Consider the following 69,355-nt stretch of genomic DNA (forward strand, 5'->3'; position numbering starts at 1 on the left):
CTAGGTGGCAGTGATCACAGTGTGATCACTGCCACTGTGATCACTGCATTGAAGTGGGATTTACTCAAAGAGGTAACTACCATTAGGGGTAAAGGGAAGGGTTATTGCTTTCGTAAAGGCGACTACAATGGACTGAGACAGTATTTAAATTCTATACAGTGGGACCAGCTGATGATGTTACCAACAGCGAATTCAAAATGGAAGCATTCAAAGAATTTATCTTGGAAGCTACTAGGCTTTGCCTACCAACTAAGAAATATTGTTCAAGGTTTAGGCCTAAGTGGATTTCAGATGAACTAATGAGACATATCGCAGAGAAAAAAAAATGCATGGGATACATACAAATTAACACGTGACACAGAAGCCAATGATAGATACAAGTTGATCTGTAACCAAGTTACAAATGAAGTTAGGCAGGCGAAAGCAGATTACGAGAAATCTTTGGCAAGGGATGCAAAGAGTTCTTTACTTATGTAAACTCTAGAAGGAAGGGAATGAATCAGATTGGTCCACTTGATATCGATGGGTCAACTGTTGATGATCCTGCTCAGGTAGCTAACAAACTGAATGAATATTTTGCATCGACATTCACACATGAGGAGTTATTCAGCGAGGGGAATGCCAGAGGTGTATTCAACTCTGGCAGTAAGCTAGAGAATCATGTAATAACTGAGAGTAAAGTGGAAGAGAAATTGTTGAAGATAAATGCAAGAAAGGCACCTGGGGTGGATGGGATCTATCCAGTTATACTAAAGGAAGCAGCAAAGGAAGTAAACAAACCCTTAGCCATAATTATGAGAGCGTCCTTGGACTCAGGGGAAGTACCCATGGACTGGAGATGTGCAAATGTCACCCCAATTCACAAAGGAGGATAAAAGGGCGACACAAGTAATTATAGACCTGTTAGTTTAACTTCTATTCCTGGAAAATTAATGGAGGCACTGGTTAAAGAAGCACTGCAGGATCATCTAGACAAGACTTCAGTTATAGCTCGGACACAGCATGGTTTTGTTAAGGGGAAGTCTTGCCTGACCAATTTGATTGGATACTATGATGCAGTCACAAAAGAACTGGATGCAGGGAATAACTTTGATATTATATACTTGGATCTTAGAAAGGCTTTTGATACTGTTGCACATGGAAGACTGCTGCAGAAATTCGAGCAGTGTGGCATTGGAGGCAAATTGCTTCTGTGGATAAAGGGGTAGTCGAGGGAGAGAAGACAGAGAGTGGTAATCAATGGACACTGCTCATCGTGGATTAATGTTATTAGTGAAGTCCCTCAGGGTTCAGTATTGGGTCCATTATTGTTTTCTGTATTTATAAATGATATTGATGGTGGTATATCAAGCTTAATGTCCAAGTTTGCAGACGATACGAAGTTTGGAAGGGTTGTCAAGGACACTACTGACACTATGCTGCTGCAACAGGATCTGGAAAGGTTGAGCAGATGGGCTGAGAAGTGGCAAATGAAGTTTAACCTTGACAAATGTGAAGTACTACATATGGGAAACAGCAACCCCAGAGCAACGTATCAACTCTGTGGTACTACACTGACAGTGGTAGAGAATGAAAGGGACCTGGGGGTGGTTGTGCAGGCTGATATGAAGTTTTCTGAACAGTGCAGACGGGCTGCAAGAGTAGCTCATGGTGTATTGTCGATGATATGTAGGAATTTTTCTAGCAGGGATAAGGAGGTGATTATTCCCTTGTATAAGGCAATGGTCAGACCGCACCTAGAGTACTGTATACAAGTCTGGAGGCCTCATTTCAAGAAGTATGTAGAGATGCTGGATCGAGTACAGAGAAGGTCAACAAGATTAGTGAATTGAAGAAAGGGGTGCTCTTAAGAAGGAAGGCTTACGTTTTGGAAATTACAGTGTCTGGAGACTATGCACTGGCGAGGCGATCTGATAGAGGTGTATAAAGCCTTGAAAGGTTTGAGCATGCTCAATGCTGATGGGATTCTTCCTCTTGCTCAGAATAATCACCTGAGAGGGCATAAATTCAAATTGAGGAAAGGCAGATGTAGGATAGACGTGAGGAAATTTGCCTTTAGGCAGCGGGTGGTTGGTTGGTTGCTGGAATAGACTTCCATCGCTTGTTGTGGAAGTTGATAGCCTAAATAAGTTTAAGGCTCAGCTGGACAGGTATTTCAAACGAACAGAGGGGTGAAGTGGAAGTGGTTATTTTTTATTTATATATTTATTTATTTATTTTTTTTTTTGGCTGATGCTGCATAAGCTTGCTTTCTTGCATGAAATGCCTCTACTAATGCTAATGCTAAAATGCCAATGGGCCGCCAAATGTGATTGCTTTGTTACGGCAGACTTCGATCTCTTAAAGTCCCTCGTGGGTAGCACAGTTGGTAGGATTGCCGTTCTCCCCATACTGGGTGGAAGAGAGCTGATTTCGAATCTCGTCGATGACGGGAGGAGTTTATATGGGTATTTTTCACAACGTGGCTGAGTTAGTCGGTCTCAAGCGAGGGTAATGTGGTTTTTCTTCCAGCAAAACAGAAAATTGACCTCAGAACACATGCAATTTCCAGACAATATACACGGAGCAATATGGCCTAAGTAGCCGAAGCACATAAATAACAACGACGACACGACGACGCCTTAAGGATGGGAAATATACAATTGGGAACTAGATTTTTAAGCATCTGGATGATTGTTATTTATTTATTCAAACATGTCAAAGAAATTAAACTGGTTCTAATATCCTCGACTAGATTCTCACTAATGATTGAAATTGCATGCAAAATATTACACTGCTGGAAGTAACAGCAGGTAGTGACCATAATGCTGCTATGGTCAAGGACTGCTGTCCAGTCCTTGTGTTCGATGCGTCACTGTAAACTTTGTCTCCGATGGGCAGGTGTTAAAGGGGCACAGCGTTCTGGCCGTGTTCTGGCAAACAGTCCACCTTTGTGGAGTCGCCTGGCCACAGTAAACTGCGATATCCCGCGTCCTGTGCAGCTGGTTTGCAATGGATCCCAATGTCTGGTATCGGTCCCTCTTGGCCTGTAGGAGTATATAGCGATCATCATTGGGCGTTGTTTTTCGCGGACGACCACCACTGGTCCTTCGAACCGCTGTACCTGTCGAAGGCCGACCACGCACGTGATACGATGCTATGGGCGATACCGAACTCTGCAGCCACACTCCTCGCACTTCCCAATTATTCAACCTCGGGTAAAGTCATCCAGATGTTGTATACGGGCCATTTTGTTGTCTGTAGCACTGTATGAAATCAATCGAACGTCTGTAACAATCGTTCTCACCATTTGTTATTTGCACTTAACTGCTGAACTGCTGATTTTATCTGTTTATGTGAGCCCTCTCATCACGATTCAAATTTTTGCATGTGCACAGTTATGCAAATCACCACAGGCTGTTTCGTTTGATTTTGTGGTTGTAACCTTTAGATATAGTGGTCCTTAAGTTTTGCACACAAGTATATATGTGTGCATCAGTTTGTAGGTTCGTATCGTAGCGCTGGTTTCAATCATAATCGAAAGTGACAGTGGCGGCAGCTAGCGACAAGATAGTAACTGAAGCGACAATTTCACTCTAAATTAAATTAAATTAAATTTCACTCTAAATTACTTGATCATTGTTTTAATTAATTCTTTAGCGTGCTCTCTGTATTGGTCGACTTTAGACAACACCTTAGGCTAATTTAAAAATTTTTGAATCATTCAATATCACTGCATAATATAAAAAAAATAAAATAAAGACATTTCATTATGTATATTTATAACAATTTATAGGCATATTTATTGTTATATATAACAATTTATAGGCATTTATAAGCATATTCCAACATGAAAGACAATGAAATAGAAATATGTTTATATGGAGGGGGGGACAAACATATAATATGATTTATTCTCCGCTCCCTCTAGTGGAATTCTCTTATCACACTTTAGGTGTAAACATGGCTGGTGTGGAAGAATGTGACAGTACAACCACTATTGATTGTCGTTCTCATACAGTGTTCACAAATGATCCTATTGCATTTAAAAGCCTTTTGTATAAACAAGTTCAAGTTGCCGCAACAGATGGGAATGTATACACAGGTTGGGTAAAGACAATAGACCCAGTTTCAGAAAGGTATATATAAATATGCATTTTTTTTCTCTCCGTCTCTGTTTTTTGCCCAATGCCCTGGCACAAGTACAAAATGCAGTATTATTAATAAAAGATAAACTGTTATTATAGATGTACAAGCAAGTTGCTTTACCACGACAGCCCTCCACAGTAATTTAAGTGGTACAAAAAATAACCCCAGGGGTTCACATCTAGTGAGTATGTGCTTGGTACACTCAGGATCCTTAGGTGGAAATCATCATTCTCCTTTTTGGTGATTCTCTCCCACTTCTCTCTCTTTCGCTCAGGGACCGACCGGGCTAGCCGAGTCGGTAAAGTACCTGCCCGGCAACCCAAAGGTCGCGGGTTCGATTCCCCCCTCGGGCTTGGATCAAAGTACTGCAAAAACCTTGGGAGGTGCAATATGGCCACAGAAGCCGATGCGCCAACAACTACCAAATCAATCAATCAATCTTTCGCTCAGGGCACTCAAAATTTTTTGAGTGCCCTGAGCGAAAGCATAAGCCTCAGGCTTCCTTGCACCACATGGCTAATAATAATAATAATAAAATATGCAGGATTTACCTGCCCAGGTCGCAATCATCGCCAGTACACGTGCATGTTTCCCTAATATTCCTCGTTTTGTGTGATAATTCTAGCTTATTATTAGTAGCATCTATGTAAGCTTCTTTTGCACACTTCAATTAGTGTTGTGAATTTTCTTTTATGAGGATTTAAAATTACTGTGTTGTTAATAATGTAAATTGAATTTTGCAGTCTCTGCGCCTTACATGGCTCCAACTGTATATTACGATAATGTCGTGAACTGTCTTCTAAGGGTTATAAAATTACTATGTTGTTAATTAATAATGTAAATATTATTTTGTTGTTTCTGCGGGATGCAGAGAGGCCATTTCGTTTGTTGGCTAATTGTATTTTGTTAATTCACCTCGTTTCGTTGTTAAATTATGTATGCTACATTACTTTAAATTGTTATGTTAATGTAAATATCATCCTGTTGTCTCTGCCATTGCGTTTAGTTTGCTGGCTGTACACGTAGTTTGTTAATTCACCTTGTTCAGTTGAAGGATTGTTTGCTAATTATTTTTAGCTGATGATTCGGGGTTTTAGTGGGTCTTTCACCCATAGCTTGGGTCATATGGCTTTGGCAGGAGGGGTTCTGTTGTCTTAATAACCTTTATATTTGTGAGACTTTAGCCTTAAATGCATCTTAGCCTTAATATTTGTTCAAACCTTAACTTATTTTAAATGATTTTATGCAAGTTGCTGCATAAAGTGTTTTAGATTTTATGACCTGTCTTATCCTTTTAACTTCTATTTGTTGTTCGTGCTGATAGTTTCAGCTAAACTTGTATATCATAGAAAGTTGTGGCTGTTTAGTAAATTGTCATCAGTACTGGTTGAGGATTGTCAACAGTGTTTTCTTGTTTTGTTTGGATGGTTTTGTCGTGACAGCCTGTATTTGTTTTTGCTGGCTGGACTCTGATCTGAGTTTTCTGGTTTCGGGGATTGGTTCAGACTATCACTTGTTAAAATGTAAAATACTGTTTGATTATTGTTAAGTTAAATTTTAAGTTGTCTCTTTGGACTTGCTCTCTGATTGTGTCTTGGGTTTTGGAAGTGGTATTAGATTAATTACCTTATGTGTTGTTATCTTGCATTAATCGTGTTGTTGGGGATTTTGCTGATTGATTGGCTGTTTTAGTTTTAAGTTTTTCAAGGTTTTGTAATCTTATTGATTTGCAGTCTTTCGATTGCTTATTGGTATGATTCTTGCCTTGTTGTTTTTGGAGTTTTAAATTTGATTTTAAGTTATTATCTGCCCTAATGGTTGATATTATGATTGGCTTTATTATGATTACTGGGTAAAATTGATTGTATGTATATATATGCATAGCTGTTGATAATTAGTTTTTGATTACATGTTCCTTGTAGTCTTCTTACTTTTCTCTTTTATATTCTTCTGCTTATATTTCTAGAGGATATCTATTCCTCTTCTCTTCTGTTCCTTTTTTCTTCATCCTCTCTTTCCTTTCTAAATTATTTTGAGGTTCTCCTTGTGACAACCTCGGTATGTGTCTCTTGGTAGTAGAACCGGGCTGCCTCTTTGTGGCTTGGGACAGGAGTCAGGGAATAGGGGAGCCTTTGTTCTCCTGCCCCCAACTGTTAAATGCCAGGTGCTGGCTTACAACATACAACAAAACACACATTAATATACACATCAAGATACAAACATTTCATTAGATTTAAAAATTTTTTTTTTTTAAATGCTGGCAATGGCATTTTGCTGTTAGATGACTCAGCGCCGTATAGGGGAAACCCTGGTTACTGTCTTTACATTCAAAGTATTCTTTACATACAAGAATACTTTGAATTCCTTGTCACAGACTTAGTAATTTGGAATCTTCTCTTTTCGTTCATCTCTGGCTTAAAATTTCCCTACCTCATTCTGTCAAATTCATTCTCTCAGCTCCACTAATCACTTGGAACTCTTTGACTTCCTTCCTTTGAAACTTGACTTTCTCCAGTCCAACTTTCCTAACAGTGAGGAAATTTTCTTTGGTGATCTTAACATTCACACAATGGCCGGCTTCAGCTGTTTAGTCACAGACCCAGCTGGTCAAGATGCTGAGGCTTTAGCAATTACTGATGACTTCCCACGGTTGTTCATTTACCTACTAGAATACCAGACAATCCTAACTACACAGCAAACAATCTTTTTCTCACTAACAACCCTTCATTTGCACCTCAGATAACTTCGTGATAGTCTTTTTCAGTGGAGCCTTTCTCTCAAGGCCATTCTCAACTTTGTGTTGTTTGCCATTACAAAATTCCAAATTGGGTTGATCTGTGAGATTTTCTTCTTTTCTTTGGTTTTCCAATAAATACACTAAGGTTGTTTAAGATAAGGATGTTGCATATTGCAATTGGCTTACATACAAATCTCCAAGTTCATTTTCTGCCTACACCAAACTCATAACTGTTGTAAAGCAGTTATTAATCAGTTTAAACCAGATTTTGAGCAGGCTAAGAACAGAATGGTAGTTGGGCATTCTAGTGTCTTGCCAAAACTATTGGTTGCAAATTTTGCCCATCTCTACTCCCACCATCTGTTAAAACTTGATGGTTCTATTAACACCTCAGCTGCGAATCTGATTGAATCCTACTTTCTTCTAACTCTTGTATTAATGATCTTGGTAAACCACATCCAACCATTAAGTCTCCTGTGGTCTTCCATCAAAAGGATAGCAGAAGAACTTTGAACAATCTCGATGCCAAGAAAGCTTGAGGTCTTGATGATATTTTTCCACTTGTTCTCAACACCTGTGCTCACTCCTGCTGTGTCACCTTTTTACAATTTTGGTGGTTTTTTTTCCTCTGCTTGGAAATTTGCTCATATTGAGCCAGTTCCTAAAAAGAGGTAACAAATCTGCCCCATTCAGTTATCGTCCCATTGCATTTACTTCTACTCTTTCTAAAGTAATGGAGAAATCCATTAACTGCCAACTCATAAACTATCTAGAAACCTTCCATCTGAGCAACAATCACCAATATTGATTCCATCTGTGTCAATCCACTGGTTGTATGCTGGCTTACGTTATCCATTTATGGACAAATTCAGTGGAAAAGTTTGGTGAAACTCAGGCATTTGTTCTTGACATTTCAAACACTTGATTGTATCTGGCATAAAGTTTTGTAAATAAGCTTCCATCTTGTTGTTTGCCAACTGTTTTTTGTAATTGGGTATCTGGTTTTCTCTCTGACTGCTCACTGTGGGTGATGGTAGATGGCCCTCTGTGTTCTAACTTCTAAACTCATGCTGGTGTTCCCCAAGGTTCAATTCTTTCTCCCACTCATACATTAATGACTTTCTTCCATTAACTCGCAATCCTTTCTGTTGTTGCTGATGATAACACATTCCATTCCACCTTCCAGTTGCACAAATGGATTCTTCTGCTGCTTTGCTTATCTTCAAGCACACTCACATTTCTAGACAATCACCTCTCTCTCTCTCTCTCTCTCTCTCTCTCTCTCTCTCTCTCTCTCTCTCTCTCTCTCTCTCTCTAAGCACATAACAAATATTGTTTCATCTGCATTAAAAAAAACTGAGTTTTCTCTTTTGCTTTTGACATAAACATAAATTATCTTCTAAACAGCTACTCACTCTGTACAAATCTCAAATTCATCTCACCATGGAATAATGTCCCTACATCTGGACAGCATTAGCATTAGCATTAGTAGAGGCATATGATGCAAGAAAGCAAGCTTATTCAGCATTAGCCAAAAAAAAAAGAAAAAAAAAAACAAAACAACCACTACTCCCATTTCACCCCTGAATTCGTTCGAAATACCTGTCCAGCTGAGCCTTAAATTTGTTTAGGCTATCAACTTCAACAACAAGCGATGGAAGTCTATTCCACAAACCAACTGCCCGCTGGCTAAAGGCGAATTTCCGCACATCTATCCGACATCCGTCCTTCCTCAATTTGAATTTATGCCCTCTCAGGTGATTATTCTGAGCAAGAGGAAGAATTCCATCGGCATTGAGCATGCTCAAGCCATTCAAAGCCTTGTACACCTCTATCAGATCACCTCGGCGATGCCTAGTCTCCAGGCTCTGTAATTTGCAAAACTTAAGCCTTTCTTCGTAAGAGCAACCCTTTGTTCCATTCACTAATCTTGTTGCCCTTCTCTGTACTCGTTCCAGCAGCTCTACATCCTTCTTGAAATGAGGCCTCCAGACCTGTATACAGTACTCAAGGTGTGGCCTGACCAATGCCTTATACAAGGGAATAATCACATCCCTGTCCCTGCTAGAAAAATTCCTGTATATCATTGACAAGACACCATGAGCTACTCTTGCAGCTCGTCTGCACTGCTCAGAGAACTTCATATCTGCCTGCACAATTACCCCCAGGTCCTTTTCATTCTCTACCACTGTCAGCGTAGTACCACAGAGTTGATACGTTGATCTGGGGTTACTGTTTCCCATATGTAGTACTTTACATTTGTCAATGTTAAACTTCATTTGCCACCTCTCAGCCCATCTGCTCAACCTTTCCAGATCCTGTTGCAGCAGCATAGTATCAGTAGTGTCCTTAACAATCCTGCCAACCTTTGTATCGTCTGCAAACTTGGACATTAAGCCTGATACACCATCATCAATATCATTTATAAATACAGAAAACAACAATGGACCCAACACTGAACCCTGAGGAACTCCACTAATAACATTAGTCCACGTTGAGCAGTGTCCATTGATTACCACTCTCTGTCTTCTGCCACTCAACCATCCCTTTATCCATAGCAGCAATTTGCCTCGAATGCCATACTTCTCCAATTTGTGCAGCAGTCTTCCATGCGCAACAGTATCAAAAGCCTTTCTAAGATCCAAATATATAATATCAAAGTTATTCCCTGCATCCAGTTCTTTTGTGACTACATCATAGTATCCAATCAAATTGGTCAGACAAGACCTGCCCTTAACAAACCCATGCTGTGTCTGAGCTATAACTGAATTCTTGTCCAGATGATCCTGCAGTGCTTCTTTAACCAGTGCCTCCATTAATTTTCCTGGAACCGAAGTTAAACTAACAGGTCTATAATTACTTGTGTCAGCCTTTGATCCTCCTTTGTGAATTGGGGTTACATTTGCACATCTCCAGTCCATGGGTACCTCCCCTGAGTCCAAAGAAGCTCTCATAATTATGGCTAGGGGTTTGCTTACTTCCTTTGCTGCCTCCTTTAATATAACTGGATAGATCCCATCCACCCCGGGTGCCTGGGTGCCCCGATAATATCTCCTCATGCTTCTGGACTCCATTCAAGGGTGGGCAATTAGGTTAATTAATGACTTATCTCTTACAAAATCTCTACACTATGTCTCAGACTGTTTCTGCTGCCTTTATTATAGATAGTTCTATGGGCACTGTTCTTCTGAATTGACTTCTATAATTCCTGCTCTCTCTCTCTTCCAAACTAGTCTGAACATGTGCACCAGTTAGCATCCTTTTACTGTCCAACTTAAACTCATGGAACCAACTTTTCTTTTCCTCATTTATTCCTTCAACTTCTGTTGTCTGGAACAACCTCTCTGCACATGTATTTCCTGAAAATTACAATTGCAGAAGTTGAAGTCTGATGTCAAAAAGTATTTTCATCATCTCAGCCTTTATGAAAGTACCTCTGTACCTATAGTACTTAATACCCATACACGGTATATATTTTCTCAAAGCGATGTCCTGATCAATTATCAACCCATATTTTTAATAAATCACTAAAAGATGACATTTTTGTACTACCTATATACAAATGTTGATTGAAACTTTAAGCTAATTATTATTAACTAGTTTCATGAATCAGCAGCATTGAAAAAATATTAAATACAGTAGCTCAGTGAAAACTCATCTTATATTAACCAAATTTTAACGGAAGGTCAGCATGGTTTTCATCATGAAGGTTCCATTACCACCAACTTGCTTGCCTTTTGGCAATTTCCACCATGGATATTGATTGGGGCAGCTGGGTAGAGTCCTGCATTGAGTCAAGTATTTGCAGGTTAAGTGTGGTTCCAGTTTTTATAAATAATTCATTGCCACACAACACCAAGAGACAAGAATTAAAAGGTTCAACTGGAGGAAGAAGGGAGATGATTTGATTGGAAGATTCAAGTGATAAAGATGTTGAACTTTAGTTTTGGAAGTTTCAGTGTGTCAACATCTTCATCTTTATTTCTGATAATGAAGATTTATTATTAGCCATAATAAATGGCTAATAAAGGAAGCGTGAGGCTTATGCTCAACCAGCCAAAAAAAAAAATTCTGAATTACCCTGAGTGCCAAGTTCATACTCACCAGATGTGAGCCCTTGGGATTATCAATTGTTTGGAGTGGTGGGGGAAAACAACAGTTTTTCCCCCACCACTTTAAACAAGATTTGAAAAAAAAAAAAAAAAAAAAAAACCTGTTTTTTTTTTTTTTTTTTTTCAAATCTTGTAGCTGTTGCTTGTTTCATTCTTACCATCCTTGCCAACAGTGTAGCCAGTGAAAGAGATTTTTCTGCATCTGGATTTCTATCCAAGAAAGAACACAGTTGAACCCAGAAACTGTTGGTGATGCCCTCTTTCTACATAACATATTAAAAAAATGTGTAAAATCATGTTATCAATCTATTTTCATTTACTTTTCTATTTAATGAAATTTAAAAAAAAATAATTTTTCTAAAAATTTTTATGTATTATTTACACTAAAAATATTAATATTGCTTTCTTAATATGTCAGTTCTTTTTTCTATTTGTTTTGCGGGTGGCATGTAGAAACAATGCAGGTGGGGTTGGGTGCAGTTACGAGTGTGGCTATAATACAATGGGCCTGCGCAGGACTGTAAGCTGGGTTGATGTGAGTTATTATATAGATCTCTCTGTAGGACACTCAGTACAGTTAATCACAAACTTTTAAAATTAAAGCTATAATTACAGTATTTGTACTCCACTTCTAAACTGGGTAAATGAATAGATTATTTATAATAGCTCAATGTCTCTTGAAGTCTTTTCTTCAGGTTCCTCATTGGGTCCTCTCCTTTTTTAGCAGATGGTGTTAAACATTATAAATCTTGTAATTCCATTAACAACTGCATTAAATTTTGGGCCTTCCTTGAATCTTTTCATTTTTGGTTAAGCATAATACCTGATCATAAATATGGATAACAGCAAAGTTGTATCATATAAAGATTCTCAGAAGAAAGTGATAAAGTGTTGCTATGCTATTCAGCAACAACACTCCTAAATGAAATTGGTGATATAGATATTATATTCTCAAATAATTGTTTCTTCTCCTTCTCATGTAACCAAACACATAACCAAACAGATATACAGACAAGTAGGTTTCATCAAATGTTATTCATCTTCCTTTTGCAATGTACGACTAATGAAAATTTCATTCACTTTAGTACTTCCTATGTGGGAGTTTGGGTACTCTTTGGTCTCATGAATTTGTGTTAAATGAGAAAAGGCCTCAAACAAAAATTATCAAGTACTTTTAAAGAAGACATCAAATAGGATTGGGATTCAAATATCAATCAGTGTCGATCCACTGGTGATATTCTGGCTTATGTTACCCATTTATGGACTACTTCAATGGAAAGGTTCGGTGAAACACAAGTAGTTGCTCTTGACATCTCAAAGGCTTTCGATCGTGTTTGGCATAAAGGTCTTCTAAACAAGCTTCCATCTTATGGTTTGCCAACTGTTTTTAGTAATTGGTTATCCAGTTTTCTCTCTGATCGCTCACTGAGGGTGATGGTAGATGGCTCTCTGTCTTCTAACTTCTCCACTAATGCCGGTGTCCCCCAAGGTTCAGTTCTTTCCCCCACTCTTTTCCTCTTGTATATCAATGACCTTCTTCCATTGACTGGAAATCCTATCCATAGTTTTGCCGATGATAGTACATTGCATTCAACCTTCCATTTTGAGAAACCTTGCCCTGCTCAATCAGCTTCAACTTCTCGGAAATCTGCTACCAATTCCTTAAATGCCGATCTTCAGGTAATTCTCCAGTGGGGCAAAGACAACTTAGTTGATTTCAACCCTTCTAAAACTCAGTCTTGTCTTATATCTTGCAAAAAGGATTCTTCTGCTCCTATGCTTATCTTTAGTGACACTCCAGTTTCTAGGCAAAAGGATATATCTCTTTTGGGGATTTCCCTGACTTCTAATCTCTCTTGGCACAAGCACATTACAAATATTGCTTCCTCTGCATCTAAAAAACTTGGTTTTCTCTTTTGCTCTCGGCGTTACTTTTCTTCCAAACAGCTGCTCACTCTGTATAAATTGCAAATCTGCCCTGCCATGGAATATTGTTCCCACATTTGGGGTGATGCCCCCAAAACCTCTCTCAGGCTTCTTGATTCCATTCAGAAGAGGGCAGTTAGGTTAATTAATGATTCATCTCTAACAGAGTCTCTCCACTCGCTTTCTCATAGACGTACTGTTTCTGCTGCATGCCTCTTCTACAGATATTTCCATGGGCACTGTTCTTCTGAATTGGCTTCTATAATTCCCGCTCTCTTTCAAAACAGTCCGAACACGTGCCGCCACCAGCCAACATCCATTTACTGTCCAACTTCAAACCCACAGAACCAACTTTTCATCTTCCTCATTTATTCATTCAACTGCCGTTTTCTGGAACAACCTTCCTTCATACGTATTTCCTGAAAATTACAATCTACAGAAGTTCAAGTCCAATGTCAACAAATATCTTCTTTCGTCTTCTTAACCTCCAACCCAAGCATGGTACTAAGTACTATAGGTTCTAATACCTCTCGTGTTTGGGGTTCTCATAAAAAAAAAAAAAAAAAGTCATAAATGGTAATATGAATACTGTGCTACACTTGCACAGATACACTGTAATTCATTTTACATTCAAATTTTTAGTTATGGAAAGAAAAAACTAATTAATTAATGAATCACCCAGACTTCTTTTTGAATCACTCCGTACACAACTCACACATGCAAAAGTTAAGGAAGTTAAAAATTTAATTATTAGAAATATCATTATTAGTTGAAATTTAAATAAAAAACTGATGTACAGTATAAATCTGTAAATGAATAACTTATAAAATTGCTAAAAAACTTAGTGAATATGCATGACATGAAGAGTTCTTTGGAGAAGATAATGCCTTATAATTTGCCTCTCAAAAACATCACAGGTATGCTCTATGGGCTGAATTCTGAGTATCTAGCAGGCAACTCCATTCTATAAATAAACTTCAAGTCTTCCGTTTATTCTTATGATAGCTGAGGCCAGAAATGCTTTCAGAAATTTATCAACTAACTGAGCCTTATGGAAAAAGGAGTTAATATTTAATTGACATTAATTAGCAGCCTTACACAGAGCTCTGAGATTTTCTTTTTATTATTGAGAAGGCATGATTCCATCCTAAAAGACATGGAAGGACACGACAGCCATTTTATGGTGATGTCTATATACTGTTATTCTGCCTTCCACTAAAACTGCACTTTTCACTATTAGGGAGGGTTTGTGTGTATTACAAAGGTGTAAGTTGCTTCAATCACTGTTCCATCTGAATCTTGACTTGTCAGAGAGCCACATTTGTTTCCATTATAGAGTTCACTTCACTGAAGTCTGTAAGACCTGTATAACTTCATATAGTAAAGCTGTGGTTCACACGACCACCAATGCAAGTTAATGTGCAGGCAATTTTCTGTTATATTTGGCTGGTATTCAGATATTGGTCATATTGTGTTTCTCATGCCTTTGTCTTTCTTATAGTTAGTTACACGGTCTTGCCTCCTCAGATTGTTTTCATAGCCTCAAGATGACACCTTTTGGACATTAAAGAATGACAATCTCCACATGAGGTTGGTCCATCTCCATTTTTCCAATCACCCTCCATTGCTGACAGTCATCCAGATGGTACTGTGGAAGAAAGCTTTTAAGCTACGTTCTCTTGCCTAGCAGGAAAAAACAAAGTACAGGTAATCCTCGTATAACACAGTAGTTAGGTTCTTATAAAATCTTGTGTAGTGCGAAACCGTGTTATATTGGACTAAGAACCATTACGAAAAAGGGGGGGGGGGAATTACATTTCAAAGGCTAACAAAAATGCATCATTTTGTTTTTATAACTTCGGAAACTTAATTTTTATTAAAAATAGTATATATAATATTGGTGTAGATACACCTTAGTTTACCCATAAATTAAACTAACTTGTTAAAACCATATGCTATTATGCCCTGTGCATTTCATCTTTAAAATAAATAACTGAACAAACATTTTACAAACTGATACATATATGTCAGATAATGTACCTTCATTTAATTTTCTTCCTCTTCATTGCTGCTAAGTGTAATCAAATGATAAAATTTTCACTGTCGCAGAATATCTTCACCTTTTTGAACTTTCTTCTGGCATCAGAAATTTTGTGTATCTTCTGCCCCCCTCTAATAAATCAGTATTCTGCGATTGTTTGCTTTTGCTTGATAGATCTTTGTAAATTGCATGGTATGGAGCTAAGCATTTTTGAAGCCCCCTTTTGAACTCTGTGTTCAAAAGGTTCCAATCCAGTCCACAATTAAACTATCCACTACGATTTTGATACAGTCCACAATTAAAAAATGTTTCGATGCCTCCATCACTTCAATAGATTCGGAATCAATTTTTTTTTTTCAAAATCCATTGTAACAATTTTCTGATGTAATGCTTTGATCTAATGGCTGAATTTGTTGTTTGAAGAAGTTGTATTAGGTTGTAGGAACATTACTTAAACTTTATGATTTAGATCTTTTGGATGGTATGGTGCCTTATCCAATAGTAATAAAACTGAAATCTAGATTTTTCTGCTTTAGTTTTCCACAGCAGTTTAGATACAAAATGATTTAGAAACCACCCTTTAAATAAATCAGCAGTTACCCAAATTATGCCTAAGTTTCTAGGCATAATTTAGGGCTGAAATTTAATTCACAACAAAGAATTATTCCAATATGGTTCTTAAGAACAAAGTTTAGTAATACCTACCTGGAAAATTTATAAACGATAAAATAAAAACCTTAAAAGTTACGAACTGCATGTTTCGAAGTCACAGTTTTTTGTGGTCTCAAACAAGCACAAGTTTAATTAATAGCACAGAACCTACCACGGGGATTTCTCAACAAAATAAAATATGGGGATTTCTTAACAGAATAAAATATGGGGGTTTCTGAACTTTTTTTTGCATAACAACTAGCGAATCAACAGTGGGGATTCACAAAAAAGAATGGAAATGTTGAAAAATTACATCCAACATAATAGCTTTTATTCAAACTTATTACATCCAACGTACTTTTATTCAAAAATACCGTGCTATGTGAGGTTTGCTACAATTCTCTAACCACTAGAGCAAAACCTTGTTATATAAGTGTCGTGTTGTGTGAGGATTGCCGCAATTTATCAATCATATTAGAGTGAAACCATGTTTTAAAAGTACCGTGTTATACGGTGGTTGCCTGTACAAAAAAAAAAAAAAAAACACCTTGCCAAGTCTGTTATTAGAAGAGGTGTAAAAAAGGCCTTTTATTCAAATTTTTTATATATTTTAATTTAACTAGTGGAAAATATGCAATTTCCTTAACTTCTTTTGCACAAGTGTTTATATAAACATGGTCTAATTGTGAACAGTAATGGAGCTACTAGCTGTTTGAATTTTAAAACATGGCTATGGAGTTTTAAATGATATAAATAATAAAATGATAAGAATATTATTATCACAGTTGCACTTTCGAAAAGCAGATAGATATCTAGTAAGATGCTTATTTGCACTGGGCACGTTCTTATTTATTTTTTATTTTTTTATTATTTTTTACATTAAAACTCCATAGCAGTTTTTTGAAATTCACACATCCAATAACTCTGTAACCATTCAGGATCACACACTTATTTATATGAACTTTTTTTGTTGTTTTCAGATTTTGTATTATGAAATGTCCTGGATATATGAAGACTACAGGATGTTTCATTCAAGGTCATTCAAATGAAAATTGAAAAACAAAATAAAATGCATATTATGCAAAAAACTGATGTTAATTTCATGTTATATTACTGAGTGAAATGTGTTGGTGGCACTCTTGCAGTTATGCACCAGGGTAGAGATACGATCGGTAATGCAATTTTTGAATACAGAAGGGATAAAACTTTCTGAAATTTACTGCAGAATGTTAGCACACTATGGTGATGTGTACATGAATTAATGGCAAGTCTAAGAATGTATTAATAAGTTTCAGAAGCAAACACCAGGAAACATCATTGCAACACCAGGGTACCTGACCACCCACCATGGGTGGTGGTATCCACCGATAATAAGTAACAATAGTCTTCTCCTTTGGTGAAGTGTTACTTATTCGAGTAGTGCAATATCATGGCAACTCATTGTGAAGGTATTCACAATATGAGATATGCTTAAATGATGCCAATTATGAACTACTTTAGTAGGTTGCTGCGTATTAAAATGATGCAATAGCACTAACTTATACATAAATTTTAGAAGGGTACTGAAAGTGTCCAGGATTTTCATGAGTAGTGCAAACATTATATGCACTACTCATGAGTAGTGCAAACATCATATGCGGAAGTCATAGTGACAGAAGAACTCTTATGAGGAAACAGTAGCATTAATATTAGAAGAGATTGCTATTCATACAGGATTAGTATTAGTTCAGTGCATACTATATAGCAAAGAGTTTCACTTTTGAAAAGAGTGGTTTGCCCAATGGATTCCTTGGTGTTCAGCTGAAAGAACATTGACCATGTGTGTTACATGCTTCTTTGATGGTATGAACTAGGGCTACTAGAGACGGTAGTGTTCAAAGCCGCTAAGTGGATTTTTCTTATTTATTGATTTCAAATTATTGTTTTTCTAAAACTTTTGATTTAAATTTAGTAGTATAACATTATTTTGTGATTTTCTGATTAATTTGGTGTATTTATTCTTTACTCGGCCTTAATTGCATAAAAGTATCGGTAAGGGTTTCCACGTGTTTCAACTCCGCTACCGTTCGTAATTTTCCCGCCTTTGTGATACGATAGTTATATACCGTACTAGATAGCGTTAGTTGAACTTCGTTAGCAGTTAAATTGTACGTTTAAATAAATACATATAACGACTTAGATTACAAACGTAATAATTAATTATATTTAACATAATTAATAACATAACATAATTAATTATAATTAATTAATAAATTAATAGAATCATGACTCAGACCACAGCAGCAAAGCAAAAGGCTCAAGCTAATGGAAGTGCTGTGGCTCAGAGCAGAACTGAGGGGGGCAGTTGTCCTCTGACTCACAGCCTTATAAAATGCACTGTTTGCTTGATGTTTGCAGAGCAATCGGGTACGGGACATGATACTGCCAAGGGGGATGTCTTTGTGTGTGCGCGATGCAAGATGATATTCGCGCGATGATCATCTTTTAAGGGCACAAAAGGTGATATAGTTGTACATGTTGGCACTAATAATATTAAGAGTAGGAGACCGGCAGAATTACTTAACAAGTACAGGTCACTGTTGAACAAAAGCCGAGAATTAGGGTTGAATTTGAAAGTGTCTGCAATTCTGCCCAGACACGATAGGAGGGAGTATATGATGAGAGCCTTGTCGATCAATTCAGCCCTGGAAAGATTGTGCAAGGCTCAAGGGGTAAAATTTTTTTCAGCCTGGACTGTACTTGTTAACAGGAGAGATTGCTTCTACAGGGATGGGATACACTTAAATAGAAAGGGTGCAAGAATATTTGCTGATGCTATCGAGGCAGTGTTAGGTGGGTCGGAAAACTGCTAGCTTGGGGGGAGACAAAGACCACTAGATTGACAGTAGCCACTGGCAGAGGTGAAAGAGATTCTTGCACTGCTTCTATTAGAATGAGCAGAAGCCTGAAAAACAAGATGCATGATATTTCAGAGACTGCTGGGAGCCATTGCGGTACAAGTAAACACATGGGTTGTGTTAGGGTAGCTAAGAATAGAAACAGGTGCAGGTATACTTGCGTGTACACCAATGCTAGGAGTTTAGTAAATAAATTTGATGAATTTGAGGTATTGCTCAAAACATCAAAGGCAGATATTGTTGGGATTTCAGAGACGTGGTGTCACACAGATATAAGGGATGCAGAATTGCAATTTGGGGAGTACAACGTCTACAGAAAGGATAGACAGGATAGGAAGGGGGGAGGGGTTATACTATTAGTTAAGAAACACATAAAAACCAAGGAAGTGAAGCCAGTCGACATCGCTGGACAGTGCAGTGTTGAGTCAGTTTGGTGTGACATAAGCATTGGGAGATCAAAATTGAGAGTAGGAGTGTGCTATAGGCCTAATGACTCTGATGAGTATAATAAGGAACTGTACAGGGAAATAGAGTGGGCCAGTAAATCAGAGAGTCTTATAATGGGAGATTTTAATTTCCCAGATATTGACTGGAATTTGGGGGCTGGTTACTCACACACTAGCAGGGCTTTTGTGGATTTATTGGATGATTGTTTTCTACATCAGCATATTCGGGAGGCAACTAGAGGGAGTAATAATCTTGATTTGATTATCAGCAGTGATTCTTCATGCATTAAGAATCTGCAGATAAATGAACCACTAGGTGGCAGTGATCACAGTGTGCTGAAGTGGGATTTACTCAAAGAGGTAACTACCATTAGGGGTAAAGGGAAGGGTTATTGCTTCCGTAAAGGCGACTACGATGGACTGAGAGTGTATTTAAATTCTATACATTGGGACCAACTGATGATGTTACCAACAGCAAATTCAAAATGGGAAGCATTCAAAGAACTTATCTTGGAAGCTACTAGGCTTTACATACCAACTAAGAAATATTGTTCAAGGTTTAGGCCAAAATGGATGTCAGATGAACTAATGAGACATATGGCAGAGAAGAAAAATGCATGGGATACTTACAAATTAATACATGACACAGAAGCCTATGATAGATACAAGTTGATATACAACCAAGTTACAAAGGAGGTTAGGCAGGCGAAGGCAGATTACGAGAAATCCTTGGCAAGGGATGCAAAGAAAAACAGCAAAGAGTTCTTTACTTATGTAAACTCTAGAAGGAAGGGGATGAATCAGATTGGTCCATTTGATATTGATGGGTCAACTGTTGATGATCCTGCTCAGGTAGCTAACAAACTAAATGAATATTTTGTATCGACATTCACACATGAGGAGTTATTCAGCAAGGGGAATGCCAGGGGTGTATTCAACTCTAGCAGTAAGCTACAGAATCTTGAAATAACTGGGAGTAAAGTGGAGGAGAAACTGTTGAAGGTAAACACAAGAAAGGCACCCGGGGTGGATGGGATCTATCCAGTTATATTAAAGGAGGCAGCAAAGGAAGTAAGCAAACCCTTAGCCATAATTATGAGAGCTTCCTTGGACTCAGGGGAGGTGCCCATAGACTGGAAATGTGCAAATGACCCCAATTCACAAAGGAAGATCAAAGGCTGACACAAGTAATTATACCTGTGAGCTTAACTTCTGTTCCAGGAAAATTAATGGAGGCACTGGTTAAAGAAGCACTGCAGGATCATTTAGACAAGACTTCAGTTATAGCTCAGACACAGCATGGTTTTGTTAAGGGGAAGTCTTGCCTGACCAACTTGATTGGATACTATGATGCAGTCACAAAAGAACTGGATGTAGGGAATAACTTTGATATTATATACTTGGATCTTAGAAAGGCTTTTGATACTGTTGCACATGGAAGACTGCTACACAAATTGGAGCAGTGTGACATTGGAGGCAAATTGCTGCTATGGATAAAGGGGTGGTTGAGGGGGAGAAGACAGAGAGCGGTAATCAATGGACACTGCTCATCGTGGACTAATGTTATTAGTGGAGTCCCTCAGGGCTCAGTGTTGGGTCCATTATTGTTTTCTGTATTTATAAATGATATTGATGATGGTATATCAAGCTTAATGTCCAAGTTTGCAGACGATACAAAGGTTGGCAGGGTTGTCAAGGACACTACTGACACTATGCTGCTGAAACAGGATCTGGAAAGGATGGGCTGAGAGGTGGCAAATGAAGTTTAACATTGACAAATGTAAAGTATTACACATGGGAAACGGCAACCCCAGAGCAACGTATGAACTCTGTGGTACTACGCTGACAGTGGTAGAGAATGAAAGGGACTTGGGGGTGGTTGTGCAGGCAGATATGAAGTTCTCTGAGCAGTGCAGACGGGCTGCAAGAGTAGCTCATGGAGTATTGTCAATGATATACAGGAATTTTTCCAGTAGGGATAAGGAGGTGATTATTCCATTGTATAAGGCAATGGTCAGGCCACACCTAGAGTACTGTATACAGGTCTGGAGGCCTCATTTCAAGAAGGATGTAGAGCTGTTGGAACGAGTACAGAGAAGGGCAACAAGATTAGTGAATGGAACAAAGGGGTGCTCTTACGAAGAAAGGCTTAAGTTTTGCAAATTACAGTGTCTGGAGACTAGGCACCAGCGAGGTGATCTGATAGAGGTGTATAAAGCCTTGAATGGTTTAAGCATGCTCAATGCTGATGGGATTCTTCCTCTAGCTCAGAAAAATCACCTGAGAGGGCATAAATTCAAATTGAGGAAAGACAGATGTAGGATAGATGTGCGGAAATTTGCCTTTAGCCAGCGGGTGGTTGGTTGGTGGAACAGACTTCCATCCCTTGTGGTGGAGGTTGATAGCCTAAATAAGTTTAAGGCTCAGCTGGACAGGTATTTTGAATGAACAGAGGGGTGGAGTGGAAGTGGGTTTTTTTTTTCTTTTCTTTTTTTTTTTTTTCTTTTTTTGGCTGATGCTGCATAAGCTTGCTTTCTTGCATCAAATGCCTCTACTAATGCTAATGCTAACTCAAAGGAGCTTCTTTCTTAGAACACAACGTGACCTGAGATGGATCCTGAATGAACTGTTTCATACCAGAAAGCAAGTGCACAAGTTCAGAGAGGCACCATACAGGCCCACCTAAACCAGTGAAATTTTGTACTTGGGCATCAGCCGAGAAAGTGTTATTCATTGTATCATGGGATTGTAAAAGAGTGATTCTGGAAAGAGCAGCAACAGGAAAGAGTGGCAAATACTGCACTGTGCTCCTGAACCAATTAAAGCCAGCAATTTGAAACAAATGTGGATTGCTTTCCTCACGTATATGCTTTGAAGCATGATAATGCATGTCCTTACAGCTCTCATTCTTCAGTGAACCGGATATAGGAGATGGAATGTGAGATATATCTCCTTCTTCCATAATCACCAGAGTTAACTCTATATCTGAGTATCTGATTATCATCATTTTTGGCCATTGAGCAATATGCTTAGAGGACACTATTTCTCATCATACAGGGTTATTCAAAATGAAGTCCGGGGTTTGAATTGTATTCCTATACACAGTTCCGGACTTCATTTTGAATAACCCTGTATGAAGAGATAAGAAAGGCATTGAATAAATAGCCTCCATACCACAAAACGTCTTGCATGGGATCCAGTCATTTGTTGGAGGAAGTGTGCAAAAGTAATGGGAATTACATCAATGGGTCATGTGCAGTTTTTTTTATTTAATTTTATTTTTTATGAAAATATGAAACATGAAAGGTATTGGAATCAATAGTACTTAGTACTGTTCATGGGTTGACAATTGAAATGATGAGAGAAGATACTTGGTGACATTAGACTTGACGTTCTGTAGATTGTAATTTTCAGGAAATACATGTGAAGGGAGGTTGTCCTGACTGTATTGTCCTATTGTCCTGACTGGTTGCAGCACATTTTGGATTGGTTTGGAAGAAAGAGAGAGGGGAAATATAGACGCCAATTCAGGAGAACAGTGCCCATGGAATTACCTATAGCATGCATCAGAAATCTCTCTCTCCACTCGCCATCTGTGAGACAGAGTGGAGAGACTTTGTAAGAGATGGGTTATTAATTAACCTAACAGCCCTCTTTTGAATGGATAGGGAAATGTTATGGAGGCACTGTCCCACATAAGGGAACAATATTCCATGGTAGGACAGATTCGAGATTTGTACAGAGTGAGTGGCTATTTAGAAGAAAAGTAACACTGAGGGTGAAGGTGAAAAAAAAATCCAGTTTTTAGATGCAGAGGAAGCAATATTTGTGATGTGCTTATGCCAAGAGAAATTAGAAGTCAGGGTAATCCCTAATAGATATGTGATCTTGTCTAGAAATCTGAGTGTCATCAAAAATAAACATAGGTGCAGAAGAATCCTTTTATGAGATATAACATAGGACTGTTTTAGAAGATTAAAACTAATTATCTTTGCTCCATTTGGAGAATTACCTGGAGATCAGCATTTAAGGAATTGGTAGTGGCTATTTAAGAAGTTGAAATTGTTTGTGTAGAGCAAGTACATTGTTATTTGGTTTTTAGGAGCATTAGCAATTAAGGCCATATTGCTCCGGGGATATGCGGTGGTCATTCCCTGACCTTTCTGCTTTCCTCCGTATTTGGTGGTCACGGGCTTGAACCCCTGTCTAATCAAGAAGCGTGTGCTATGCACTGCTGCTCCTGCCCACCTGGCTACGGAGGCGCCATAGAATGTCACATTAGTGACATTCTTCCAGGCAATGGAAGAAGGTCAATTAATGTACAAGAGGAAAGGAGTGGGAAAAAGAACTGAACCTTGAGGAACACATCAGCAAGAAGTTAGAACACACAGAGCCATATGCCATCACCCACAATGAGCAATCAGAGAGAAAACTGAATACCCATTTACAAAGCATAGTTGGCAGACAGTAAGATGTAAGTTTATTTAGAAAACTTTATGCCAAATACAATAAAAAGCTCTTGAAATGTTAAGAGAAAATTCTTGAGTTTGACCAAACTTTTCTATTAAATTTGTCCATAAATAGGGAACATAAGCCAGTATATCAACAGTGGATGGACACTGATGGAATACATTTTGGCAATCATTGATCAGATGGAAGGTTTCTAGATAGCTTAAGCGTTGGCAGTTAAATGGATTTCTCCATTACTTTAGAAAGAGTAAAAGCAAGCACAATGGGACAATAATTTGGATGGTAAGGATTTGCACCTTTTTTTTTTAGGAACTGGCTCAATATGAGCAAATTTCCAAACAGAAGGAAAAACACCAATGGAATAAGAAAGTGTAAAAAGACAATATAGAGCAGGAGTAAGTTTGGAAGCACAGGTTTTGAGAACATGTGGAGATATACCATCAGGACATGGAGCTTTCTTGGCATCAAGGTTGTTCAAAATTTTTCTGACGTCCTTTTGATGGAAGACCACAGGAGGCATTCAGTGGAGTTTACTGGGAATGGTAGGAGGTGGTTTACAAAGATCGTCAATACAAGAGTTAGAAGAAAAGTAGGATGCAAACAGGTCAGTTTTATCTTTAGCTGAAATGGTAATAGAATCATCACGTTTTAGAGGTGGGAGGACGGATGGGAAAAGTTCGTGACCAATAGCTTTGGCAAAAGCCCAGAATGCTTAACTAACGTTTGGACAAGAAGAAAGTTTGCTACTCTTAGACTATTCAAAATCTAGTTTGGACTGATATGCATTTTGAATAGCCTTATTGGAAAAATTTACTGGAAAATCAAAGTTTACATAAAGGATGAGATTTTGAGGTGGAGCATGGAATAAAGGATTCCACACTCCACCTCAAGAATAATTTCACTGATCTGAGCAAATACTGACATGAGAAGATTTAAAACAGTAATTCAACCAAGGAAATGAAGAATTGGAATCTTGCAGATCGTCCAGATGTTTGTGAAATGCAACTTTGATTTAACTTTTGCAATTTTCATTTGAACGACCTTGAATATATACAAGGTTCGATCAAAAAGTTCATTATGATATAATTCTTGAATGCATAGCAGTAGGTAAAAGATTCAGTGAGGCTTATAATAACATTTTTTGGATATGCATGACCTAGTTTTAACTTGCTAGTCTAGCAAATGCTGCTGTGAGTGAATGCTGGTTTTTCTCATTTGTTGTGTATATACTGAAAATGAAGAAATTTGAACAAAGTGACCAACAAGCAACTTTTCTCTAATTATGACCTTAAACGAGTCATTTCAGTAATATATATATATATATATATATATTACTGAAATTACTTATAAAAATTAATACAAAATACCAGAAGCATGGCAAAACTGTAAAGCAAAAATTTAACATAAACCTAAAAATTAATCATAATAGGGAGGGAAGAAAATGGGTAACAAGACAGAAACTGTAGCCTCCAAATAATTTAAAATATAATTTAAATCCAATTCAGATAAATCCATTTTAAAATTTAAAATATAAAACCAATTGTATAATAATTTAGCCAATTTTAACAATTTACTAGGGAGTAAGGTACCAGTTCCGAGAAACATGAAATATCACCAAAAGAGACTAATCAAACTACTAAAACAAAATAACAAAATGAAATAAAAATAGACTGACCATTATTCCCCATATGGACAGAGGACCACGAGGCTAATAATGGTCATGGAATTGCTGCATTTCAATCGCTAGACAAATCTTCGCATAAGCGAACCGATTGAAGGACCTATCCATCTCTCCTTCCCCCGATCGAGCCACAAATGCAGAGGATTTGCATAGCAGTGTTCCTTAAGCAGCGAAAAATAAACAATAGAACAGACTAGCACTCCAGAGCAAAGCCATACCACCGACATACTGAAAGCTTAACCAACCAGCTTATACAGAGACAGAAAAATAGAAAATATATTTATAGATGGCGGTACAGGTGCAGCTTTAGCACGTCAAACCCACTACTACCATCTGATTTACATATGTATAAGTAATGACATTAAAATAAAACGGGGTGCTGCTAAATTGTTATACAATTGGTTTTATATTTTAAATTTTAAAATGGATTTATCTGAATTGGATTTAAATTATATTCTAAATTGTTTGGAGGCTTATGGCTACAGTTTGTCTTGTTACCCATTTTCTTCCCTCCCTATTATGATTAATTTTTAGGTTTATGTTAAATTTTCGCTCTACAGTTTTGCCATGCTACTGGCATTTTGTATTAATTTTTATACGTAATTTCATTAATATATTGGGCATGAAGTGGGGAATGAGTACTTTACTGCCTCTAATGATGGCTTTATATTTCTTTTATTTTTATTTTTATCTTTTTTATTTTAATGTCATTACTTATATACAAATTGTATATATATGAGTTATATAGGTCGATAAATTCAATAAAGTGGTATTTTGATACGTACATGATTAAATATTGGTCGATTAATTCAATTAAGTGGTATTTTATTATAGGTATTAGTGTGTGTGTGTGTGTGTGTGTGTGTGTGTGTGTGTGTGTGTGTGTGTGTGTGTGTGTGTGTGTGTGTGTGTACGGATCAGGTAATTAAGCTAGCATATATGGCTATCTTAAGTCTGTTGGGCCTATAAACATTAAGTTAAACAAATTAAAATTACTATGCAGCAATCAATACAAAATGATAATGAAAATGTCAATTACTAACTGATAATGAAAATATCAATACAAGTGATTATGAAAATATCAATACTAAATGATAATGTGCAATGCAATTTTTGAAAATATCAATACTAAATGATAATATGCTGCAATTTTTGAAAAAACATTCCATCACATGGCCATCAATCCACTACTTCATCGGAGCTTTGAGCGTATTGATAGCCCGTCTGAAGGAATGTCCCATACCTACCTGTTTCTGTTGTCCCCATATCAGTTTTGTCATTCATTATTTTGCTAATATATATATATATATATATATATATATATGTGTAAGCTATATTTTTAGTTTAAGTATGTTTTTTATTTAGCTTTAGATACGTATAATGATTTTAGGTTTAATTTAAGAATGTTTTATAGTTTTTGGTTTGAATTTAAATTTTGTAATCAACTGTAGCAGCAAACTTGGATAGGTAACACAAAGCCCAACGGGTATGTATCTGAATAAATGAGAAGGTTCTTATTTACTGCAACTTGTCCTGTGGTGGTTGTAGGTCAGAAAGGGGTAATTTTTGAAAAAACATTCCATCACATGGCCATCAATCCACTACTTCATCGGGGCTTTGAGCGTATTGATAGCCCGTCTGAAGGAATGTCTCATACCTACCCGTTTCTGTTGTCCCCATATCAGTTTTGCCATTCATTATTTCACTAATATATATATATGTAAGCTATATTTTTAGTTTAAGTATGTTTTTTATTTAGCTTTAGATACGTATAATGAGTAAGTTCACGCCTTCTTTTTGTTTTATGTGTAGTAAGGTTATTACTGCGCAGTCGTGCTAATTGTATATAGGGGGGTGATGTTGAATTAGCTTCAGGGCCCAATATCCTATGTCAATGCGCGTGTGTGTGGGGGGGGGGGATTGGAGTCAGGAGAAACCTTCTAGAAAAAAAAGAGGTGTGTGTGTGTGTATGTGTGTATATATATATATATATAGGTCGATTAGTTCAATTAAGTGGTATTTTTATACGTGCATAATTTAGACATTATAGGTATTAGTGTGTATACAGATCAGATAATCAAGCTAGCATATATAGGCTATCTTAATTCTGGTTGTCCTATAAATGTTAATGTAAACGTATTAATTACTATGACGCAAAATATGAAAATATCAATACTTAATGAAAATGAAAAATATCAATACTAAATGATAAAGGGTGATGCAATTTTTTCAAAAATCATAGGCCAACCAGAATTAAGATAGCCTATATATGCTAGCTTGATTACCTGATCCGTATACACACTAATACCTATAATGTCTAAATTATGCACCTATAAAAATACCACTTAATTGTGGTATTTTTATACGTGCTAAATACCACTAAATATCACAAAAATACAAACTGCTCATCTCAGTTGTCCAAATTATTCGCTGATGATTCCTTTCGCCTCAAAGATGATACTTGTGCATATGTCCATTCTGATATTCCCCGTCAGAAACTTGGCAATTTGGAATCTCCTTTCTTTGATCTTCTCTGGCTTAAAATCTCTCTACCTGATTGTGTCAAATTCATCTGTTGTCTCTACCATTTTCCCATCTCCACTAATCACTTGGAGCTCTTTGACTTCCTCTCTTTGCAAATTCAATCCAGCCCAACTTTCCTAACAGAGAGGTAATTTTCCTTGGTGATTTTATGTTCACAACTCCAGCTGGCTCCCGTTTTCTAGTCACACCGACCCAGCTGGTCAAGATGCTGAGGCTTTTGCAATTACTAATGATCTTGCACAGATTGTTCATTTACCTACAAGAATACCGGACAATCCTAATCATACATCCAATATGATTAGGATTGTCATTTTGGGGAGTACAATGTGTACAGAAAGGATAGACAGGACAGAAAGGGAGGAGGTGTTATGCTGTTAATTAAGAAAAACATAAAATCAAAAGAAGTGCATCCAGTTGATATAGATGGACAGTGCACTGTTGAGTCAGTTTGGTGTGACATAAGCACTGCAAAAGCAAAGATAAGAGTAGGAGTGTGTTATAGGCCTAATGACTCGAATGAGTACTATGAACAATTGTACAGAGAAATAGAGTGGGCCAGTAAATCAGAATGTCTTATAATGGGGGATTTTAACTTCCCAGATATTGACTGGAACTTGTGGGTTGGTCACTCACACACTAGTCAGACTTTTGTGGATTTATTGGATGATTGTTTTCTGCAGCAGCATGTTCGAGAGGCAACCAGAGAAAGTAATACTCTTGATCTGGTTATCAGCAGTGATCATTCGTGTATTAAGAATTTGCAGATAAAGGAACCACTAGGTGGCAGTGATCACAGTGTGCTGAAGTGGGATTTACTCAAAGAGGTAACTACCGTCAGGGGTAAAGGAAAGGGTTTTTGCTTCCGTAAAGGGGAGTACAGTGGTCTCAGACAGTTTTTAAATTCTGTACAGTGGGATCGACTGACGATGTTACAAACAGTAAATTCTAAGTGGGAAGCATTCAAGGAATTAATCGTGGAAGCTACTAGACTTTTCATACCGATGAAGAAATATTGTTCAAGGTTTAGGCCTAAATGGTTATCAAATGAACTAATGAGACTCGTGACAGAGAAGAAAAATGCATGGGATGCATATAAATTATCAGGCGACGCAGAAGCCTGTAGCAGATATAAGCTAGTCTGTAATCAGGTCACAAAGGAGGTTCGGCAGGCAAAGGCGGATTACGAGAAATCTTTGGCAAAAGATGCTAAGAAAAACAGCAAGGATTTCTTTACTTATATAAACTCTAAAAGGAAGGGGCTGAATATGATTGGTCCACTTGACATCGATGGTTCGACTGTTGATGATCCTGCTCAGATAGCAAACAAACTGAATGAGTATTTTGCATCTACATTCACACGTGAGGAATCATTACAGTTTGAAAATGGAAGAAGGTTATCAAATTGTAGCAGTGTGCTTAATGATTTTGTAATAACTGAGAGCAAAGTGGAGGAGAAATTGTTGAAGTTAAACATAAGAAAGGCACCTGGGGCGGATGGGATCTATCCAGTTATATTAAAGGAGGCGGCAAAGCAACTAAGCAAACCCTTAGCCATAATTATGAGAGCATCCTTGGATTCAGGGGAGGTTCCCACGGACTGGAGATGTGCAAATGTATCCCCAATTCACAAAGGAGGTTCGAAGGGTGACACGAATAATTACAGACCAGTTAGTTTAACTTCTGTTCCGGGTAAAATAATGGAGTCACTGGTTAAAGATGCATTGCAGGATCATCTAGACAAGACTGCAGCAATAATTCAGACACAGCATGGGTTTGTTAAGGGAAAGTCTTGTCTGACAAATTTGATTGGTTATTATGATGTGGTCACAAAGGAACTGGATGCAAAAAATAATTTTGATATCGTATACTTGGATTTCAGGAAAGCTTTTGACACTGTTGCGCATGGAAGACTACTGTACAAATTGGAGCAGAATGGTATTAAGGGTAAGTTGCTACAATGGATAAAAGGATGGTTAAGTGGGAGAAGACAGAGGGTGGTAATCAATGGGTGCTGCTCTTCGTGGACTAATGTTATTAGTGGAGTCCCACAGGGTTCGGTGTTTGGTCCACTGTTGTTTTGTATATTTATCAATGATATTGATGAAGGTATATCAGGCTTAATGTCGAAGTTTGCAGATGACACGAAGGTTGGCAGGGTTGTTAATGACAGTAATGGCAGTGTGCTACTGCAACAGGATCTAGATAATTTGGGCAGATGGGCTAAGAAGTGGCAACTGAAGTTTAACCTTGACAAATGCAAAGTACTGCATATGGGTAGAAGTAACCCCAGAGAAATGTACCAACTGTGTGGTACTACACTTAAGGTGGTAGAAAATGAAAAAGACCTGGGAGTAATTGTGCAGTCAGATATGAAGTTTTCTGAGCAATGTAGACAGGCTGCTAGGGCAGGTCATGGGGTTTTGTCAATGATATATAGGAATTTTGCTAGCAGGGAAAAGGAGGTGATTGTCCCTCTGTATAAGGCAATGGTCAGGCCACGCCTTGAGTACTGCGTACAGGTCTGGAGGCCTCATTTTAGGAAGGATGTAGATTTGCTTGAGCGTGTACAGAGAAGAGCAACACGATTGGTGAGGGGAATGAAGGGATCTTCTTACCAAGAGAGGCTTAAGTTCTGCAAATTGCAGTGGCTGGAGACTAGGCACCTGTGCGGTGATCTGATTGAGGTCTATAAGGCCTTGAATGGGTTGAGCACGCTGAATTCTGATGGGATCCTCCCACTTGTTCAGACTACGAACCTGCGGGGACATAAGTTCAAATTAAGAAAGGATAGATGTAGAATAGATGTGCGGAAATTTGCCTTTAGCCAGCGGGTGGTTAATTGCTGGAACAAACTTCCATCTGTCGTTGTGGAAGTTGATAGGTTAAATAAATTTAAGGAGGAACTGGACAGGCAATTGGAGGGTATGGTGTGATTTTTTTTTTTTTTTTTTTTTTGGCTGATGCTGCATAAGCTCCTACACTTGCTTTCTTGCATCAAGTGCCACTACTACTACTACTACTACTACTACTACTAATATGCTTGATCTTTTTCTCACAAACAACCCTTCTAAGTACATGGTCAATGTGAGAGGCCGTTTAGGCACTTCAGATCACAACTTGGTGATTGTCTCTTCTCCAATGGAACCTTTATCTCATGGCTATTCCCAACCTCATGTTGTTTGCCATTACAAGAATGCAAAATGGGATGATCTGCGAGACTTCTTTTCTTTTGCTTGGTCGGATTACTGTTTCAAAACTTCTGATGTCAACGTTTGCTCATGTGTCAGTGAAATTATTCTTGCAGGAATTAGCATTAGCATTAGTAGAGGCATTTGATGCAAGAAAGCAAGCTTATGCAGCATCAGCGAAAAAAATTAAAGTAAAATAAACAAATAAAAAATAACCACTTCCACTTCACCCCACTGTTCGTTCGAAATACCTGCCCAGCCGAGCCTTAAACTTATTTAGGCTATCAACTTCCACGACAAGGGATGGAAGTCTGTTCCACCTACCAACCACCTGCTGGTTAAAGGCAAATTTCTGCACATCTATCCTACATCTGTCTTTCCTCAATTTGAATTTATGCCCTCTCAGGTGATTATTCTGAGCAAGAGGAAGAATCCCATCAGCACTGAGCATGCTCAAACCATTCAAGGCTTTGTACACCTCTATCAGATCACCTCGCTGCTGCCTAGTCTCCAGACACTGTAATTCGCAAAACTTAAGCCTTTCTTCGTAAGAGCACTCCTTTGTTCCATTCACTAATCTTGTTGCCCTTCTCTGTACTCGTTCCAGCAGCTCTACATCCTTCTTGAAATGAGGTCTCCAGGCCTGTATACAGTACTCTAGGTGTGGCCTCACCATTGCCTTATACAAGGGAATAATCACCTCCTTATCCCTGGTAGAAAAATTCCTATATATCATTGACAATACACCATGAGCTACCCTTGCAGCCCGTCTGCACTGCTCAGAGAACTTCATATCTGCCTGCACAACCACTCCCAGGTCCCTTTCATTCTCTACCACTGTCAGTGTAGTACCACAGAGTTGATTCGTTGCTCTGGGGTTGTTTCCCATATGTAGTACTTTACATTTGTCAATGTTAAACTTCATTTGCCACCTCTCAGCCTGTCTGCTCAACCTTTCCAGGTCCTGTTGCAGCAGTATAGTGTCAGTAGTGTCCTTGACAACTCTGCCAACCTTTGTATCGTCTGCAAACTTGGACATTAAGCTTAATATACCATCATCAGTATCATTTATAAATACAGAAAACAATCAAGGACCCAATACTGAACCCTGAGGGACTCCACTAATAACATTAGTCCACAATGAGCAGTGTCCATTGATTACTACTCTCTGTCTTCTCCTCCTCAACCACCCCTTTATCCATAGCAGCAATTTGCCTCCAATGCCACACTGCTCCAATTTGTGCAGCAGTCTTCCATGTGCAACAGTATCAAAAGCCTTTCTAAGATCCAAGTATATAATATCAAAGTTATTCCCTGCATCCAGTTCTTTTGTGACTGCATCATAGTATCCAATCAAATTGGTCAGGCAAGACTCCCCTTAACAAAACCATGCTGTGTCTGAGCTATAACTGAAGTCTTGTCTAGATGATCCTGCAGTGCTTCTTTAACCAGTGCCTCCATTAATTTTCCGGGAACAGACGTTAAACTCACAGGTCTATAATTACTTGTGTCAGCCTTTGATCCTACGTTGTGAATTGGGGTCACATTTGCACATCTCCAGTCCATGGGCACTACCTCCCCTGAGTCCAAGGAAGCTCTCATAATTATGGCTAAGGGTTTGCTTACTTCCATTGCTGCCTCCTTTAATATAACTGGATAGATTCCATCCACCCCGGGTGCCTTTCTTGTGTTTATCTTCAACAATTTCTCCTCCACTTTACTCTCAGTTATTACAAGATTCTCTAGCTTACTGCCAGAGTTGAATACACCTCTGGCATTCCCCTCGCTGAATAACTCCTTATGTGTGAATGTCGATGCAAAATATTCATTTAGTTTGTTAGCTACCTGAGCAGGATCATCAACAGTTGACCCATCGATATCAAGTGGACCAATCTGATTCATCCCCTTCCTTCTAGAGTTTACATAAGTAAAGAACTCTTTGCTGTTTTTCTTCACATCCTTTGCCAAGGATTTCTCGTAATCTGCCTTCGCCTGCCTAACCTCCTTTGTAACTTGGTTACAGATCAACTTGTATCTATCATAGGCTTCTGTGTCACGTGTTAATTTGTATGTATCCCATGCATTTTTCTTCTCTGCCATATGCCTCATTAGTTCATCTGACATCCATTTAAGCCTAAACCTTGAACAGTATTTCTTAGTTGGTATGTAAAGCCTAGTAGCTTCCAAGATAAGTTCTTTCAATGTTTCCCATTTTGAATTTGCTGTCGGTAACATCATCAGTTGATCCCACTGTGTAGAACTTAAATACTGTCTCAGTCCACCGTAGTCGCCTTTACGAAAGCAATACCCCTTCCCTTTACCCCTAATGGTAGTTACCTCTTTGAGTAAATCCCACTTCAGAATACTGTGATCACTGCCACCTAGTGGTTCATTTATCTGTAGATTCTTAATGCATGAAGAATCACTACTGATAATCAAATCAAGAGTATTACTCCCTCTAGTTGCCTCCCGAACATGCTGATGTAGAAAACAATCATCCAATAAATCCACAAAAGCTTTGGTGGTGTGTGAGTGACCAGCCCCCAAATTCCAGTCAATATCTGGGAAATTAAAATCCCCCATAATAAGACTCTCTGATTTACTGGCCCACTCTATTTCTCTGTACAGTGTCTTATTATACTCATCAGAGTCATTAGGCCTATAGCACACTCCTACTCTCAATTTTGATCTCCCAGTGCTTATGTCACACCAAACTGACTCGACACTGCACTGTCCAGCGATGTCGACTGGCTTCACTTCCTTGGATTTTATGTGTTTCTTAACTAATAGCATAACCCCTCCTCCCTTCCCATCCTTCTATCCTTTCTGTAGACATTGTACTCCCCAAATTCCAGTTCTGCATTCCTTATATCTGTGTGACACCACGTCTCTGAAATCCCAACAATATCTGCCTTTGATGTTTTGAGCAATACCTCAAATTCATCAAATTTATTTACTAGACTCCTAACATTGGTGTACACAAGTATACATGCACCTGCTCTTCGTCTTAGCCACCCTAACACAACCCATGTGTTTACTTGTACCCCAATGATTCCCAGCAGTTTCTGAAATATCCTGCAGCTTATTTTCCAGGCTGCTGCTCATTCCAATAGAAGCAGTGCAAGAATCACTTTCTCCTCTGCCAGTGGCTACTGTTAATCTATTAGTCCTTGTATCCCCCCAATCTAGCAGTTTTCCGACCCTCCTAACACTGCCTCGATAGCATCAGCAAACATTCTTGCACCCTTTCTATTTAAGTGTATCCTATCCCTGTAGAAGCAGTCTCTCCTGTTAACAAGTACAGACCAGGCTGAAAAAAATTCTACCCCTTGAGCCCTGCACAATCTTTCCAGGGCCGAATTGATCGACAGGGCTCCCATCATATACCCCCTCCTATCGTGTCTGGGCAGAATTGCAGACACTTTCAAATTCAACCCTAATTCACGGCTTTTTTTCATCAGTGACCTGTACTTGTTAAGTAATTCCGCCGGTCTCCTACTCTTAATATCATTAGTCGATGTGAGAGGTCCTTTAGGCACTTCAGATCACAACTTGGTGATTGTCTCTTCTCCAGTGGATCTCATGGCTATTCCCAACCTCATGTTGTTTGCCATTACAAGAATGCAAAATGGGATGATCTGCGAGACTTCTTTTCTTTTGCTTGGTCGGATTACTGTTTCAAAACTTCTGATGTCAACGTTTGCTCACGTGTCAGTGAAATTATTCTTGCAGGAATGGAATCCTTTATCCCACACTCCACTTTAAAATCTCTCGTCCTTCAAATAAACCTTGGTTTTCCAATAAATGTGCTAAGGCTGTTCAAGAGAACAATGTTGCATATCGTAATTCGCTTGTTTCTAATTCTTCAGTTTCATTTTCTGCCTACACCAAAGCTTGCAACAATTGTAAAGCAGTTATTAATTAGTCCAAACTAGAGTTTGAACAGGCTATGAGTAGAAAATTTGCTTTTTGCCCTAATGGTAGCCGAGTATTCTGGTCTCTTGCCAAAGCTATTGGCCGCAACTTTTTCCCATCTCTGCTCCCACCTCTGGCCAAACCAGATGGTTCTGTTGTCACTTCAGCCAAGGATAAAGCTGACCTGCTAGCATCCCATTTTTCTTCCAACTCATGTATTAATGATCTTGGTAAAACACCTCCCACCACGCTCCATTGAATGCCTCCTGTGGTCTTTCATCAAAAGGGTGTCAGAAAGATTTTGACGAACCTTGATGCTAAGAAAGCTCCAGGTCCCAATGGTATTTCTCCACTTGTTCTCAAAACCTGTGCTCCTAAACTTAATCCTATTCTTTGCCGCCATTTTTCACTTTCTTATTTCAAAGGTGTTTTTCCTTCTGCTTGGAAATTTGCTCATATCCAGCCAGTTCATAAAAAGGGTGACAAATCCCTCCCATCCAATTATCATCCCATTACAATAACTTCTATTCTTTCTAAAGTAATGGAGAAATCAATTAACCACCAACTCTTAAACTACCTAGAAACCTTCCGTCTGATCAACGATCACCAGTATGGATTCCGTCAGTGTCGATCCACTGGTGATATTCTGGCTTATGTTACCCATTTATGGACTAATTCAATGGAATAGTTTGGTGAAACATAAGCAGTTGCTCTCGACATCTCAAAGGCTTTCGATCGTGTTTGGCATAAAGCTCTTCTAAACAAGCTTCCATCTTATGGTTTGCCAACTGTTTTTTGTAATTGGTTATTCAGTTTTCTCTCTGATCACTCACTGAGGGTGATGGTAGATGGCTCTCTATCTTCTAACTTCTCCACTAATGCCGGTGTCCCCCAAGGTTCAGTTCTTTCTGCCACTCTTTTCCTCTTGTATATTAATCAACTTCTTCCATTGACTGAAAATCCTATCCACAGTTTTGCCGATGACAGCACATTGCATTCCACTTTCCATTTTGAGAAACCTTGCCCTGCTTAATCAGCTTCAACTTCTCGAAAGTCTGCTACCAATTCCTTAAATGCCGATCTCCAGTGGGGCAAAGACAACTTCGTTGATTTCAACCCTTCTAAAACTCAATTTTGTCTTATATCTCGCAAAAAGGATTCTTCTGCTCCTATGCTTATGTTTAATGGCACTCCGATTTCTAGGCAAAATGATATCTCTCTTTTGGGGATTACCCTGACTCCTAATCTCTCTTGGCACAAACACATTACAAATATTGCTTCCTCTGTATCTAAAAAAACTTGGTTTTCTCTTTCGCTCTCGGCGTTACTTTTCTTCCAAACAGCTGCTTACTCTGTATAAATCGCAAATCCACCCTGCCATGGAATATTGTTTCCACATCTGGGGTGGTGCCCCCTCCCAAAACTTCTCTCAGGCTTCTTGATTCCATTCAGAAGAGGGCAGTTAGGTTAATTAATGATTCATCTCTAACAGAGTCTCTCCACTCGCTCTCTCATAGATGTACTGTTTCTGCTGCATGCCTCTTGTACAGATACTTCCATGGGCACTGTTCTTCTGAATTGGCTTCTATAATTCCTGCTCTCTCTTTCAAACAGTCCGAACACGTGCTGCCACCAGCCAACATCCATTTACTGTCCAACTTCAAACTCACAGAACCAACTTCATCTTCCTTGTTTATTCATTCAACTGCCGTTTTCTGGAACAACCTTCCTTCATACATATTTCCTGAAAATTATAGTCTACAGAAATTCAAGTCCAATGTCAACAAATATCTTCTTTAGTCTTCTCAATCTCCAACCCAAGCATGGTACTAAGTACTATAGGTTCTAATACCTCTCGTGTTTGGGGTTTACATTAAAAAAAGAACTAATTGACCTGTATTAAATCATGCACGTTTGTCTAATTGCCCTATGTGCAATAGCACTAACATAGTACACATGACAAAAACCATACCATACAATTCTATCATTATAAACTTGAAATATTAAATAAACACACACACACACACACACACACACACACACACACACACACACACACACACACACACACACACACACACACACACACACACACACACACACACACACACACACACACACCTCGTATTGCATAGGTCTTCATATTTGGATGGGTTATGGCATATCACAGGCTACAATGGGTCTTCATTATACCGACCTACTTATACCTCACCTTCGAGGTATAAGTAGGTATAAGTACAACTACTACCATATATATTATTATATATTTACAGACAGATTTAATATTTAATCTCATACAGATGGCATTAATCAGTTCTGATATAATTTATTATTTATATCTAACATTAAATACACTATTGTATTTTCGCATCAGTGTATATATATATATATATATATAATATTATTAGTATAAAATATAGTAAGTAGATGTTTATGCATAGAAATAAACTAATGAAAATACGGTGTACCCTGGGAGCGATATACGTTGTGAACGAAGGAGGGAAGAAAAGAACCGTAAAAAATAATTGTAACGATTGAAAAGTACTTTTGAATTGTTACAATTATTTTTTCCGGTTCCTTTCTTCCCTCCTTCGTTCACAACGTATATCGCTCCCAGGGTACACCGTATTTTCATTTGTTTATTTCTATGCATAAACATAATTCATAAACATAACCCTGATCCATAATTCATGTTATTGTAATTCAGTCTTATCTAATCTTATTTAATCTAATTCTTAATTTTCTTCCCCCCTATAGCATATAATTTCTCTATTGCATTATTCTTGATGATTATATATATATATATATATATATATATATATACAGTCGATTCTGTTTATTTGGGACACATCGGGACTAGTGCATTTTGACCCAATTAAGCAGCTGCCCCAATTAGCCAAAGTTTCACGTAAATTGTTAAAAATACAATGGACCCCCGCTTTACAATTGGTTCACTGTACAATCAACTCACGTTACGATGGAGTCACCGTAGTAAAGTACCGTTCACTATATGATGTGTAGTAATCGCCGGGCATTGTGATCACGTTTGTGAATTGAATTTTAATTCTATTAAACGGCGATTCCAATTAGTGAAAATAGGAGGAATATTTCCATAAGCTATAAAAGTAAAGATATATTAAGCACGGATTTACCCTTTATTACCTTACCTGAAATTCGGAAGAATATACATGATAATCTTAATAATTAATACGTACTGTAATATGTACATACTAACTAGTTGACATTTCTGTTCACTGACATTTGTGGGTGGGGGTTAGAATTTAAAAAGATAAGCAATCAATAACAAAGAACACAGCACACACTCACACAAATCGCAAGTAACACGATATGCGCTAATGAGAACGGAGGAACAAGTTACGAAGCTTTAAAAATAGGAATGAGAAGAAGATTCTGAAAATTAATCTTTTTATATGGTTGAAGATTCCACGGAAGTTTAAACACGTTTCACCCTAATAACCCACAGAATTCCAGCTGTCGGTATTATCGCAGATTCACTAAGATTGAGTTTACTATCCGTTTTTGATAGATTGCACTAACAGAAAAGTCCAATAAACAGGTGACTGCTAATTTTTTTTGTTTTATGCTTGTGATCTCCAGAAATCCGACTGAACCACGTGGTACGGTCAGAGACAGTTGTAGGGTAATCTCCAATGCTGGGGTCTCCTGCCCCGATTAAATGGCACGTTGTCCCAATTAAGCGAAGTAAACTCTGGCTATTTTCTTGATTGGATTCTGATTTTTAAGATTTTTCCAAAATAAACGGCTGCCCCGATTACTCTGTGGTCCAAATAACCGGAATCCACTGGATATATATATATATATATATATATATACACATACACATACATATAGGGCGATTCTGAACTCTACCGACAAACTTTAAGGGGTATTCAGAAGAAGTATCTGAATGGTTTGAGATAGGGAACCCGTGGGCAGTGAAGCCTCCTTACTACGTAATAGACCAAACATGCTGGGCCATATAAAAATCAATAAGACGTGATAATTGCATTATGGTGCATTTAATTATTACAATAAACATGCTTTACAGTATTTGTTGAAAATTTTGACCATGAAGATCGCGAAAAAGTGTACAGCGGTGCACCATCGACTGACATACTCGCTCTAGCATCCCAGGGGTTATGCGCATCTCCTTGCAGGCTGTGATAATATGAGCAACAAAGTACATCTCAGTTTGAACAGGAGTCTCGTACACCAAACTTTTGATATGCTCCCATAAAAAAAAAAAGTCCAGTGATGTTAGGTCAGATGATCTTGCTGGCCATGCGACAGGACCACCACGACCGATCCATTGGTGTCTAAGCTTTTCATTGAGGTGATTCCTAACATTGATGGCAAAGTGTGGTGGCACTCCGTCATGGTGAAACCACATACTCCTTCGGATCGCCAGAGGTACAAACTCTAGCAGCTCGGGAAGGACTTCTTCCAGGAAAAACTCTGTACACAATACCATTTAATCTGCCCAGATGTTACCTACCCAGATTTTAACGGCAAATGTATGCTGGTAGGACCGACACAGGACTGCATGTGGGTTTTCCTCATCCCAGATGTGGCTGTTTTGGCTATTGAACATTCCCTCTCTTGTGAAGACTGCTTCGTCTGTGTGCAGTACATAAGCTGGAAACTGTGGGTCTACTGCACAGCGCTGAAGAAACCAGTTCGCAAACTCCATTCTGTGCGGAAAATCTTCCGGAGTTCTTTCACCTTCTGAGAATGGTAAGGGTGCAACTGTTGCTCATGTACAACCCTCAAACAGTTGATTGACTTACGTGTAAGGCACGTCCAACACGGCCAGTACCTTTAGAGGGGAATGTTGGCAAATGTCATGGATGACCAGTGTTGTACATAGGAACATGGAATGATCCAGCCTCTCGTAGTCTTGGTCTACCAGCAAAAATGGGCTGTGATGAGGATGCTGTCACAATGGATATTTTGCTTCATGGCGACGTCTAGCAGATCTCCCATTGCAATCAGCTCTACCATAAACAAGGTGCATATCAGCCAGCTCTGCATATGTAAAACGTTCCATCCTGCTAATTCTTGAAGTAATGAGCAGGGCGGTGTGTGACACAACGAAGAAACATGAAAGTAGGAGAGTGGAAATGGGGGGGTAGTAGACAAAGTTGTATGCCTTTAGGGGTATACTATTAAACAAATAAATTCCTATTATTCTAAATCATGGCTCCAGCGACCATTGGTTCCTTATCTCCAAACATTCAGATACTTCCTCCGAACACCCCTTTAAAGTTTGTTGATAGAGTTCGGAATCACCCCTGTGTGTATATATATATATTTTTTTTTTTTTAATTTTTTTATTTTTTTTTTATTACACCACCAGATTTTTTCCCCCCTCTCTCTATCCTGGTCTTTTTTTTTTTTTTTTTTTCTCTTCCTCTCGAATGGGTCCCCCAGAGGAACCTGGCCCACCTTTTGACAACATCAGGTTAGTCAGAGTCTCTTTTGAGATGGTACGTGTTTTACTGGGACTGGCCCACCTTCCCATGGTGTGGACGAGTACCCAGAATCATCTCTCCAGGTGACTGATGCTTCTGGTAGCCAAGCGGCCAGACACAACAACAGAACACACACATAAACCTACGTTACACACACACACACACACACACACACACACACACACACACACACACACACACACACACACATCTGGCCCATTTGTAGTGATAGGTTCTTCACAGAGATACGAGGCAGAGTTGAACAGACGTTCTAGGAGCTGCCCTTTACAAAAACACATGTCCACATGTGTGTGTGCGCACATATATATATATATATATATATACACACACAGTAAACCCCCGCTATTCGCGTATTCGCGATTGCTAATTTAATATAAAATTAAACCTAAAAAAATGTTGAATTTTAAAGTGCCGTGAATATTTTCCGCCATAAAAAAACATGGGCGTGGCTAAAATTATCTTTCCTGGTCAAAATAGTGTTCAGTGGGTTGGGGGAGAGGGGTGACAAAATCGCGAGCGTGGATGTTTCTCGCTAATCCTTGTTCAGTATGTGTTATGCGCTTGTCATGGAAGGTTTTGTCGTTTGCTTTTAATTTATATGCTTATAAATTGAATAAATTTATCAATTTATAAATCGTTATGCTTACAAAAGTGATAAATCTACAGTTTTGCAGTGTAAAACAGACTTTTTCGAGTGTGTTAACGGAAGAAAGTGCCTTTATTGTGGACAAGTTCTTTTTTTTACCCGTACAAAAATATGGCTACGAATAACAAGGGAAATGTGAAAATATCAAAGAAGGTGATGACATTAGTGAATAAAATTGAGTTATTAGACAAAATTTCTAATGGTGAAAGTGTTTCTTCAGTGGCAAAACATTACAAAATCAATGAGTCAACGGTACGATCAATCAAAAATTGGAAGAAAAAATCCGCCGTAGTGTCCATGAAAACGCGCTAATTGCTTCAAAAATTTGCTCTGTAACTTGTGATGTTAAATTAGAAAAAATGGAAAAAGCTTTAAATCTGTGTTTAGAAGACCGAACTGAAAATAAAATTCCGTGAAGTTCACTCATCATTCGTGAAAAGACAAAACTCCTTTATCAACACTTTAGCGAAACTGGTGATAGCACTGGCGGGATAAATTTTTTTGCTACCAAAGGTGCTGGTTTGAAAGATTTGTTTGAAATTTCTAATAAATATTACATTTAATACTAAATTGTTTCTTATTTTCATTTCGATGCCATATGTTTGCATTTCACTATGTACTGTCTATGTACATAGTCATATTATGAAGGTACATATAATACATACACAAAATTTCAGACTAATTTTTCTTATATATTTCATACTTTGGAACGGAATCCCTTTATTACTATGGGAGCCATAACTCAGTATTCGCGACATTTCTCAGGAACGTAACCCCCGCGAATAGCGGGGGTTTACTGTATAGTCATTATAGTAAAAGAACAATAAGTACTATACAGATGCTGAACATGTATACGACCACAACAGTATACAGCTATTTTGGCCTTATGGCCTACTGTAAGCTGTATACTGTTGTGTTCATATATGTGTTCAGCATCTGTATAGTACTTATTGTGCTTTTACTATAATAACTAGATTACAGACTGATGTAATGTACAATCTGCTATGGATGGCATTAATCTGATCTGGCTAATAAATTTTATATTCATCCCTATTGTTTATATATATAATACACACACACACACACACACACACACACACACACACACACACACACACACACACACACACACACAGTATTACAGTATTTATTGATAGGGATCATATGACTAATGAAATTTAATAAGAATATGGAATATAGGTATAGAGCCATAAGGCCAAGTATTTAGGGAACCTAAGTTGGTCTTCATTGCTATACCCTATAATTAAAAATATAAATTATAATAAAAGACAATAAAATAATATAATAAAAATAAAATGATGAAGCAAATTACTGATAAAAGGATATATTGAATGGAACATTGACAAGGGCTAGCTCCACTCAATACATCCTATCAGTAATTGGCTAAGGCTATCTGTTTCTGTTTGCCATTTGCCAGTTTAAGTTCAAATATTCTAAAATTATAAATTCCAATACTCTAATATTATAGATGCAATCTATGTTAAATTTAGCAGCAAAACTGGCAGAAGGACTAGCAATTATTCTGCCTGTGTGCCGCTAAATTTAACCTAGATTGCATCTATAATATTAGAGTACTGGAATTTATAATTTTAGAATCTTTGAACCTAGACAAATTGGCAAATGGCAAACAGAAACCGATAGCTTTAGCCAATTATTGATAGGATGTATGGAGTGGAGCTAGCCCCTTGTCAACGTTACATTCAATGTATCCTTTTATCAGTAATTTGCTTCATCATCATTTTATTTTTATTATATTTTATTATAATTTATATGTTTAATTATAGGGTGTAGCAGTGAAGCCCAACTTAGGTTACCTAAATACTTGGCCTTATGGCTCTATATATATAATGAAATTTAATAAGAATATGGAATATAGGTATTCAGAGTAGGTATATTTTTACTCTGAATACCTATATTCCATATTCTTATTAAATTTCATTAGTCACATGATTCCCTTGGTATTCAGTTCAATAAATACTGTAATATGTTTTACAGACTGATGTAATGCTTAATCAGTATTTTGATGGCTTTAATCTGATGTGATACTCTTTTTCTATTTCGCTAATTCTATAATAAAGAGGTGATTATCTCCTTGTATAAAGCAATGGTCAGGCCACACCTTGAGTTCTGTATACAGATCTGGAGGCCTCATTTTAAGAAGGATGTAGAGCTTTTGGAACGAGTACAGAGAAGGGCAACAAGATTAATGGAAGGGTTGCTCTTACGAAGAAAGGCTTAAGTTTTGCAGGTTACAGTGTCTGGCGACTAGGCACCTGCGAGGTGATCTGATTGAGGTGTATAAAGCCTTGAATGGTTTGAGCATGCTCAATGCTGATGGATTCTTCCTCTTGCTCAGAATAATCACTTGAGAGGGCATAAATTCAAATTGAGGAAAGACAGTTGTAGGATAGATGTGTGGAAGTTTGCCTTTAGCCAGCTGGTAGTTGGTTGTTGGAACAGACTTCCATCCCATGTCGTGGAAGTTGATAGCCTAAATAAGTTTAAGGCTCAGCTGGACAGGTATTTCTAAGAGGGGTGAAGTGGAAGTGGTTATTTTTTATTTATTTATTTATTTATTTTTTTTTTTTTGGCTGATGCTGCATAAGCTTGCTTTCTTGCATCAAATGCCTCTACTAATGCTAATGCCAATGACAGACTGCCTAAAAGTATTCACATTCCAAAAACGTTTGATCCATGGCAGGTAGATGGAACAAGTTGTAGTACATTTATCACAGAATAAAATAAATTTTTTACCGCATTCAACAAATTTTTTGACTAAACCTTGCATGCATGCATGTATGTGCGTGTGCATGCATGTACACACACACACACACACACACACACACACACACACACACACACACACACACACACACACACACACACACACACACACACACACACACACTAAAAGGTACTGGGTCTGACTCACTTAATTTATGTTTAGGCCATTTGTCATCTGAACCTCTTTTTGCTATATTTGAGCTAAAATTTTTGAATTCTATATTAAAATTGAATTAAGTGTTATCATTTAAATTTTATGATTTCTAAATTTAAATTTTGCGTAACTAATAATTTTTATCTTAATGGAAAAGTTATCAGTTATCTTAGTGGAAAAGTTATTCTGAAACAAACTGATTATATTTGAGAAAAAAAAAAAAAAAACAACAACAAAGAAATGGTGGTTTTATAGTATTCACTCTTTGGTATGTGTGTTTAGCTTTGCTGGCTGTATGATTGCAGTTGTCTTGTATAATCTATTTATGTTCATTTCTGAAGTACAGGAGTAATATCCAGATAATCAGGAGTGTACACTCCTGATTATCTGGGGATGGTTTAACCTGGGACGAAAAATAATTTGATATAAATATCTTAAAAAATCAATTACAGTATCCCTACTTACAATAATTTATTTTTAAATTTAAATGTTTTAAAAAATATATGATGGGAAGATTTTTGTAAAATATTTTCCACCAAATGTGACAGTATTAATACAACCAGTGGACCAGGGGAAGATTCAAAAATTTATAAAAAAAAACTTGTTACATAAATGAATCAAGGAAGATAATTTGTTGTTATTTTGGAAACATATGACAGTATTGGATGCACTTTATGAAATTTCATTATTGTGGACATCGATCAAAAGCACAATGTCACAAAAATTTCTTGGAAAATATTACAAGTACCTACAAAAGACGAAGTTCTAAATGACGAGAGTAATAATGCCGTATCATATAATTTAAGATAGACTGAAGGTTTTGAAATTTTAGATGAGAAATTTTTGCTGAGTGGTTTAATTCAGATAAAAGATTAATCTGCCATGAAATGTTATATGACAACAAAATAGCATAGGATTATGAATGAAGTACAGCCAAACAGACTCAGAGGATGCTGAAGAAAATCTATTGCCAATAAATAAAATCTCACATAGTACTGCTTTGTCTCATGTGAAGGTTCTGCTTGACTATGCAGAGCAAGTCAAGCAGATATATAACATTTTATGGCAGATTAAACTTTTATCTAAATTATACCATTCAGCAACTGCTTCTTCATCTAAAATTTCAAAACCTTCAGTTCTTGCCGATAAGAAGTTGTATAATTTACGTTCTGCCATTCTTAGGAAGGTCAGTGATGCAAAGAAAACAAACTTCATTTTCCTTTTTCCATAAATAATAGAATATATGAATCTATACAATTTTTTTTTTTTTTTTTTTTTTTTTAATATTAAATGCATATTGTTCCTGACTTTTTGCTTATTTTGAGGATTATCTGGGGAAATTAATTTCCTGGTCTCTCCAGGTAATTGGGAGTCTACTGTACACCGATCAAGTTTTTAGACTAATTTACTTCTATTATATGAAGAATCAGCCGTTTCATGAAAACCTTGTTATTTTGAGATAAAATTTTTGAAGTTGTTAAAATTGGACTAAGTGTTACTTGTTAGGTTTTACAATTTCTGAATTTAAATTTTGCCTAACCAACTGCTTTTTTCCACAATAGGAAAGTTACTCCATGTTATTGGTAACGATGATAATATTTTCAGACAAAGTGATGGGGAACAATTTTCCCATTGAGAAATAAACTTAAAATTTTAGCTTTTAGGTAAATGGGGCTGACTTGGCTGATTTCCCTTATTGTACACCCTTGCTAAGTTCCTTCATTCCTTCATTTTGATAATAAATCCTCTTAACCCCTTCCCCACTGGTCTTGTCGAATCCACACTAATTGATATATAGCACCGCTATGATTTTGAGTTTCAAATGAATGCTTAAGAGTCTCTAAGAGATTTTTAGAATCCAGCTGAAACAATCCTTGACAATTGTAAGTTTCAGATGAATATACCACAGCCAATGTGGAAGACCTATATAGGAGAGGTTTACATAGGCTTCACATTAGTGTTCTTTCATTGGCATTTGCTAGTGAATTGGGTATTTTGCTTCTTGTTCAGTTTGCTGAACAAGAACAAAATATGGTTTTTGTTATGGTTTATAACACCAAGGGAGTGACCATTTATTCTGGAAATATCCTTGATTGATTGCTTCTTAAGGTTTACCCCTGACATGCTGTAAAAGTATTAAGGACCAAAGCCTTGCATGGTGATTTTAACTTTCCTGATATTCACTGGAACTTGTGGGTTGGTCACTCACAGACTAGCAAGACATTTGTGAATTTATTGGATGACTGGCGCCTCCGTAGCCAGGTGGGCAGGAGCAGCAGTGCATAGCACACACTTCTTGATTAGACTGGGGTTCGAGCCCGTGACCACCAAATATGGAGGATGTGGAAAGGTCATTGAATGACCATCGCATATCCCCGGAGCAATATGGCCTTAGTTGCTAATGCTCCTAAAAACCAAATAACAAACAAACATTGGATGACTGTTTTCTACAGCAGCATATTAGAGAAGCAATAAGAGGGAGTAATACTCTTGACCTGATTATCAGCAGTGATTATTAATGCATTAAGAATCTGCAGATAAAAGAGCCACTAGATGGCAGTGAACACAGTGTATTGATTTGGGATTTACTTAAAGATGTAACTACCATCAAAGGTAAAGGGAGGGATTTTTGCTTTCATAAAGATGACTACAGTGGACAGTTTTTAAATTCTATGCAGTGGGACCAACTGATGTTACCACCAGCAAATTCTAAATGGGAAACATTTAGTGCAGCATAAGTCCAGCTTAGGCTTCCTTGCACCATATTGCTAATAATAATTTAAGGAATTAATCATAGAAGCTACTAAGCCTTTCATACCAACTAAGAAATATTCTTCAAGATTTAGGCCTAAATGGATGTCAGATGAACTGATGAAACTCATTGCAGAGAAGAAAAGTGCATGGGATGCATATAAATTATCGGGCAATACAGAAGCATATGGTAGATATAAACTAGTCTGTAATCAACTTGCAGAGGAGGTCAGGCAAACGAAGGCAGATTATGAGAAATTTTTGGTTAAGGATCAAAAGAAAAACAGCAGAGACTTCTTTACTTATGTAAGCAGTAGAAGGCAGGGGATTGATTGCTTTGGTGCACTTGATAACAATGGTTTGACTGTTGATGATTCTGCTCAGGTTGCTAACAAACTGAATGAGTATTTTACATCTACATTCACACTGAGGAATTCTTTCGGGAGGGGAATGACAAAAGTTTATCAAGTTCTAAGGGAAGCAAATGTTTTGTAATAACTGAGAGGAAAGTGGAAGAGAACTCGTTGAAGTTAAACATAAGAAAGGCATAATTATGAGAGCATCCTTGGATTCAGGGGAATTTCCCACGAATTGGAGATGTGAGAATGTATTCCCAATTCACAAAGGGTGACACAAGTAATTACAGACCTGTTAGTTTAACTTCTCTTCCAGGGAAAATATGGGAAACATTTTGGAAAAATATGAGAAATCACTGGTAAAAGAAGTAATGCAGGATCATCTAAATAAGGCTGCAATTATACTTCAAATGCAGCATGTGTTTGTTTGTTTGTTAAGGGGAATTCTTTTTTTTTTTTTTTTTTGACCAATTTGATTGGTTACTATGATGTAGTCACAAAAGAATTGGATGCAAAAAATAATTTTGATATCATATATTTGGATTTCAGGAAAGATTTTGATATCATATATATATTGCACATAAGACTGCTGAACAAATTGGAGTAGTGTTACATTAAGGGCAAGTTGCTGCTATGGATAAAGGCATAATTGAGTAGGAGAAAATGGGAATGGTAAACACTGCTCTATGTGGACTAATGTTATTAGTGGAGTCCCCCAAGGTTTGATGTTGGGCCCATTGTAGTTTTCTATTATCAATGATATTGATGAAGGCATATCAGGCTTAACCAAGTTAATATGATACAAAGGTTGGCAGGATGGTTAATGACAGTATGCTACTGCAACGGGATCTAAAAAAAAAGTTGGGCAGATTGGCCGAGAAATGGCAATTGAAGTTTAACATCGATAAATGCAAAGTTCTGCATATGAATAGCAGTAATTGCAGAGTAACATACCAATGGTGTGGTACTACACTCAGAGTAGTGCAAAATGAGAAAGACATGGGGATAATTGTGCAGTCAGATATGAAGTTTTCTGAGCAATGCAGACAGTCAATGGTATACAGGAATTTTACTATCAGGGATAAGGAGGTGATTATTCCATTGTATAAGGCAATGGTCAGACCATATCTTAGTACTGCATACAGGTCTGGAGGCCTCATTTTAGGAAGGATGTGGAACTGCCAAATTTAGTACAGAGAAGTGCAATGAGATTGGTGAGCGGAACAAAGGGGTGCTCTTACCAAGAATGGCTTCTGAAACTGCAGCGTTTGGAGACTAGCATCTCCAGACGTCCTCAGTCAGATCACCTTGCCCGAGGTTATCTGATTGAGGTGTTCAAAGGTTTGAATGGATTGAGCAAGCTCAGTGCTGATGGGATTCTTCCTCAGACCACATACATGAGGGGCTATAAATTGAAATTGAGGAAGGAATGTTGCAGAATAGATGTGCCGAAGTTTGCCTTTAGCTAGCAGGTGGTTGATTGTTGGGACAAAACTTTCATCTGTTGTTGTGGAAGTTGGTAGTTTAGATAAATTCAAGGAAGAACTAGACAAACTATTGGAGGAAGTGAAGTGGATGGTGTCATGATTTTTTTTGTTTGGTGCTATATAAGCTTGCTTTCTTGTATCATTTGCCACTGCTTAGCTTTAGTATTAATATTGATAAATGATGCAAGAAGCTTTTAAAGTATCAGTCAAAAAAAAAAAAAAAAACCCTTTCCACATCACCAGTCAATTTTCTCCATTGGTTTGTCTAATTCTTGAATTTATTTGAACTACCCATTTATGCAAAAACAGATGGAAGTTCATTACAACAATCACACCAGCTGGAGGCAAGCTTCTGCACAAATCTCCTGCAACCATCCTCCTTCAGTTTGAGTTTAAGGCCCCTTATGTGTGTAGCCTGAGCAAGAGGAAAAATACCATCAGCATTAAGCTTGCTGATGTCAGTTTGAAGAATATAATGTTAAGATTTGAAATTTAATATCATTCCTATGATATTCCATGGGCTTTCTCTAGCTTGACCATGGCGCCTCTGTAGCCAGGTGGGAAGGAGCAGCAGGGCGTAATACACGCTTCTTGATTAGACCGGGGTTCAATCCCGTCACCACCAAATACGGAGGATGGGGGAAGGTCAGGGAATGACCACCGCATATTCCCGGAGCAATATGGCCTTAGTTGCTAATGCTCCTAAAAACCAAATAACAAACATCTAACTTGACCTATGGATCCCACTATCTATTCTGGTGAGCAGTAAATCTGGTAAGTCAAGATGTTTTCTATCAGAGTTCATCAGAATTCATTTTGAATTCTGATGAACTCTGATAGAAAGAATTTGTGCATTTCTGTGTGACATCAATGTGCATCTTCTCCAGAATCCAAGTATGGGTTCCAAAAACTTGGAATCTAGAGAAACCATGGAGATTTCCATCATCAAGGAGTATGAGATCTTCATGCTGAGACTGGTACTAAACCCTTACTGAACTTTATCATGTTGACTAAAAAACAGATCCAAATTAATTACGGGGAAGTCAATTAATGGATATAGGTCTAGTAAACCATAGGCAGATCTGATGGTCCAGCATCAGATCAATTAAGCTTTTGCTTAAGTTTTTCAATTAAGCTTTTGCTGATGTGAAGAAGAATTGTGTGCCAGTTTTAAAATGATATTGCAGGAATTTTTAACCATTTATAATTTGTAAGCTAAGGCAGGAGTTCTTAAACTGTGGGTCATGACCCCCCTGGCAGGTTGTAATCAACTTGGTGGATAGAGAGGGGGAGTCAAATTTTTTTAAAAAAAATTTTGCTCTAGGTTTTAAGTTGATAATTAAAAAATTGATATATAAATTAACATTTATTTTTGGGGAAGGTTGCACAAATTCATTTATCATTTTAGGGAATCACAGTATTGAAAACTTTGAGACCCTCTGGGCTAAGGGCTGGGAGCCATCTTGTTAATTGGGGCCCTTTTGACCGAGGAATCTGCAATTGATGATAATAGATTTTGATGGGAAATCAAGTCTGTGTTTTTTTACATTAACAGAGATGAGGTAGGGATAAGATCCATGCATAGATCATCATTAGTCCTATTTTCTTCCAGGAGCTTTGAGAGTGGATTTTCTTCTTTCATCCTTGGCAATGGCATCTTTGGTCAGAGTTGTGAGTAGAATAATCACATGGGAGAGATTTGATTTTGCTGTAGTCTTCATTGTTCAGAATTACCTTTGTTTATTTTAGAAAATATAGTACTAATTCACTGACTATATTTAGAAAATATAGCCAGTGAAACTGCAGATTTTTAGTGGGTTTTTGATATTTTTAGGCCGTTTTATTAATTAAATTATATGCTAATATACAAAGCATGAAACTAAACATTTAAATATAATATTTTTCTAATTTTATTTATTAAATTAACAAAAAATCCTCCTCCCCTACCCCAAATACAGAATAAGCCCAGTTATCTGGCATCTCTTGAGATTGGAGGTGCCAGCCACATGAATTTGCTGATTGTATGAACATTACTTTGATAAATAATAAAATAAATAAAATGACAATTATTTATTTCATTTTATTGCTTATACCCTGTAATGGCCACATATTGTCGGAGGAGTTTATAAGATAGAGAATACAAGAATATCCCTATACAAAGGGTACTAGGAAAGTTTTGCAATATGACGCAACAATGAATCACAGGAAGCTGCTTGTTGCTGCATGTTGAGACATCTTCATACGTGCATAGTAGCTGCCGCGCCAAGTCGATGGGCTCAGTTATTCATTAGTAGTGAGAGTGTAAAGTGCTTGCGATGGCATCGTGGTCACGAAATGAGATAAGGACAGTTTTGCGGTATTATTTCGTGCGTGGTTTAACCGTAGACCAGTGCTTAGAAGAAATGACTCTTGCACTAGATGATGATTGTCCACATCGTACAACGATATTCAGGTGGTATAGAGAATTCCAAAGGGGAAATTTCACTCTGGAGGATTCTGAGAGGCGGGAAGGCCACGAACGTCAGTTACGGAGGAAAACGTTACTGCTGTGAGGAAAATGCTTGACGAAAACAGGCGAGTGACCTACCAACAGATAGAGGATACTTTGGGCCTAAATGCACCAGCAATTCGTTCGATTCTGCAAGATCATTTGCACGTGAAGAAACTTTGTTCTCTCTGGGTGCCGCATCAACTGACTGAAGAGCAGATGACACGACGTGTGACTTGGTGCCGGGAGATGTTAAAAAAGTTTGATAAGGGACAATCTCGGTATGTGAACAACATCATGACAGGTGACGAGACTTGGCTGTACTATTACGATCTGCCGACCAAGGCTCAAAACAAAGTTTGGGTCTTTGATGATGATGACGATACACCCGTAATTGTCAGAAAATCCCGATCTGTAAAGAAGAAAATGATAGCTGTATTTTTCAAATCGAGTGGAATTGTGGAACGTGTCGTTTTGGACACGCAGAAGACAGTCACAGCTAAGTGGTATACTGAACAATGCCTGCACTAGATGCACTTCATTGGATCTATGAAGAACCTGCGGCCAAAGTCAAGAATGGACACCTGGTACCTCCATCACGATAATGCTAAAGCTCACCGCGCCAAAGCCTGCACCGAATATTTGACCACGACAGGACTGAAACTTCTCGAGCACCCTCCCTACAGTCCAGAGCTTGCTCCCTGCGACTTTGCACTGTTCCCGCATGTGAAAATGAAGCTAAAAGGGAGGCGGTTTTCCAGTGATGAGGACCTTCTACGGGCTTGGGACAACGAGTGTGCTTTACTCCCTAGTGAAACTTGGCAGAACTGGTTTAAAGATTGGTTTCGGAGGATGGAGAGGTGTATTGAATGTAGAGGAAATTACTTTGAAAAAATTAAATAAACAAAGCTGTATTGCAAAACTTTCCTAGTACCCTTTGTATGTAGTGGTCATTTGGACTCTACCATGGTTATCTCAAATGTGTACTACTATACTTTCTTTAATGCTAAAATTAATGCTTTAATTTTAAAATGGCACTTTTTTTTCCATGTTGTTATATCATAAATTTTGGGAGTCAAGATTGTGCTCTTCATAAATACATTAGAATTTTCACCCTTTTCTGGTGTTCTACAGATATCTAGTTTCTGTTTAAGGTTTAGATTAATTCCTATGTTTTTTACCAACTTTCTTATTTATTTATTTATTTTTTTGGATACTATAATGGATGGATGGGTTACCAATATGAATGCATTTGCTCAAGTAACAACACTCTAATTTGAAATAATGATTATCATCAAAAGCATACATTGTGGGTAATGTCAGAGAGCTGGTGTGAATCAGACATAAGGGATGCAGAATTTGAATATGGGAAGTACAATGTGTACATAAATGTTTGTATTTTAATACACAAAATACATAAACTTTCCATGAAATTGTGTTTGCCATGTTTCATCATTGTTCTAACCTGACTGTAAGGAGGAGGGGTGGGATTATGCTCTTAGTTAGCATATTAAATCTAAGGCAGTGCATCTAGTTGACATGGGTGGCCAGTGCAATGTTGAGTCAATCTGGTGTGACATAAGCACTGGGGAAACAAATATGAGAGTAGGAGTGTATTATAGGTAATGAATGTGAAGAGTGTACTGAGCAGCTATACAGAGAAATAGTGGCCCAGCAAATCAGAATATCTCATAATGAGGATTTTAACTTTCCAGATGTTGACTGAAATTTGTTGGTTTGTCATTAACACACTAGCAAGACTTTTGTGGATTTCTTGGATGACTTTTCTGCAGCTGCATGTTAGAGAGGCAGCAGTACTCTTGATCTGATTATCAGCAGCAATTCTTCATGCATTAAGAACCTGCAGGTAAAAGATCTAGATGACAGTGATCACAGTGTGCTCCATTTGGATTTATTTAAAGACAACTACTGTCTAGGATAAAGGTAAGGGGTTTTGCTTTTGTAAGGGTGACTACAGTGGTTTCAGACAGTTTTTAAATTCTATACAGTGGGCCCATCTGATGATATTTTACCAATGGCAATTTCTAAATGGGAAATATTCAGGGAAGTAATTGTAGGACCTACTTAGCTTTTCATACCAACTAAGAAATACTGTTTCAGGCTTAGACCCAAATGCCAGATGATCTGATGAGATTTCTGGCAGAGAAGAAAAATGTATGGGATCCATATGAATTATCAGGTGACACAGAAGCCTATGGCAGATATAAATTAGTCTGTAATCAAGTCACAAAAGAGGTTAGACAAACTGAGGCAGATTACAAGAAGCATCTTTTTTAATACACAAAATACAAACTTTCCATGAAATTGTGTTTGCCATGTTTCATCATTGTTCTAACCTGACTGTAAGGAACTCATGTTTGCAATATGTGCTTATTGCAAATATAAACACAATGTAAAAAAAAAAGACTAGGTTTATATTTTGGGTATAGAATTTTTTAATTTAAATATTCCAATATTTGACAATGTTTAATTAAATTTACATGTCATTAATTTTTTATATATAAAACTGTTTTAAACCCACAAGTAGGCGTGTGATATATGTATCAACCCGAATTTTTTTTTAACTCCTTTGCACCCTAAAATCGCTATTCAACCAGACGTAAATACACTAGTTTCCAAGAAAAGTTTTTAATCCAGTAGTTGCATTAAAAATTTAGGAACTTTCCAATGAATAGAGTGAAAAATGACCATGTGCATCTAATGCCAGACACATTTAAAGGTGCCATTTGCATCAATTCTTTTATCAACCTGAATATCTTAATTGCATTTATTAAATGTAATTACTAAAGATGTTAATGGTATTATATATATATATTTTTTTTTTCTTTACAGTATTGTCCTCGTCACATTTGAAGACCAGCAAGTGAAGTATGTGGAAATAGTAATGGGCCATGCAGTGAAAGCAATTGAAATTTTGAGTGAAGATGAAAAATATAAATTGCAACTAGAAACTTTATTTAATGTACCTACACAAGGAATCAATTCAAAAGAAATCTCCCAACGAAAAGCTGACATAATATCTTGGCTTTTGAAAAATAGACTACCTGTAAAAGACAATGGAGAAGAAATAGTAGTGGCAGGAGCTTTGACAATTGTTCCCCCTTATGGAACTGAACACTGTTTTAGTACAAATGAAATAATATTGGGGAAAATTCAAGAACTGATTAAATCAATGCCAAGGAACAGTCATGAACTGAATTTATGAGCAAATAAAGAATTTTTGTATTATACAAAACAGAATATTGGGTTAATAAATTAAAATAGTATTTTGCAAATTTTCTGGACCTTTCAATTTCCCTGAGCTGTCAGGAAAAAAGAGATTCTTAGAATCTGGTCTGAATATCCTTCCATGTAATGAATTTATGACCCATAGTTCTGGAATCACCTATAACTGAAAACTTTGCCTTCATTCATTTTACTATTCTTTCTTAGAACCTTGTAGAAGTCAATCAGGTTCCGTCTAAAATATCTGGTTGCCAAGTTCTAGCCCACATATTCAGAATCTTTCTTCATACAGGGTTATTCAAAATGAAGTCCGGGGTTTGAATTGTATTCCTGTACACAATTCCGGACTTCATTTTGAATAACCCTGTATAAGTGTCCTTTTGCAGATATCGCTAAGCAGGTTGTCTATCTTTTGATCCTGTCAAGAAGTTAGATTTTTTTTTAGGTGTGGTTCTCCAACTTAGACACAGTATTCAAGGAGCAGTCTTATAATTGCTTTATGCAGTGGGATTATGATCTCCCTATTTCTACAAGCAAATGTTTGATAATTCAGTGATAGGACACCATGGGCTTTCTGTGCTGCCTCTCTACACTGTCTGGAGAACTTCATGTAGAGCCATGTCATAACTCCAAAATTTCTTTCTTCTACTTTTTTTAATTCAACCCTACCAAGTGTATAAGTTATTTTGGGGTTGCTATTTCTGAAGACATTACATTTTGCCACATAAAAACACAGCTGCCACTTTTTTGATCATCTCTGAAACATGATGATCAGAGTCAATCAAGAGCTCTGATTTGCCCTAACTGTTAGCCATTCTCCCAATATTTACACTGCAAATTTTGATGTTGCACACTCTCTCTCTCTCTCTCTCTCTCTCTCTCTCCTATTTTCGGTGCCATTTAAGAAAATCAGAACTGAGTGGTTCAAGTCACTATGAAGTACTGTAGCAATGCCATGAAGCAAAGAATTGCCAAGCTATAAAAGTAACATTACATAAGGAGCTTATAGATACATACTAATTCTTCACTAACTTAAAATTTTTTAGGAATTTTACATTAAAGCCTTACATGCAATTCAAGAAATAGGCATGTTAAAATATGCCAATAATTTAGAATGTTGAGAAATTATATATACAGTAGAATCTAGATAAGAAATTCCTGCATAAGAAGTTTTCTCCTGTACTAGGTTTGGTTTCTTAAGTCCCAATTTCAGCTCTATATGCTGTAATGTATTTTCCCAGGTAAAAAGTTTTCCTGCATAAAAAGTTCTTGATAAAGATTACACACTGTATTATTAATATACAAGTTAGTGCATTTGCATCATTTCTGTACATAGAAAACTACAAAAGTAGTTATAAATTGGCATCATTAAGTATATCTCATATTGTGAATACCTTCACGAGTTGCCATGATATTGCACTACCCCGAATAAGTAGCGCTTCACCATAGGAGAAGACTATTGTTACTTATTCTCAGCAGATACCATCATCCATCACTGTTTCAGAGCTTATTGGCTCCTCATCAATGGGTGGGCAGGTATCCTGGTGTTGCAATGATGACAACCCAGTTGAAAGTATAAATCCACAATATGAGAGATGCCTGATGGTTTGTTTGTTTGTTATTTGGTTTTTAGGAGCATTAGCAACTAAGGCCATATTGCTCCGGATATGCGGTGGTCATTCTGACCTTTCCACATCCTCCGTATTTGGTGGTGACCTTGAACCCCGGTCTAATCAAGAAGCGTGTGCTATGCACTGCTGCTCCTTCCCACCTGGCTACGGAGGCACCTATGCCTGATGATGTGGAGTAATTATTATTACACTGTATTATTATAATGACATTTTCCCACTTAATACATTTTTTAAATATAGAAATTCTTTATTTTTAATATTAAACAATATGAAGGCATTCACAATATGAGATATCACAAAAATGATGCTATTTCACCTACTTTGGCGATTTATTACGAACTAAAATGATGCTTGGCACTAACTTGTTCGATTAGTGAATTTACTGTTTGTTTGTTTGTTTTCAGTGCTAAATCCTTTTTAGTATAAACATTTTGATATAATGGAAGTGACATATTGCTATTGTTTATATCGATATCTATAATTGGATAGTATTGACCACGTTAAGCACATGCAGTTAAGTAAGTTCTGATGTTCAACTTTCCAGTTCTTAACAGCTGCCAGCTGTTCTGAATTACTTAGTGGATTGTTGCTCTGTCTTATTGTAATTGTGACCTTTTAAGGTATGTTGGAACTCCAAAGGAGCTCATCCTTACAACTTGGTAAGGAGGTTAATTAATAGAATGTTAACCAATTAGAAATCCTCAGGTTAAAAATGTTTTCCATAGGCAGAGTGAAATATTTGTAAATTCTGAAATAGTACTTAAAAATGATCTTTAACTTGTGTATGCATATCTTTTCATTTTTATTTGTGTAGTTAATATTTCATACCTTAGATCATTTTCCCTTCTAAGAAGTTCTAAACCTCTGGTCCCTTGGAAAACTTCTTATCCAGGTTCTACTGTATTATACATGCAGTTAAGCTTTTAGATACAAATTTAATACACCAAATTAAACGAAGGGAAAGCTATGAATTTCATTTAATTTGTGTGTTCATCCAAATTTTTAATTACGATTTAAATTTTTTATTCTCGTAAGCAGTTTTCCGATTTTAAATTATTTATTTTGACACAATGTCTTCTCACACTCATGGTCTTGCTGAGTTGGTTTGATGTGCTTCTGGGTCGGATGTGGGCTTTTGTTTGCTTTGCGTGTCGAATTGGTCATATTTCTATTAGTGAAAGAATTCATTAAGTTTTTATATCCGTTTATTTTATTCGTTACATTTGGAGGGCATTGACTGGAAGCATTCTACACAAAAGATTGAGGTAATCTCTTACTCATTTAAGTAAAACTTCCATACACATTAGCATCTGAGACCATATTGCATTGCCCATGTGCTTTCCTGCCTCCTTTTGTTTCCCTTTTAAACAAAGGGTCAAGGAAGCAAGGGAATGACTTTTTTTTTATTGAAAACAAAGTTGCTTTGGCAACTTTGTTTCCTACACATTCACTGGACTGTGTTCATTTCATTGTTATACACACCGATTAATATCTTTTGTGTGATTTTACTGGTCAGAATTGGTTTCACTTTTCGTAATATTTTGGTGAAATTTAATAAACATATGCCAACCGGGTGAGTAAAGTGCCTGCCTGGCAACCCAAAGGTCGTGAGTTCGAATCACGCCTTGGGCTTGGATCAGAGTAAATGCAAAAACTTTGGAAGGTGCATTATGGCCACAGAAGCTGATGTGCCAATAACAAAAAAAAAAAAAAAAAAAAAAAAAAAATATAATACATATGTAAAGAAATTAATTTGCAAATAGATATACAATATCTATATGTTTTATGCATTTATTTGAATTTCCATAAAAGGCTGAAACCTGTTTCTTTTATTCCTGGTTGCTTCACCATGATAATGCAGTGGCACATTTCATTGCTACTTGTATAGAGTTAATTGGACAAACACTGAATTGCTCAAATACAGCAAACTCATGATTCACCAGATGTAGCTCTGTATGCCCATTTTTTTTTTTTTTTTTGTTTCGTTTCCCAGACTGGAAAAACCCCGAAAGGAAGTTGATTTGAATATGTACAAAAGGGTAATATGGCAGTTAGGCTTTCAGTGATTTTGAAATCTTGCATTATCCTTTTATCTTTGTACGTGATGTGCAGTTTCATTGCCCCAACCCAAAGAAGATATATGGGGTGATTGCTGCCTACTTTCAAAAAAGAAACTTTTGGGGAACCAGAGTGACAAATTTATCACAGGCCATCAGCTGCTGTGAAAATTCCTGATCATTTACATTTCTATCATGTTTACTGAAATTAATACTCCTCATAATAACCAACAAAGTGGCAGTGTATACACCAGTGTGAACAATAAATACAAATTGAACTGAAAACACATAATCAGGATATAACTAACTCAAGCAGTAGCTCAGATTTCCTGACTTGGGTACCCACTCTTGCTTGTTAATTTTGGTTTTCATTTCCCCCTCATTTTATAGTTTCATAGTTTTCTTCAATTTTTTATTTTAATTTTGGTTGCAGTTAGCACCTAAAGTGAAAATTATTGCATTTAGCAGCAATCTTCATATGTGGAATAAACCTGATGATTAGTATAAAAAACTGTGATGAGTATAACAAGCAAGTATATAGAGAGAGTGGGCTAAGGTAACTCAGAATGTCTTATAATGGGGGATTTTAATTTTAGATATTGATGGAACTCCACAAGACCGAATTTACTGGATGGCTGTTTTGCAGAGCAGCATATTAGAGAGGCAAGAGGAAGCAATACTTTGATTTGATATCAGCAGTGATTCTTCATACATTAAGAACCTCCAGATAAAAGACCCTCTGGGTGACAGTGATCACAGTGTGCTGATGTAAAGATAAAGGGAAGGGCTTTTGTACGGGTGACTACAGAGGTCTCAGACAGTTTTTAAATTTTATACAGTGGGACTATTTCATGATTGTTACCAGTAGGAAATTCTAAATGGGAAGCATTTAGGGAAGTAATTGTAGAAGTTACTAAGCTTTTTCATACCAAGAAATACCATTCCAGGCTCAGACCTAAGTGGATGTCAAATGATCTGATGAGACTTGTGGCTGAGAAGAAAAATCATGGGATGCATTTAAATTATCAGGTGATACAGAAGCCTATGGTAGATATAAACTATTCTGTAATAAAGTCACAAAGGAGGTTAGTCAAGCTAAGGCAGATTACGAAAAGTCTGGCAAAGAAAGTCAGCAAAGATTTAAATTAACAGTAGAAGGAGTTGAATGACATTAGTCCACTTGATGATCCTGCTGAATAGATATTTTGCATCTACATTCATGCATGAGGAATTATTTTGAGAGAGGAATTCCAGAAGTTCAAAATTTAACACGAAACTAATTTTGTGATAACTGAGAGGAAAGTGGAAGGGAAATTGTTGAAGTTTAACGTAAAAAAGGTGCATGGGGTAATTGGGATTTATCCAATTATATTAGGGGGCCTTAGTCATAATTATGAGAGCATCTTTGGATTCAGAAGTCCCTAGGGACTGGAGATGTGCAGATGTATCCATAATTCATAAGGGGAGATCAAACAGTGACACGAGTAGTGATACGACCTGTTAGCTTAACTTCTGTTCTGGAGTAAATGAAGTTTCTGGTTAATCAAGTAATGCAGGATCTAGACAGGAATTCACTTATACTGCAGTCACAGCATGGATTTCTCTTCTTCGCATGTATGTGAAGAATTCCTTATTATTATTATTGTTATTATTAATAGCCATATGGTGCAAGGAAGCCTGAGGCTTATGCTGCACCAGGAAAAAAAAAATAAAAAAAATTCCCAAGTTACCCTGAGAGAGTCAAAAGTAGAAGGGAATCACGAAGAAAATAAAGAATGATGATATCCAGCTCAGAACCCTGGGTGTGCCAAGCCCATACTCACCAGATGTGAGCCCCCGGGGTTAAATCCCCACTTTTTGCTAGCGATTTCTCATAATCTGTCTTTGCCAGCCTAACCTTTTCTGTGGCACTATTACAGATCAATTTGTAGCTATTATAGACTTAGTACTTTTTATTGCTCTGTAACTTTTCCATGCCATCTTTTTCTGTTCAAGTAATCTGGAAACTTCCTTATTCATCTAAGTTGGAATCTTCCTTGTGGGGTTTTTTTAATGGTATATAACAAGTACAAGACAGTGCTGAAAAAAAGCCGTGAGTTAGGGTTGAATTTGAAAGTGCCTGCAATTCTGCCCAGACACGATAGGAGGGAGTATATGATGAGAGCCTTGTCGATCAATTCGGCCTTGGAGAGACTGTGCAAGGCTCAAGGGGTAGAATTTTTTTTGCCTGGTCTGTGATTGTTAACAGGAGAGACTGCTTCTACAGGGATGGGATACACTTAAATAGAAAGGGGGCAAGAATATTTGCTGATGCTATCGAGGCAGAGTTAAGTGGGTTGGAAAACTGCTAGCTTGGAGGGATACACAGACTAATAGATTAACAGTAGCTGCTGGCAGAGGTAAAAGTGATTCTTGCACTACTTCTATTGAAATGCAATTGAGTAGCAGCCTGCAAAACAAGGCAATGGGAATTTCCAGGACTACTGGGAGTTATAGTGGAACAAGTAAATACACAGGCTGTGTTAGGGTAACTAAGAGTAGAAACAGGTGCATGTATACTTGCATGTACACCAATGCTAGGAGTATAGTTAATAAATTTGATGAGCTTGAAGTGCTAGTCAAGACATCAAAGGCAGATATTGTTGGGATATCAGAGACATGGTGTCACACAGACATAAGCAGTGCAGAAATGGAATTTGGGGAGTACAATGTGTACAGAAAGGATAGCTAGGAAGGGAGGAGGGGTTATGCTGTTAGTTAAGAAACACATAAAATATAAGGAAGTGCATCCAATTGATGTGGGTGGACTATGCAATGTTGAGTCTGTTTGGTGTTGATATAAGCACTGTGAAAGAAAAAATTAGAGTAGGTGTGTGTTATAGGCCTAATGAATCTGATGTGTATAATGAGCAATTGTGCAGAGAAATAGTAGGCCAGTAAATTAGTGTCTTATAATGGGGGATTTTAATTTCCCGGATATTGACTGGAATTTGTGGGTTGGTCACTCACACACACTAGCAAGGATTTATTGGATGATTGTTTTCTACAGCAGCATGTTCAGGAGGCAACTAAGGGAGTAATACTCTTGATCTGATTATCAGTAGTGATTCTTCATTCATCAAGAATCTGCAGATAAAGGTGGCAGTGATCACATTGTGCTGAAGTGGGATTTACTCAAAGAGGTAACTACCATCAATGGTAAAGGAAAGGGTTTTTTGCTTTCGTAAAGGTGACTACGGTGAGACAGTATTTAAATTCTATACAGTGGGATGAACTGATGATGTTACCAACAGCAAATTCAAAATGGGAAGCATTCAAAGAATTAATCTTGGAAGCTACTAGGCTTTTCATACCAACAAAAAAATATTGTTCAAGATTTAGGCTAAATGGATGTCAGATGAACTAATTAGACATGTGACAGAGAAGAAAAATGCATGAGATAGTTTTATATAAATTAACGTGACTCAGAAGCTTATAATAGATATAAGCTGGTCTGTAACCAAGTTACAAAGGAGGTTAGGCAGGCGAAAGCAGATTACGAAAAATCTTTGGCAAAGGATGCAAAGAAAAACAGCAAAGAGTTCTTTACTTATGTAAACTCTAAAAGGAAGGGGATGAATCAGATTGGTCCACTTGATATTGATGGTTCAACTGTTGATGATCCTGCTCAGGTAGCTAACAAACTAAATGAATATTTTGCATCGACATTCACACATGAGGAGTTATTCAGCGAGGGAAATGCCGGAGGTGTATTTTACTCTGCCAGTAAGCTATATAATCTTGTAATAACTGAGAGGAAAGTGAAGGAGAAATTGTTGAAGATAAACAAAAGAAAGGCACCTGGGGGGGGGGGGGATGGGATCTATCTGGTTATATTAAAGGAGGCAGTAAAGGAAATAAGCAAACCCTTAGCCATAATTATGGGAACTTCCTTGGACTCAAGGGAGGTACCCATAGACTGGAGATGTGACCCCCAATTCACAAAGGAGGATAAAAGGCTGACACAGGTAATTATAGACCTGTGAGTTTAACTTCTGTTCTAAGGAAATTAATGGAGGCACTGGTTAAGGAAGCATTGCAGGATCATCTAGACAAGACTTCAGTTATAGCTCGGACACAGTATGGGTTTGTTAACGGGAAGTTTTGTCTGACAAATTTGATTGGATACTCTGATGTAGTCACAAAGGAACTGGATGCAAAGAATAACTTTGATATATATTTGGATCTTAGAAAGGCCTTTGATACTGTTGCACATGGAAGACTGCTGCATAAATTGGAGCAGTGTGGCATTGGAGGCAAATTTCTGCTATGGATAAAGGGATGGTTGAGTGGGAGAAGACAGAGTGGTAACAATGGACACTGGATGCAGATTACGAAAAATCTGCATCCAGTGTTCACTAATAACATTAGTCCTTCGTGGACTAATGTTATTAGTGGAGTCACTCAGGGTTCAGTGTTGGGTCCATTATTGTTTCCTTTATTTATAAATGATATTGATGATGGTATATCAAGCTTAATGTCAAAGTTTGCAGATGATACAAAGGTTGGCAGGGTTGTTAAGGACGCTATGCTGCTGCAACAGGATCTGGAAAGGTTGAGAAGATGGGCTGAGAGGTGGCAAATGAAGTTTAACATTGACAAATGTAAAGTACTACATACTGGAAACAGTAACCCCAGAGCAACGTATCAACTCTATGTTACTACACTGACGGTGGTAGAGAATGAAAAGGACCTGGGGGTAATTGTGCAGGCAGATAGGAAGTTCTCTGAGCAGTGCAGACGGCCTGCAAGAGTAGCTCATGGTGTCTTGTCAATGATATGCAGCAATAAGGAGGTGATTATTCCCTTGTATAAGGCAATTGTCAGGCCACACCTTGAGTACTGTATACAGGTCTGGAGGCCTCATATCAAGAAGGATGTAGAGCTGCTGGAACGAGTACAGAGAAGGGCAACATGATTAGTGAATGGAACAAAGGGTTGCTCTTACGAAGAAAGGCTTAAGTTTTGCAAATTAGTGTCTGGAGGCTAGGCACCGGCGAGGTGATCTGATAGAGGTGTCTAAAGCCTTGAATGGTTTTAGCATGCTCAGTGCTGATGGGATTTTTCCTCTTGCTGAGAATAATCACCTGAGAGGGCATAAATTCAAATTGAGGAAAGACAGATGTAGGATAGATGTGCGGAAATTTGCCTTTAGCCAGCGGATAGTTGGTTGGTGGAACATACTTCCATCCCTTGTTGTGGAAGTTGATAGCCTAAATAAATTTAAGGCTCAGCTGAACAGGTATTTCAAACGAACAGAGGGGTGAAATGGGAGTGGTTTTTTTTTTTTTTTTTTTGGCTGATGCTGCATAAGCTTGCTTTCTTGCGTCATATGTCTCTACTAATGCTAATGTCTGGATGCGGTACCGAAGCCTATTAAGGTAAGAAAAAGACTGAATTTGAAAATTAAATTATTTTTTTGAAGCAAATCGATTCCGTTCAGTGACAAGTGGATGTGTGCAATAATTTAGGACTGGCAGATTCAACTGTAAGAACAATTATAAAAAATAAAGAATTAATTTTAGCAGAGGGAAAGACAGTTATTCCACTGCAAGCAACTAAATTAGTTATGGCTAGGCCGGCTATTATAATTAAAATATAGACACTTCTAAATAATATTATTGAAGTAATATCCAATGCACAATTATGTTAAGTTAAATATTATTAAATAAAAAGCGATTAGTCTATATGATGATCTGAAGAAAGATCTCATCTTAAAAAAAATGTGGAACTATTTAAAGCTAGTAAGGGCTAGTTTGATAGATTTAAAATTCAGGGAGAAGCTGTAAGTGCAGATCAAGGAGACAAAACTTTCAAAAAAGAACTTAAAATTATTGAAGAGAGGTGTCATACTTCCCAACAAGTTTTTAACATAGATGAAACAGGACTTTTTTGGAAACGAATTTCTAAAAGAAGTTTTATATCGAAAGAAGGAAAAAACATGCCGGCTTCAAAGCGGCAAAGGATCAGTTGACTTTATTGTCAAGTGGTAATGCTGCGGGGGGGAATTTAAAATTAAAACCCCTTTTAGTCTACCAGGAAGAGGGACAATACAACCCAAAATCGACAAAGAACAAAAATTCGACAGCCCAGGGCCATCGGATTAATAAATTCATGATTTTAGTTGGCATTTTAAGTTTAATTTTGTAATGTAGTGTAGTAACTTACCACATAATTATATACATATGTAATGGAGAATATTTTATATGTACAGATTTTTAATATTAAATATTTTGACTGATATTTGACATCTTTTCGCTACTGTTTCTTATTTGTGAGTTGCGGCAGTATAGATTGTGACTTACAAATACATATGTTACGTTACGGGATTACAGCGCTCACTTAATGCTGATTCACTTAGCGCTCTGTTTTTCTGGAACGAATTATCAGCGTTAAGAGGGGAGTCACCTGTATAACCCATTCCTTTGCCATTAACTACTGCTACCTTCATCGTCCAAAAACTATTTGCTAGGCGTAAAACACTGATAGCCATCAACAGATAAGAAAAAAAAAAAAGACAACATGCGTGGAGAAGACTCAGGGAGAACCTCTCCAGGAACCTGCTCACTACTAATAATCTCTAATACCTATAGCGAACGTAAGAATAACCCAATTTAGAGATGTGGATCTTCCCATGATGAGAACCACAGCCATTGATAACCTGACCAGTGTTCATAGCTGAGGAGGACAAACCTGGATGCTAAAGACGACTAATGACAGAGAAGACTGACGAAGATCTCATACTGCATAGAAACTCCAAGTTGCCACCTTGGCGGAGCCATATTGGCTTAAGGCTCTGCACTCTTGTGCAGTGCAACCCTTTTTTTCCCACACTTGGAAGTGGGGGACAGGTGCAGATCGCTGTCTCCTACCCCCTGCCACACCATTTCTTTCCTCCGGTGGGGAATGCCTCACCAAATAATAGGGGGTCACCTACCCTATTGACTCTCTTCTTCCTATTCACCTCACCAGCCTTCACTCTCCCCTCCCAGTACTTTCTCTTGCACAGCACATAGCCCTACACATCCAAATTTAAATTACACCAAAAAAAAAAAAAAAATTCGCCGAACCTTTTAGGCACTTCAGAAACAGGCCTTCAGTGTCAAATCCCATATTAGCACTTTAATATAACTGAACTAAAATCAACCGCACTCGTTCCAATTTTATTTTAGGTCCTAGCCACTAAAATCGCAGGAAAGTAAGTGGCAGGACCTGCCAGAGTACAATTGATTCACTAGTAACACCTGGCTGCTAGCCTCCTCATGGGCAATGTTAGGTCCCATTAAGGGCACAACAATGGGCACAACATATAACACTACACATGACACACATACACACTTCTAAATCTCTGGCTTTGACAGGGTACTGTCACCGATGCAAAGAACATTCGTGGAGATGGGAGAAATCCCAGGAGCTGTTTTAGACCCTCAAAATACCTCATACCTCTTCATCGTCCACCGCAGAACTCCGTTGATCACTTCCTGCTACTGGTTCCTGTACGGTCAGTTCTATTATGTGATCTGGTTCATGGATGATGACGTCAGGAATATTCTTTTCCCTAGTACTTACCCTGAAATGCTGATACAAATAGCAATCATCTAATTGATTTAAAAATGTTGTCCCCTATGCGAAATTTCCTTATAGTATAGAGTGAGTGGTAGGGAATTCAAATTTTTAATTGTGGTAAATGGGTAGCTTTGGGACCTGTGGGGTGCTGGATTAGTGTTTGCTGGATCACCGGTGGTTATTTTAGCGCACAAATTTTATCCAACAGCTAACCACCTCCTTCTACTTTTAACACGTTAACTGCCAAGCTAGTTTAAGAAAAAAGTTCCCCAGGGGCCAAAAAATATTTAGGAAATAGTTTGATTAGTAATTCTAAAATAAATATTGTAATGTCAGTGTTGTCGTTTTTTCGTTTAAAATATATAAATAAAAGTCGTTTTTTTTTTATGTCTCATATGTGGCCAACGTGGCCACATGTTGGTTACTTTATTTCCTGAGAAGCCGTGTCGGCCACACGTGTAATGCTATTACGGCATACATATGAAGTTCATTTGTGATTAGTTTATTGCATGCGCTGCAATAAAACTAATTACGATAAAATAAACTCTCAAACATTGCAATAAGTTTGTCAGTATTGTTAGAGATTTTGTGAAAACAAGTTCGTTAGCGTGCTGTATAATCCATCATATTGTGTTGTGTTTTTCTGAAAGTTTGTATAAGTGTGTTGTAAAAAAAAAAAAAAATGGCTAAAAGAAAATTGCTAAGATAAGAGGAACTGAGAGAAATTGCTGTAATTTACAATTAAGCAGAGTTAAACTTCTCAGACACACCATTGTCGTTTTTTCAGAAGTTCAACTTTATCTGTTATGGACAATGTACGGTGTTTGCGTTTTACACCACGAAAGGCACTCCCTTTATGCACTGGAACCGTGGCTGGGGCTAAATGTGAGCAGATTATAATAATAAATGAATGCAGAAAAACAAGTGGGAATTGCTTGCCAGTGTTTACGAGTTCGCATCAACAGCTGATGCTACAACCAACGCCACCAAAACAGTAGCAGCAGGTCGGTGTGCTGACCCAGGAAATTAGAAATTACGTTCACTGAAATTATGTCCAAATTAGTGGTGGAACCTGATTACCAGTGGCCGGATTAGTGATGGTCGACCTCTAGAAAGTGTAATACATACAACTGCACTTAGGACTCTATTAGGTAGTGTAGTATTGAATTAATAAAATATATTAACTTTCACTGTTACTCAATCTATTACATTCAATTGGACATCATGTCCCAGACTAGCAGCAAGCAATGGGCACAAAGTAGCAGGAGTGCTGTGGCTCGGGGGAGAACAGAGGGGGGAATTCTCTAAAGCACCACCTTAAAAAAGGTACAACTTGTGAAATGTTTGTGGACATTTCTGGAACAAGACATGAATTAGCCAAGGAGGATGTTTTTGTGTGTGCTCGATGCAGAGAGTGTCAAGGAATTAGGCACCAACTCAGCGTTCTGATGGGTGCCTATGAGAGGTTGAACAGTCGGGTAGATCCGTCGAAGGTACTCGAGACACCAGGGATGTCTGATTTAAATTACCTTCCACTCAACTCCTGGATTTTAAAAACACCAACATGGAAATAATGTACAAATGTTAAAGGAAGCAGCTGGCAAATAGTTTGTAAATTTCTGTGCATATATCTCATCATTTTTCTTCTCATTTAATTGTAAAAATGTTCGCAATGATATTATAAGTAGTGATGCTTTTTGAAGTCTTCTGTAAAGAAATGTACACAAAAAACTCCAATTTATTTATGTCTTTCCTGTTGAACATTACCTGTACATCAGAACTGGAAATGACAATTGTATATTAATCATTTTTTAAGAGAACACCCCTAAAAAGCCATTGGCTTATGTGTTTTCCCTCCCTTTTTGCTGTTATCTCAAAATAGGAATAAATAAATTTTTATTATTATTATTGGTTCTTTAATATAAAGAAGCATATTTATATTCATCTTGTTGAGACATATCTGATATCTTCTTCTTCTTTTGATGCCATCTCCTATTGGAGGTTGGCGATCACCATGCCTTAGTTCTCTCTGTTTTGGGTGAGATGAAAAAGATCCTCAGCTGATCTGCCAGTCCAGTTGCAGACCTGATGACTCAAAATATTAGGGTAGCACTTCATTTTTTGCTATTTATTCCTCCCCCACCAATAATTACATGAAAAATTGAATCATATACAATTTATGCAAAAATACGATGGCCTCTGTAGCCAAGTGGTCAGGAGTGCTCTGAGTAGATTGTGGGATTCAAGCCCCTGACTACTAAATATGTTCGATCTGCAGATCTAACAAAGAACACCAGTATGGCAGATCCATTCCCTCAACATGACTTGCTGAGAAGGTCTCCATCCTGCAGTGAATGACAATGGCTGCAGATTTATTTATTATGCAAAAATATGTAAACTCTATAGCTCACACGATGTATGGTGTACAGAAAAGTAATATAAAGCTATGTGACTACTCAGTATCTCAGACTTCCCAAGAGATACAATTGTCATTGTATCCCCAAATCACAAAGGGGGTGACATGAGTAATTCAGACCAGTTAGTTTAACTTCTGTTCTGGGTAAAATAATGGAGTCACTCTTTAAAGATGCATTGCAGGATCATCTAGACAAGACTGCAGCAATAATTTAGACACAGCATGGGTTTGTTAAGGGAGTCTTGTCTGACAAATTTGATTGGATATTATGATGTGGTTACAAAGGAACTGGATGCAAAAAATAATTTTGATATCCTATACTTGGATTTCAGGAAAGCTTTTGACGCTGTTGCACATGGAAGACTACTGTACAAATTGGAGCAGAATGGTATTAAGGGTAAGTTGCTACAATGGATAAAAGGATGGTTGAGTGGGAGAAGACAGAGGGTGGTAATCAATGGGCACTGCTCTTCGTGGCCTAATGTTATTAGTGGAGTCCCACAGGGTTTGGTATTGGGTCCACTGTTTTGAATATTTATCAATGATATTGATGAAGGTAAATCAGGCTTAATGTCGAAGTTTGCAGATGATACAAAGGTTGGCAGGGTTAATGACAGTAATGGAAGTGTGCTACTGCAACAGGATCTAGAAAATTTGGGAAGATGGGCTGAAAAGTGGCAACTGAAGTTTAACATTGACAAATGCAAAGTACTGCATATGGGTAAAAGTAACCCCAGAGGAACGTACCAACTATGTGGTACTACACTTAAGGTGGTAGAAAATGAAGACCCGGGAGTAATTGTGCAGTCCCATATGAAGTTTTCTGAACAATGCAGACAGGCTGCAAGAGCAGGTCATGGGGCTTTGTCAATGATATTCAGGAATTTTGCTAGCAGGGAAAAGGAGGTAACTGTCCCTCTGTATAAGGCAATGGTCAGGCCACGCCTTGAGTACTGCATACAGGTCTGGAAGCCTCATTTTAGGAAGGATGTAGATTTGTTTGGGCGTGTGTACAGAGAAGGGCAACAAGATTGGTGAGGGGAATGAAGGGATCCTCTTACCAAGAGAGGCTTAAGTTCTGCAAATTGCAGCGGCTGGAAACTAGGCACCTGTGAAGTTATCTGATTGAGGTGTATAAGGCCTTAAATGGGTTGAGCATGCTGAATTCTGATGGGATTCTTCCACTTGTTCAGATTACGAACCTAAGGGGACATAAATTCAAATTGAGGAAAGACATGTAGAATAGATGTGCAGAAATTTGCATTTTGCCAGCTGGTGGTTAATTTCTGGAACAAACTTCCATTCTGTCTTTGTGGAAGTTGATAAGTTAAATAAATTTAAGGAGGAACTGGACAAACACTTAGAGGGAATGGTCATGTAAATTTTTTTTTTTTTTTTTTGGCTGATGTGCTGATAAGCTTATATGCTTGCTTTCTTGCATCACATGCCACTATTACTACTACC

General features: G+C 37.6%; 1 protein-coding gene across 1 annotated transcript; it reads left to right on the top strand.

The window, feature by feature from the left end:
* Nucleotides 1-3,940: 3,940 nt before the first annotated feature.
* On the top strand, nucleotides 3,941-54,234 carry LOC150084915 (gem-associated protein 6-like). The gene is made up of 2 exons (XM_090375644.1): nucleotides 3,941-4,118; nucleotides 53,790-54,234. The coding sequence occupies exons 1-2, from the start codon at nucleotides 3,943-3,945 to the stop codon at nucleotides 54,160-54,162; spliced, it is 549 nt and encodes a 182-aa protein (XP_090231770.1). The 5' UTR covers nucleotides 3,941-3,942; the 3' UTR covers nucleotides 54,163-54,234.
* Nucleotides 54,235-69,355: the final 15,121 nt, after the last annotated feature.

This window comes from Mastigoproctus giganteus, chromosome 6 (genome assembly GCF_048544385.1).
Source record: "Mastigoproctus giganteus isolate SK-2022 chromosome 6, ASM4854438v1, whole genome shotgun sequence".
In the NCBI taxonomy this organism is placed as follows: domain Eukaryota; kingdom Metazoa; phylum Arthropoda; class Arachnida; order Uropygi; family Thelyphonidae; genus Mastigoproctus; species Mastigoproctus giganteus.

Excerpts from the sequence above, each read along its gene's own strand:
- LOC150084915 (XM_090375644.1), top strand. The coding sequence starts at position 3,943 with ATGGCTGGTGTGGAAGAATGTGACAGTACAACCACTATTGATTGTCGT. Across the intron at positions 4,119-53,789 it reads ATAGACCCAGTTTCAGAAAG|TATTGTCCTCGTCACATTTG; the intron begins GTATATATAAAT and ends TTTTCTTTACAG.